Raw genomic sequence first — 69686 nt, forward strand, 5'->3', positions numbered from 1 at the left:
CCTAAAATGATCATCTGTCTCACACCAGTAATGTAAAGATTTAGGGTGTTTCATGAATCTTAATTTAAAACACAGTGGTGAGCTCCATAGGAAAACTGGTAAGAAAAGGAATAGTAAGGGCCTTGGTTAGCTCCTTAAGAGTACTCCCTCGGATCTTCTTGTATGTAACATGCAAGTTAAAAATTGTTATTTAGAAAGCAATGTAAGGAGGAAAAGAGGAAGAAATAGGTGTTTAGGAAAAAAAAGAAACAAAGGAACCAGTTTTTTTAAAGTTGAATTAAAAAATAGAAGGGGAAAAAAGCATACTCAGCAGGAAATAGGAAAGAGAGTAGAAGTCATTCTTAAAGTTTCTTCTTTTTACCCTCCCTTAGGACTTCTGTTCTGCCCACACCTCTGACAGTCATCACTGAGACACTTTTTTCTGAAAAAGAGGAAGGAAAAAACATCAGCAGCTGTCCTGGGTTCTCAGTGACAAAGTGAGCGAAGAAAGGGAAGTGTTTCTGACTTCTCTGCTGACCTGGAGAGAGCAGGACTGCTGTGCCTGGCAGGGAGAAGCTGCAGCCCGGGGAGGATGGGAATGCTGGTGAGAGCAGCTGTGCTTCTAAGTCCCCTTCTCTTCTGCAATGGTGAGTCTCTGGAAAGGTCTCCTGCTTGGGGCAGTTCCTTCCCTGGCGCTGGTGTGTCTGCGGGTCTCGGTGCAGTCTGCTTTGCAAATGGAAACATGGCAAAAAGGCCAACATCTCTGCATGCTGCTGGCTGGGTGCTCAGCTCTTTCAAATCTTTCAAATGCGCCGTGGAGCGCAGCGGTGCACGGAGGCTGCGGAAGCGCTGCCCACACACTCAGAGCGCAAAGACCCCTGGTGCTTGGCGACAGTTGTTTCACAGAGCACAGCGAGCGGCCCAGCGCAAGGGGTCTGGCCAGGGCTCGTGTTCCCAGGAAAGGGGAGGTCTGGAAATTGGGAGAAAAGGTTTAAGAAGTGTCTATGGAAGAATAGGTTTAGCCCTAAGAGTGACAAAAATGTACTGGGACAAAGGCAATGGACCTAATTTTTTAGGAAAATTTAAAAAGTTTTAGACTTCTTTGATCCATTAAGTTGCTTAAATTCAGCTTCATCTGAAAAAGCAGTGTCTTTCGGAAGAGCAAATGGTTTGCTGTTAACGTGCAGCGCTTTCCAGGAAAGCCCAGAGGGTGACGTTGGGTGGCAGGGGCAGATGCCAGCTGTGACCAGGGAGCTGCGCAACTCGGGCTTGAGACAAGCTCCTTCCCTCAGCCCTAAGCTGTCTGCTAATCCTGATCCTACGCTCTGCCTGGTGTTCACTTGACTGCAGGTAAGCCCCAGGCAGAGCATGAGAGCCAAACTGCGCTCGTAGCACACGGCAGTGCCCTGGCAATCAGCTGTCTCCCATCTGCCTTCCTCATGCCACGCTGCTTTTTTATTAGCCCATCCCTGAACAGACCATCCCTCGTCATCTCCACTGACCACCCCTGCATTTGATTTGGTGGCTTCTACCTGCCGATGCTCTCACCATCGCTTCATCACCCAGGAGCTGCCTTCACCGTGATAGCTTTTTTAAAAATTTTCTTTATCCATTCTTCCTGCAGCTTTTCTGAACCTGACTGGCCCCAGTGAGCTTGAAGGTGTGTGGAAGGGATCTACCATCCTGCCATGTGCCTACGTGCCTGTGAAGGACCTGGTGCAGCAAACGCTCACGTGGACTGTGGTACACGACCAGAGCTCTGGCACCATCTTTCGGAGGGATGATTCTGGTGACCACGTTCTCCTGTCTGAGTACAGGGGCAGGGTCAGTGTCCTGAAGGACGCCCCAGGGAATGTGTCTCTCCACATCCTCAACCTGGAGATCTCTGACAGGGGAACCTACACTTGCCAGGTCACCTGGAAAGCCAGCAACAACACGCTGATAGCAAAAGAGATCACCACTAAAGTGGACGTTGTCAAAGGTAAAACCAAGAAGGAAGGTGTGCAGGGGTGGAAGGCTTGGCTTGGGCAGGCTTTTAGGGATTGAATAGACCGAGTAGGCAGTGACCATCCACTTCCAATGCAGGAGTGTTTTGCTGAGCAGTGTCAGATTCCAGCAAGAAGCAGCAAATGGCTCAGAGAGAGGAATTCTGCCCAGGATACTGTGCCCTGCAGTGCGGGGGCCGGGGGAGGATTTGTGGCCTCTCACCAACTTGTCCCTGGCTCTACCTGTATCCAATGGCTCAATGTTTCCAAGGGACACACACTAGAAGGGAAGTCCTTGGGATGTTGCATTGCTTTTCTTTGACCAAACTTCATCAGTACGTGCCCGATCTCCCTTTCCCTTTCCCTGGGCAGTGGTGATTATAGAGGAACGGAGATGGCATCAACCCAACAGAGCAGGCCTTGTATGATATGGCAGTAACAATTGTGGCAGAGCTGGTATAAACCTGGCTTTAAGCACAGGTGAACTGAGCTTAACCTGCGCAGAGAGGTGATGAGAGTGCAGTGCCCCTCCTCCTCCTGGGAAAGCACCAAAAGCCAGAGCAAAAACTGCCATGGCGGGGGGGGACCTTCCCCACCGCAGCCAGGGCCAGCGTGACCCAGGCCCAACCTGCTTTGTCTTCCAGTTGCAGCGACCAAGCCCGTCATCAGGGCCAGCGAGCCGGGGCTGACTTTCGCGCCAGGAGCCAGGACCAGCCTGACGTGCGTGGCCAGCGGGTCCCCCCCCATCAGCTACCGCTGGTTCAGGAGCGGCCCAGGGGGCGAAGCCCTGCTCCTGAGCAGCCAGGCCAAGCTGGCGTGGGACAGCCTGCAGCCCTCCGACACTGGCACGTACTTCTGTGAGGCAGAAAACAGGGTTGGGGCCAGGGCTGTGCAGCAGAGCGACGCCGTCGAGCTGACGGTGAGAGGTGAGTCCCCGGCCTACAGCCGCACGAGGCTGAGGCAGCGAGCTCCCTCTTTCACAGCTCCATCAGACCTGTATAACACTAAATACAAACCGTGTCTTGACTGCCACGCAACGAGGAAGCCACAGGGGTTGGCGTCCTTTCTGCTTCAGAGCATGTCTGATCGCAGCAGGGGTCAGGAAAACATTCCCCGTGCCCCCCTGGGACCAGGACCCTGCAGGATGGGAGCCCGGCTCTGGCCGTGCCTTGCTCTTACCGGGCTTGTGCTGCGGAGGGGTGGGGGAAACAGCCTGAGGCCCCGTCTCTCCCACAGAGAGCCCGGTCACACGGCAGCCCAGCCCCGAGGCCGGCAGGCCCCAGCCCACCCCCCGAGGCGATGTGCCCCAGCGAGTGCCCACAGGTAAGCGGCCTGGGCTGCCGGGGAAGGGCTGTTCCACCCTGCCGAGGGCTTGCAGGGCTGCGCTGCGTGTGTGTGTCCCTGCTCGTCCTCCCCCTGACAGCCCCTCGCCCACCTGGCTCTGAACCGGTGCCCTAGCATGAGCCAGCCAGACCGGTGGCACGTACCTCTTGCTGAGAGGCTGCGGCCGTAAAGACAACCGGCAGAGCCTCTTAACGCATTTGAGGCTAACGGAGGCCTTGTACAGAGCCACGGCTGCAATGAAAAACATCACACTATTTCAGCCATAACCTTTGTTCCACTGGGAGCTCAGTGGGCTTTGCCTCTTTCAAAGGTCACTGTGTGCTATCTGTGCTTGGCTCTCGGATCACAGGCTTCATGACTCTGCTGTGTTGCTCTAGGTACCCAGGGGACTCGCCTGTCCCTGCCCCTGGTCATCCTGATTGCTGTGGTTTGCAGTGCTGTGGTTTTCCTTCTTGTCTTTATTATCATTTGCATTAGAAAGCCCAAAGAAGGTGAGTGGAGTGTTCTGCAAAATTTGAACGAGTTGTGTATGCCCAGCTTGGTTTTACCTTTGAGGGATTTTGGGGATGGGGCTGGTACTGTGCTTGCAGCTACTGGTAGCCGCTCCAGCACCTGCATCATACCAGCAGTCAATCAAGACGAGCATGGATCAAAATAGGTGGTGGAAGATGTAAAGAGGTAGAGGAGCCCCTTTTCCTTAGGGAAAACCAGCTGCAGCAGGGGAGCACCTGCCCGGCTTCGCCGCAGGAAGCAGCCCCTGCATCGTTCCTCTTCACGCTGGTTCCAGGGGGGTCTCTGGCCCTGCCTCCCCGGGCCGCCCATGGGGCTCGGCTTCTCCGCCACGCTGTCCTCTGCTCCGCCATGGTTATTGGGGATGGGTGTTTCCCCCGGGTCCTCACAGGCATCCCATGGCTCTCCGTTCTCGACCGAGTTTGTGATCATCTCTGTTAAGGTATCTAGTAGCCAGTCAATCTTGTCCTGCGACTTTAAAATACCTGCTTGCACCAGCTGCTGTTTAATACTTCCCTTAGTACCTGGTGGAAAAGAGGTCATCATTAATTCTCCCTATTCAAAACAAATGCATTTCCTTTCTAGTCTTCAGACGTAGGATCTATTTACTGAATACTTCTCTCCTTTCTGCACTAACACTACAAAACTCCTGCCCAAATGCTCTCTCGGAGTGCCCTTTCCCACCAGCAGCACTCAGCAGTGTACAGAGAAGACACTGGGGTTTCACTTTGGGGTTTTTTAATGCTGATGGCCATAGTTTTATCCTTGTCCCTTTGTTTCTTTAATTACCTTTCTAAAACTCCATGCTACCAATTAATAGTAATCATTATCAAATATTTCTTTTGCCTTTTTTTTAAATGAAATCCAAAATAATCTCTTTCTAAATGGTTCTTTATTGAACTTCCTGTGAATAGGAAAACTGTGGGAACTGGGAACTTCTAGTTTCTAAACTCAACTTTACCTTTGACCTTGGGCCAGTTATTTTGACACAGTTGTGTTACAGCTGGGATATGGGTTGTTTTCATTTTCTTGGACTGAACCCTGGGAATAGGAGTCATCATCCACCTAACATGATCTCTAAGGTTCCTATTTTTATTCTGTCTTCAGAGATCACTTTTTTATATCAAGAAGAGACAGTAGAAATTATTTTTTGAGACTATAAATGCAAATTATTGATACACATTTCTGATTTTCTTTTCCAGTTCAAGTCTATGAAGTAAAAGAGTGAGTATAATCCTTTGCCTAACATGTTGATGAGTCTTTGGGGACTGTATCAGAGCAGGAAATAAACAAACGGTGCTAGTTAGCTGTCAAGATTAACAGCCTCTTAAGCAGTATGGATGAGGAAGTTCAAGGGTAGCTCAGTAGTACATTGTACTGATGATCTGTGGGCTTTCCACATCAGCACATACTGTAGGAAGAAAGGTCTATTCCTTTGCAATATTAGAATGATAATAATGAGCAGGAGCTGTTTATCAACTCCTCAGCCCAATGAGGACTATCAAAGATCATTGCTAAGGATAAATTCCCAGTGTTTTTTTCAAATGCAAAGAACAGGAATCCCTTTCTAGAGAGCTAAGGCTCCTGATTATACTCTGATATATCCCTGAGATATCCTTGGCTGAACTTGCCTCTTTTAATCATAGCTGAGGCAGGAAACTGTAGCTGTTTCTAAACTCGTGTTTCAGCATCCTGATCTACTTGCAACCTATGGAATCCATACTGAAAAGCCTAATAATCCAGCCAAAACATACAAGGAGAACCCCTTGCCTAGATAAAGTTAAAGTGCTGATGATTTTGGGTGCCATGGTAGAACATGCCAGGGGCTTTTGCCCAGGTCCTGTGCTTCCCAAGCAGTTTATAAAGCAGCATTTTAAGCAACAGTTGAACCGTGAGCAACTGAACGAATGATGCGATAGGATTTCCCCTCATGGGATTTACCTTCATTTTAAAGATATTAGATATCATAAGCCACATGGTGGGTGTGGGCTACATTCAGTTCGCCATTCACCATTTCTCCACCACTTTTTAAAATATATATGTACATATATATATATGCAAAGAGCAGTTGCCTGGTTGTGCCATTCCAAAAAATGGCAGTAATCTTGTGTTCCTTACATGCCTTTTGCTGCCTCTGAAATGCTCCCTGGGTTGGGGGAAATGCTGCTATAATGTCCAAGGTTCTCCCGCCACCTAGAAGCAAAGGACAAGACTCTCTGCCTCAGAATACTCTCATACTCCAATGGCCCAGGTTTACATGGGTTTGAATCAGACCAGTCTTGCTCAAAATCTTAATGGTTGGGGGATGCTTTGTCTACTCTGTTTGCAACTCTTCTTTTGTATTTTGTTTTGGTTTCAGCCATAACTTGAGAGCAGCAGCTTCTTCAAGATGTGAAAGTGCAGGTCATTACGAGGAACCCATTTGCTCCACCGAAAACAACTATGTGATGGAGCACATGGTAAACAAAAGATCTCAAGAAATAAGTACAGAAAAGAATGAATATGACTGTGTTGGAAACACACAGGAATCTGTATATGAAGTAGGCGATACTGCATGAGAACCAACAGTGCTCTGCAGGTAGCAGTCCTGAAGAGTACCTTCATCCAGGCAATATTTATCTTCTTAGTCACCTTTGCCTCTGAAAAATAGGTTAGACAAGCATTTTTGCTCCTCCACGATTTGTGGAGCCTTAACAATTTCAGCAGTGAAAACACAAACCTCTTTAGGAACTTCAGTTAGTTACAGACTGCTGTATAGACCTGATTTTGCTTTTCTTGGTTCCCTTTCATGACCTCTGTAGACGAAAGCCCTTTGAAAGCTAGGATAGGAGGAGCCCAGGCCAAACTGAACTTACTAAAGTGTAAGTAAACTTTAGTACACTAAAGTGTACTAAACTTACCGCTTTATGTGACCAAAAGGATATGCATTCATAGCCTTTGTGTGGTAGGAGTCTAACCAGCACCACAGGCTGCTCAACACCCCCATCGTTCCTGGGCAAGAAGCACAGAACGAGGTTGGCCTGGAGTGGGCGTTTCTCCTCCATCGCCCGAAGTGCTGTGTAGGTGGTGAAATGTCCTAAATGTGAGATGGCCCTTAAAGGAACACTGAAAGATAGATTAAAGCCAGGATAAAACAAAGAACCTTACCCTACTAGGAGCAGCAGAGCAAAAAGAAGAAATGTCCTGGGCGCCCATCGTGCTGTACTCGGGGTGCCTCTCTGCAGCGCTCGCGCCGAGATGCAGGCGCACTTCCTATAGATGCGGCGCCGGACAGCTTGGGTGATGCTGACCCCGCAACAAGGCACGTGCTTTCTGAGTTCACCTGCTCTAGTCTTTCTTTTAATGATGTTTAATATTTGAAGGAATTTAGGTACTTTTCCATAAATTTGTGGATAAAATTGTTTATACATGTCTGAATTATTTTTATATTAATATTTTCTGCATGACCAGCTCATCTTTAAATGCCAGCAAGCACTCACAGCACCTCTGCAGGTACTCATGAAGTACTTTTATCCTGGCTTAGAAGGCCTGAAGGGTACGTAGGGAGCTGAAAAGCTTTGTTATTCATAATTTCTACTACCCTGAGTAAATCTAGAACTTGGATACTGCAGAGTTATAGAAGAACTTTTTTATGATGAAGGATAGGGCGATACCATGTCCCATCAAAAGCCACGCAGACAGATGTAAAACAAAACAAGCAACCGGAGGGGTGAGGGGGATATCAGCGACACAGATACAGGATTAGTGGATCCCTGGATTTGCTGTTCACACTCAGAAAAGATCTGCACATGCAGTTTTCTGCAGGCATCAGCTCAAAATTCACCAGCATTCAAAAAGAGTATTAGGTGCTATTAGGAAAGGCAATAGAAAACAGGATTGTGATACTGTAAAATCCCATGGAATTCTTCCACCTTATGTATGCATGTAGGTCTCTCATCTTGAAAGGGCTTAACAGAGCCAGAAAAGTTACTGACAATGATAATAAAGGATGATTAGTGGCATAAAACCACTTCTTTGCAAATGCTTTATACTGTCTCAGCTGGGAAAAAAGAGCAGAATGAGGCAAAATGAGCAAAATGTACTTACTCATCGTGGCCAGCGTGGAGGAGAGCAATGGGGACTATTTGTTTGCAGTTTTTCCAAAGAGAAAAGGAAGCAGACATTAGCTAAAATTATCTGGTAGCACTTTTAAAGGGAGCAGAAAAGTACTTCTTTTATGCAATACAGAAATAAGTGTGGAACACAATGCTACCCATCCAGAGCCATGAAACCCGAAGTACACAGAGGTCCAGTGAGGAACCGGCGGAACTGATGACACAAAAGTTCATCAAAATTCACAACCAACCAGGCACGCTTCACAGGCACTTATTGGTGACCTTATACTTTCTCCCTGAATTTCCTGTACCACAAGTTTCATTTCCCATTTTTAAGAAAGTACTTAAAAATCAAGGGCTGGGAAACCTTGATTTCAAAATGGAAAGGGAACAAATGGCAGCTTTTGTCAGTGATGACGTCTTGGAAAAAATTGTCAACGTGAACACACAGTTTACTCCAAATGTGGAGAAGCAAATGAAAAGCATTAAACTTCAGAACTGCAAAGTTAGTAGCTTTTTGTTATACTTCTCTTTATTTTGCCTATAAAAGTGGGTGTGTGTGAATGTCTGTGTGTGCCCAGGAGCACTTTGAGACCTTTCTTCTTCAGTTACCTACTTTTTGGTGGTTTGCTCAAAGCTTGGTACTGAATTTCACCCCTTCACAGGCCAAAAATCTTATTTCACCACCAGGAAAATTGTAGCAAACTTCTCTAGCCTGGGGCAGACTATGCCAAAACATGAGTGTAAGATGCAGGCTCTGCAGAGCTGGTCCCTACGAGTAGGGTCCGAGGTCCCATCTGCGCTCATTTTTGGGGAAACGGGGACCTTACTGTGCCACCCCTAATTAGCCTGAGATGTAGTAGCAGAAATTGCAGAACAAAGAGCCATACCGGTCACGTTGCGTGAGCTGCGATACTTGACGAAATGATGCTTGACAGTGTGTCATGTCCAGTATGTGGGAGGAAGATGGGCGGCTGCAGTGTGCCTCACCCGCCTGGCACTGCAAGGGAGAAAGCAATGGATTCAATCCAAAGCAGAGACACTGAAATAAATATACTTGGTTATAATAATCCAGGTAACTAGTCATAACGTCTGAGACATTAGAGGCTTTTTCTTCATGTGTTCAGATGCAAAACTATGAGGAGTGCCTCTGCTTAGAAAGAAATGGGCTGACTGTGATTCAGGGAGGGGAAAACTAGCAGCTACATCTCTGTCCCAGGGAGAGAAAGATGCCGTGCATTTGAGGAACTACAGCTCTTTGTTTTTGTTTTAGCTAAATAGTGTTTGTTTTTTTTTCCTGTATAATTGCAGCTTCAGGAAGTCTTGCATGTCCAGTTCAGAAAGCAGTCATGTCAGCAGTTTTAGCTTGGGTTTTCAGCTGGATCCAGAGCATGTTCCCCAAAATCCAGCTTCTTTTAAAGTCTTTTGCAGAGGAGATAGTTTGCTGGGACAAGCTTCTATCATCAGTCATGGGCCAGGATGTGCAAAAAGTTGGTTTTAAGTCATTTATCTGAAAATGGACTCATATTAACTTAGTGGCATTGGTTGAATTTTAATCAGTGCTTTTTTGCTTGCTTGCTTGCTTTTAAGCAGACTCAAACATAGCTAATGGCTTCTTGGCAGCAGAGAGGGCAGGCGGAGTATGGGCAGTATGAGCTGGTACCACGCTGGTAACTTCAGTAAAGAAGTCATGAAGAAAAGGCAGCAAAAATCCAGTTTCCACCACACCAGCAAGGATATGCTCCGCAAGAGCAGGTGGTGCTGCTGCCTCCGTTGTCTACCTCAGCAGGATGGCAGCGGGTGGTAGCTTTTAGTCTGGAACAGCGTATGAATTTGTTGTACCAGGTCTCGCCACACCACATTCAGCTTCTTGCTCCAGGCTGCCCATGCTTGCCACAGGCAAGTTTTACGGCAGCAATAAGCAGAGCTCAGCTGAAATGACGGTCAGCAAGCCATCCACGTGTGCACATGCCTCCACCCGAAGGCTGAAATGAGACCTGCACTGTTCTCATCAGTTTACTGACTTGGGGAAAATGAAGATAGTCCCCAGTTTTCATTGCCCTGTGCAGAGAGGGAACAAGCCATCACTGACAAACGGCAGCGCTTCCAGGGAACAGTCTGAGCTCAGCTGCAATGTAAAAACTTCAGCTAAATCAAACAGTATCTGTCCTGATGGGATGTAGCTGTGGTAAAACTACACCAATCACCTTTCCCTCCCAGTTCCAACAGAAAATGACTCCCTGTCTTTCAGACACATCTGCCTCCTGCTCAAAGACACTATTCTCCTGGTGCAGTTGTTAAAACTGTATGCTAAGGCACGTCTATTGAATAAATGCCTGAAAGTTGCTTTAGTGAATGATTAAAAACCTATAACAGAATTCGCTAGGTCAGTAGATTTGCTTTATAGATGTTTCTTATCTTATGTAATCCCTTCTCCTTTTGGTACTAACTAGCAGGAACATATTACACCTGGGCACAATCCCTCTTGATAACTTTTGGATGTACTTTTAAAGGTACCCCTAGCGAGCATACCCAGAATGTCTCCTGAATTAAAGTCCCTCTGCTGCTGGTCATAAATCAGCTCCTTAGAAAACACTGCATGTGCTTGAAGAGCATGAAACATGAAGACTTTTGCCCATGAGCTGGACTATTGCAGCAGAAACATGTACCAAGGTAGTCTCTGATGCTGTGCAAACGAGGGCACCAGGCAGCAACTATCTGATCACCAGGGGATGGTAAAAGCTTGTGTAACATTTAATGCAGATGACTCTAGCTGGTTAACCTTCTGTTTCCCCATGCACCTTCTCCGTGGCTCTGGTAGGTATAACTGCATCTGTAGCTGTGCTGCAATAGGGCTCAGCTTCTGGGCAGGCAGCAGAAAATGGAGCTTTTGCAGGGAAATTCCTATCGTAGTAAAGAGAAGGATGTTGGGTTTTTAATACCTCTCCTCCACACATTTTCTGTTAAAACAGAAAAAAAAGCAGTAAAAGTGGCATCCTAAGTTTTCTGGTCTAAAAGCCTCAGGCTCTTTGGCAAAGAAACGAGGGCTGGTTGTCTTCCTCACTCAGGTCACAGACTGACCTACTCAGAAGGTAGACATGGTTGCCCTCAGAGAGTCTGTTGCTGCAGAAGTTGGTATGTGTGTGGTGGAAGAGCTGCATACCGCCAGCAGGGGAAGACACTAAGGAAACAGAACTGAGCATCAGCAAGTTGGTCTCTGCCTCATGCTTCTGCATGACTTTTAGGTTAGTCAGTGCACCCAGACCTGTGCTTTTCCATTTCTGGATGCCCAGTTTTGAGCCCTCATGGTACGACGGAGAGAGACGCTGAGCACTGTGCTGAGCAATGTCATCACACACAAGTCAGAGGGAACTGAATTCATGCTTCACAAGCATCCTCAGGTTTGCTTTCCCTTGCTAGCGAGTGCTTGACTGTGTAGTCATCAAAAAGCTCTTTCACTGGGATGTGAATGTGGAAGAAAGAGAAAGAAGGAAAATGAAAGAGAAAAATAAACATAATTATGAAGAATAAAAAAAGAGCACTAGTCAGAAAAATCAAGAGAATGGTAAGAGAAGTGGATGGGGACAGGGGAATGTGAAATGGAGCTGAGACGATCCTTATAGACTTGGATTATCCTTCATCCTTCATCTAAGTCAGCAGTGAAATGGACTCGTGATATTTCAGAAAGAGGATCCTAGATGACAAAGGGCAGAAGAAAGGGAAGTGTTCTGCATTTGCATTCTGGTCCCAGGAGTGTGGGGTCTCTCACAAAGTGCAGGGAAAGGAGGACGGACCTGCAGTTCTGGAAAAATGGGAGAAGTTGTGCGGACAGTGGTGTTCATGATGGCTCTCATCAGCTGCAATGGTGAGTAAATGCTTCAGTGTATAAGAACAAAAACCAGAGTACTAAGAGGGTAGGGAAAATCTTTCGAATTACAGTGTCTTCAGTTTTAGAAGTTGTCAAGCGTGGAAAGTCTTTCGTTTCTTGTATGAAAGATAGAGCCTGGGAATTCACAAAGGTCTCCTTTGGTATCAGATACAACAAGGTGCTTTTAAGAGTGGAGCAAACAGGGCAGTGTTGAGCAAAAGGGCAGCTCCCATGCCCCAAAGCAAGAAAAACACCCAGGATTGTTCAGGACCCTTGGAGAGGACCTGCTCTGGTGCGTAAGCTTCCAAAGCAGTCATTGTGAAGCTGGAAACATTTTTCTAGAGTTTAATAATGCATCACCATTGTTCTGCTAGCATGGTCCTGGGAAGATGAAAAGCTGTAATTGTGAGACTAGGTGCAGGCACACACGACTCCCCTGGGTCTCTCCTGACCTGCTGACTCTCTACGTGCATTAGGAGAGGCGATACTGGAATCTTTGCTTCAATTCATGTGCCCATGAGGCGTACGTGCCACTCCCAGGGCACACACGGCATTGACACCAGCAGAGAAAGGTTTTGGTGTGCAGGAGAGAGGTGTTTTAACAAGTGGTGTACAGAAGCACAGAGTTGCCCCTGACATTTAAAAAAACGGGTTGAAGTGTGTTCCCCGTTTCATCATTAAAAACCAGCTTTGCAGCTTCCTGGGCTCTGCCCCTGAAGTGACTTACTGTGAGTTAATGCAGCTGAACATAACCAGTACCTTTCTGGGGAGGAGGGGAGAGGGGGAGCGGGATAAGGGGGTACGGGTAGAGGTGAGCCAAGTCCAGCTAACATCAGGGAATTTGCTACTTATGAGGTACTTCCCAGAGGAGCTGTGGTCTCAGTGGGAAGACAGCTGGAGAGGTTGGGAGATTGAGCCAGGTGCCACAAAATCCGCCCCCTCCTCTCCTGTGCCCCCTCGAGTGCTTGGCAGGGTGCTTACCTGGTTGAAGCAGGTATGACCCAAGAAATCTAGGTCAGATCTGAAGTTCTCTGAGGCTAAAGCAAAAAGATCGGGTTTGGTCCACCGTTCCCGTTCCAGGTCCAGTACTTCAGAACAGATCCCTAAATAGGCTCCTGCCCTCATGCCGCTTCCATGCCACCAGGACAGCTGGTGCTGCCAGGATAGGAAGAAAGATGTCTTAGAAAATGGGCCAGAATATGAGAGTTCAATTTTTTTTTCTGTTATCATGCATTATAGATAATAAAAATCCCTTTGATCAGTCTTGTAATCTCTAACATAGCCCTTCAGGTTTCTGCCTGGTCCAGCTCTATTTCCCTCCTGTGGGAAAATTCATATTGTTTGTCTGGAAGACTACATCCCGGTTTAAGAAGTGTCCACTGGGAGGAAATACTTCTTTTAAAAATGCTGTCTCAGGGATTTTTATTTTGCTGAGTTTCTCCCATTCCTTCCAATCAGCTCTCGTTTGGAGTCATCCCTGCTAATGTTGAAATTGGTCACATACCGAGTACAGCGGCTCCCCTGGGAATCGGTGGATGCTGGCAGTTATTTCATGGCACACAGCAATGCAAAACAATACGGGAGAGATGTTTAAAGGAAATTGTGTCCAGATGAATACAATGGATAGCAAACATACTTGAACTTGAGTGCATCAAATGCCTTGGGGGTATTTCTGAACAGTTTTCTAAATAGCTTCCACCCTCTCGGCTTTTCTTGGTGGGGGTCTGTGAAAAGAGGAAGAAGAGAAATGGAAAATGTTTTAAAACTGATACGTGAAGGAATTGCCTTTGACTGGGATGTGAGATTTGAAGAATGGAGCTGTGCCTGCCCTCCCAAAGTCATCTGGTAAAGGAAAAGCCAAGTTCCATGTCAGAAACAAGCTCCCACTGTGCTCGCCCCCATCAGTCCCCTCACTGTCCCCGAGGTCACGGAGACACAGACGCTTGCCTCCCCGCAACTGGCACCGCCCGTTAGCTCCGGGACAGCCTGTTGCACAAAGAAGTGCCCCTCCCTGTGCAGCTGTACCCCTGGGCCCTGTGCACAACAGGCAAGTTGCATAAAAATAAAGTGATGTTGATGAATGCAAACACATTGCGTTCATTGCTCACTGCAGCGAAGCAGTAAACTCGCTTTGTTCGTCCTTCCTCCCATTTAGAAGGTAGAAGTCAACGCTGCCAGTGGTGCTGTCAGAGCATCGCGTGTCAGTGGGGCGAGGCCGCTGCTGTTTGAGTCACCATGTGCAAGTGTAAGCAGAAAGCCAAGCAGCAGAAGTAGGGTGTACAGGCTGGTGCTAGAGAGCAGGAGTAAGAGATGCTCCTTAAGGTCTTGTGAAGACTGGAGCTGTGACGCTGCCACCAGGAGTAGGATTTGTGCCTCTCTGTACAGAGAAGGAATTGAGAACTGGCAAGCGTCCAGAGAGAAACAGTAAAAATAGCCATTAGATCTGTTCACTTCCCTGTGCTCAGTGAGATGGGGACAGGCCCTGGTTTAGCTGGCTGTGGTCTACAGCACATCTAAGACGTGGCCGAATGCTGACTTCCACCGCCTAGCCTAAGGACGTTCTCCTCTTCCGCTGCATTCTTATTTCTCTTCAATTGTTGTTCCCTGCAGCCCTCCTGGATCTGTCTGGTGTCCACGAGGTCAAGGGCACGTGGATGGGATCCACCACTTTACCATGTACCTACAGGCCCTCAGATGATTTCACACAGGAAACGCTTATCTGGAGCATGGAGCGAGACGACAGCACCTCCACTGTCTTTCGGAGGGATAATTCTGGTGACCACATCTTGTTGTCTAAGTTCCGAGATCGGGTCAGTGTCCCGAAGCACAGCCCAGGGGATGCCTCGCTCCTGATCAAGAAGCTTGAAATCCCCGACAGCGGACACTACACCTGTCAAGTCATCTGGAGGTCTAAAAATAACAGCCTGATAAAAAAGGAGGTGACCACTACGGTTAAAGTTGTCAAAGGTAAAACCAGCAATAAAGCCCCGCTCTTGCGTAGCCAGTCTAACCCACAGAGCATGTAGGAGGAGAAACAGCTAGCGGGAATAGTCTTTCACACCACACTGTCTACCCACGCCCAGGCTGGGTGTTGAGGCATCCTCTGCCTTTGCTCCGTTAGCCCTTCTCCACTCATGGGGACATAGGGATGGACTGGGGAAGGAGGGATCCATTAGTGCACATCCCAGTCTGGATCTACCAACAGGCCACTTGAACCCATGGTGCGTGAGGTAACATCTAGATCTGGTTTTGGTTTTGTGCAGGTAGCCAGCATCTCTGTGGTTCTTGCACAAAGTGGTACAGCGAGCGGGTGTTGTACTAGCCAAATCTGCCTTCTCCCCTTCCCACGCATCCTCAGTGTGCGCTACAGTGAGCTGTCTTTCTGCAAGGGGGGCACCCACCCAACAGAGCAGGCCTTGTATGATATGGCAGTAAAAATTGTGGCAGAGCTGGTATAAACCTGGCTTTAAGCACAGGTGAACTGAGCTTAACCTGCGCAGAGAGGTGATGAGAGTGCAGTGCCCCTCCTCCTCCTGGGAAAGCACCAAAAGCCAGAGCAAAAACTGCCATGGCGGGGGGGGACCTTCCCCACCGCAGCCAGGGCCAGCGTGACCCAGGCCCAACCTGCTTTGTCTTCCAGTTGCAGCGACCAAGCCCGTCATCAGGGCCAGCGAGCCGGGGCTGACTTTCGCGCCAGGAGCCAGGACCAGCCTGACGTGCGTGGCCAGCGGGTCCCCCCCCATCAGCTACCGCTGGTTCAGGAGCGGCCCAGGGGGCGAAGCCCTGCTCCTGAGCAGCCAGGCCAAGCTGGCGTGGGACAGCCTGCAGCCCTCCGACACTGGCACGTACTTCTGTGAGGCAGAAAACAGGGTTGGGGCCAGGGCTGTGCAGCAGAGCGACGCCGTCGAGCTGACGGTGAGAGGTGAGTCCCCGGCCTACAGCCGCACGAGGCTGAGGCAGCGAGCTCCCTCTTTCACAGCGCCATCAGACCTGTATAACACTAAATACAAACCGTGTCTTGACTGCCACGCAACGAGGAAGCCACGGGGGTTGGCGTCCTTTCTGCTTCAGAGCATGTCTGATCGCAGCAGGGGTCAGGAAAACATTCCCCGTGCCCCCCTGGGACCAGGACCCTGCAGGATGGGAGCCCGGCTCTGGCCGTGCCTTGCTCTTACCGGGCTTGTGCTGCGGAGGGGTGGGGGAAACAGCCTGAGGCCCCGTCTCTCCCACAGAGAGCCCGGTCACACGGCAGCCCAGCCCCGAGGCCGGCAGGCCCCAGCCCACCCCCCGAGGCGATGTGCCCCAGCGAGTGCCCACAGGTAAGCGGCCTGGGCTGCCGGGGAAGGGCTGTTCCACCCTGCCGAGGGCTCTGTGAGCGATGGAGGCGAGACAAACCAGCCTGACGTTCCTTCTGGGCTGCAGAGCGTCTCTGCAGGTGGGACAGACGCGATCCGCCCGGGCCGCGGGCGCAGGTGCCCAGCTGTGGGTAGCTGCGGCGGAGCCCCCAGGACAGCAGCACAGCCAGTGGCAGAGAGGGGACCTCAGCCTGGGACACCGGGGGGGTTGCAAAGCTTCGGCGGGAGGTCTCCTGGGGCGAGAAACCTGGCTCGGCGCTCCATGTCTCCGGGAGCCTTACGGCGGAGCTGCCTTGCGGGAAATCGCCCCAGAGCAGCCAGGGAGCCGCCAGCGGAGAGAGGAAGCGAGACAGTCCTGGGGAACCCTCGGCGGGTCCCAGCGAGGCAAAGCCGAAGCGGTCCCGGGCCGTGCTGCAGCCACCTACAAACGCCGGTGCATGGAGACGCACCGACCGGGGCAGGGCTGCCGGGGGGCCCCGCGGCGACCCCCCAGCGACCGACCTGGGCCCGGGCCTCGGCGGCTTGTCCGGGCTTTGGCCGCAGTTGCAGCTTTCGTTCGTTTGAAGTGTTTTAAGAGGGTGTTTCAAGGCGCTCCCAGCGCCGGGGGAGCCCGGGGTGCTGCGGGGGGTCTCGGGCGGGTCCCCCCGCTGCTGTCACAGCGCTCTCCCTCCGCCCTCAGGTCCCCCTCAGGCCGCGCCGCCCCCGCACCTCTACGCGCTGCCGGCCGCGCTGGGGGTCGCAGCGCTGGGGGCGCTGGCGGCCGCGCTGCTCCGCCGGCGGCGGCGCAAGGCGGGTGAGTGGGGCGGGGCGGGTGGGCGGGGCGGGGCAGGGGCGGGGCAGGGCGGGTGAGCGGGGTGGGGCGGGGGCGGGGCAAGGCGGGTGAGCGGGGTGGGGCGGGTGAGCGGGGCGGGGCGGGTGAGCGGGGCAAGGCGGGTGAGCCGGGCGGGGGCATGCGGGGCGGGGGCGGGGCAAGACGGGTGAGGGGGCGGGGCCGGGCGGGGCGGGGGCTGGGCAAGGCGGGTGAGCGAGGCGGGGGCGGGGCCAGGCCGGTGAGGGGGCGGGGCCGGGCGGGGCGGAGGCGGGGCCAGGCGGGTGAGCGTGAGGCGGGGCGGGGCCGGCGGTAGAGGGCAGCCCTGGCCCGAGGGGGCGGGGCGGGGCGGTGGCCACGGCCCCATCCGCACCCCCGTCACCCCCATCATCACCCCATCATCATCCCCACCATCCCCCGGCCCCTGCCCCAAGCCCAGCCCCACTGGTCCCTTCTAGGGAGAGGCAGGGTGGGAGGGTCGTTCCTGAGGGCGGATACCTGGGAGCGGCTGGGTTTTTTCTTTCTGTGGCACGTTAACCACAAAATATGTTGATGCACGTCTCCGATTCCTCTTTTTTTCCAGAACCTCTCTATGAAGTTGCTTTGTGAGTACAACCTTTCCCCTGGGACGTCAAGAGGACTTTGCAGGCACCGCACCGGTGTCTGTTTCCAAAAGGCCTCTTTGCTCAGTGAAAAGCCCAAAGATTTCCGTGCCTTGCTGGGGGAGGATCTGAATGCCCTGACAGCCCTTCAGTGAGCAGCATGAGGGCATTAACACTTTAGTGCAGGAGATAGCAAGAGAGCCCCTTCTTTAATGTGTTGGGACGAGAGGGAGATATTCGGGGCCCTTCACTCGGCCTTGCGGAAGCCGTGGGAAAACATCTCTGTAGTAAATTCCTACCATTATTTCGCAAAGCCAAGGACAGGAATTCTCAGCTCTTCCCTCGAGATAAGTTCCTTCTACAGACGCCTTTCTCTCTCACGAACAGATCTTCTGCCCTCTCCTAATCTCAACCTTTAATCCCTTCATACTGCTTCCCTTTCAGAGGCACACCTGAACCATCTCTAGCCTCACACACTGCCATTTTTCCCACATATTACTGGTAGTTACTTTCTAAAGGCTAGACTATCTGGTGATAACTCTTTTGGGCATAATATGATGACGCCGTGAGTTTATGGCTACTAACTGTTTATTGCTTCTTTTTGTGTGTGTAATTCTCCTTACTTTCTAGTGTCTCAGAGCTTCCCAGGCCCTCACTAGATTTACAGCAGTTTTGCTGTTCCACAGATGATGCGGTAGATCTTGACTTTGACTAAGATGTAAATCAAATGACTTCTGATTTAGTCGACCTTCTCAATAACGTCTGTTTTTTCAGCCATAGCACTGCAGATGACACAAGATTGGAGGCTGATGTGGAAGTCCCTGATAGCTGCCTACTCAAGGAGACAAATTCTAAGACTGAAACACCCAGTGACAGTTTCCCCATGCAAGACAACGGCTATGACAACATACGCATCACGAAAAATCCTGATTATGAGAATCTTGTGAATGCAATGGAATCAGAATATTAAATAGAAAAAGTTTAGTAGAGAACCAGCTTTTCCAAACAATGGCTGTGCAGGGCTGCAGATGTTAGGCGGTAAACCCTACCAGAGGAAACTCTTCTTCCTGTCTGCCTTCTGCTGTAAAAACTATACCAGTCTCACTCCTTTCTTTAACCCAGGGGACCTGCATAACCTTCTTGGGCTTTGGCAAAGGAGGCCCTGCCCATCCGTGCGGAAAACCTCAGCCAAGGGGCTATCTACCTACTTTTATAGAGCGAATAATTTCTGAGCAGCCTGAAGGACCAAAGCGAGGAAGAGAAGATCTGAAGGAGTGGAAGCACAAATGTCTTCAGCCTGCAAATCAAGGTGCAGCTGGGTGCAATGCTGATAGCCCATAGCACCAGCAGGGTGTACTCTCAAGTGCCTGTTCCTCCTGCCACCCTGCAAGGAGCCACGGATGGTGCTGGAAATGGACTCCCTCTGGCTTTTATAGATCAACAAAAACTGAAAGTACATCCTGCTTGTCCCTGAGTCTTTGTTGTTAGAGCATGTTAAAGGGACCACAGAGGTGAGTTGATGTCTCAGGAATGTAATTTTTTGCTGTCAGGCTGGAGCTCATTGATAGAGGAAGAGGGAATGTCCCTGTAGGTGATGAGCCCCCTAACTTTCATTCCATGGCATTGCTCAACACATTGGTTTGCTCTAAAAATCAGTTACTTTTAAAAAATATTCTGCACCTCCCTGTATTTCGGCTGTTGGTGACTCAAATCAAACAGTCTCTTCCAAGTGGAAAACAGCTCAGTGGCCAACCTGAGCCACGCTGAGCGCAGCACGGCCACAGCCTTGCGGGAAGGTGCCGGCTGGCAGGGGCACGCTTACGAGTGCGCTGCTACACCAGTGGACAGAAGCCCCATGCTAGTGGGGTGCAGGCTTTGCTGTGGGCTGTGCAGCCTGTCACTGCAGCTTAAACCCACTCCAGGGCATTCCTGGATCTCTGGCAAAAGCAAACCAGAAGAAAAGATCCTTTTTACAAAAGCAGCAAGTCTGTGTGCTCTGCTGTTCCTCCCTTCAGCTGACATGCATTTCTTGCAATACACGCTGTTACTCACAGCCTGGTTTTCTTCCTCATTGTTAATCATTTGCATCTTACATGTGCTGGGGTGCTGCTGTAGCGCTCTGCCCTCCCTGTCTGTCAGAGACCTCCAAGCAGCATCCCCCGTCCCGCAGGCTTGGCAAGCAGACCAGGGGCAGGGAGGGGGGCATGCCGCCTGGCTTTAGCAAAGCACATCTGTAGGGAGAGTTACTGGCTTTTATTAAATCAGTCAGTGCTGCGGAGGGAGCATGGGGAAGCAATGAGGTCTGGGTCACGCAAGCCCTCCTTCTTGGCACTGACTTGGACCCACATGGCTTTTGTCTCTGCTGCCATGGACCTCCCCTTCCCAGGTCAGCGACCTAATAGCAGGTTCACCTAGATTTTTATGGCCTGAGCACTGGGAAGAAGAGCCTCGCTTTTACATTTATTGCTCTGAATTACAGTGACACTTCTTCAGGACATTAGGTGATTATCAGGCAAGATCAGAGAGGAGTCTCCTGCCTGTGTTGTGAAGGCTTCATAAACACAGCGATGGACATGCAGGGACGGCCGTGCTGCAGTGCCAGGCTGCTGCGCTTCCCGGGGCAGCAGCCAGCAGGGCCTGCCTGTCCTGGCAGGGACTCCGGCAGTGCCAGACCCCCCGCCAAGCACTGGTCTCTGAGCTCTCAGTCTTGGCCAGCTCCCCCATCCCCGTGGAGGAGGGGAGCTGTGCCCTGACCAAGGACGAGAAGCACGGGGACCATTAGCAACGTGTGTGAGGGTCTCTCGTGCTTTGCACCTCGGGTGAGGTAATTCACCCCACTACAGTGTTTGCTGTAGCTAGCGCAAGCTGGCCTTGGCAGCACCAGGCTGCAGCAGCAGCTGCTGGCGTCAGCACTCTCAGCGGCGGCGCGGAGCAAACGAAGTGAGGGGAATGGCGAGCTGCAGCCGTGCTCACGCAGGGCAGAAGCATGTGGTGCGAGGTCAGTGCTGTGTGGGGAGGGAACTGAAAACATCTCAGCTTCCCCATCCTCACTTCAGCAGATCCAGAAACAAAACACAGGCCATGGCGCGCTCTTTTGTCACCCAAGTGCCATCCTCATTGATTTTCAATTAGCCTAGCGTTTTATACAAGATTTGCTGCCAATATAAGCTCCCAGCTCCAAGTTCCCTTATAGGCTGTGTAACAGCATGATTTTTCCAACTTTTGATTTGTCCCAGTGCCGGTCTGCTCTGAGGAGGTCTGGGCACCCTCCTCAGAAGACCTGAAGCCTGGGAGAAGCTGCAGAGGAAGAAGGCAATAGGGGTTAAGAGGGGTAGCTGATGCCCCAGCTGGAGCAGATGCTCTGTACCCCACGTTGGCACTGCCTCTAGGGCAGACAGCAAAATAGCTCTGGCCATAAGCGGCAGAACAGTGGGAACACAAAAAGCGCCTCTCCAGTGCCAAAGCTGTTGTTTCTCCCTAGGCAGCAAGCGTGTGACTATATTTTTATTTATATTCTTTTGTGCGTTTGGGAGTAACACCTGTTGGAAACATAACATTTTTCTTCTGACAGTCATGGAGGGCTTTGCTGTTTTGTATCGCCATCCAACAAAAGAGCTTCTCTCTTCGTTGTGCTGGTCACTCACCCGGTGACATGACTCATCTGCTGAGTGCCAGCTCTGCTCCAGCACAGAAGGGAAACCTCAGCTTCCGCTCCGAAACTACACTGCCTCCAAAAAAATGCACTAATTCTAGTGGCCAGCACAATGTCATGAGACTTGCAGCTCCCCTTGCTGCAGAGCAACGACAGGACCGATTGGCTTTTACACTTACCTGGCCTTCAGAGCCCTTCCAAACCTGCTGTTCTCAGCAGGGAGAAGGGAGAGGAAGTCTCAGAGAAACTCATCCCACCCCAGTTTGGTATTTGTTCTTGTAAGAGAGACAGGGGTTAACTTTCTTCCCCTTCCCCCAGCCATCTAGAAGGAACTGGGGGCTGGGGGGGGCAGCGCCAGGCAGGGGTGTTATTCAAAAGCAGAGGTGAAAACCCTGCTGAAAGTAAATGCGGGAGATGTGTGAGAAAACAATGATGAAAAGCATAAATGAACACTTGCCTAGCTGTGGTGCAGAAGGGTTCAGGTTTGTTAAAAGCTTGAGGTCTGTGGTGGCAGAAAGGACTGGGGTTGACACAGCTGCCTGCTGCATTAGGGATCCACTGGGGACAAAACAAATCCTGAAATAATAGACTTTGTTCTCTTTTGAAGCTGACCTCAGTGATAAAGATCAGGGTGATGTCTGTGAGTCATGAGTAGGTGCCTGAGAGAGACCACAGGAGTCTGAGTCACAAGGAGTAGGACCATGTTTGTCCAGAAGCGCACAGTAAGCCCTAATGATAGGACCTATTCAAAAAGCAGAACACAATTTGCGTAGGCAACGATATACATTCATTGGTCCCAGCTTTGTACAAATCCCAGCTTCTTCAAAATATTTAGCAAGAAATAGCTGCAACAAAAACCCCAAAAGCTTAGTATTGAAGTTTATCAATATTCCCAAATACGGCAAAATTTGCTGCTGGTACTGTCCTAAAACAAGCCAGTTGGGTCTTGGGATGTTTTCTTAGTCTCTGAGTTTTCAATGTTAAATGCTTTCAGAGAGTTTGTCTGACTGGGCTGGGCACTCCTCCTCTGTCATTCTCCCCACCCTGAGACATCTCAAGCTGCAGATCTGATATGCTACAAGTCAGTTATTAAAAACGCGTACCCATCCTTAGATCTTCCAGTGGGATGATTTAGCGGGAATTACTTTAACTAAATAGCAGAAATAAGAGAAAAGCAACAGGTAACGTAGCTGCAAGTGCTGACTAGGAATAACCATCCAAAACCAAGGAGCCTTCTCCAAACAACAAGGCTTCAAGGAGAAGTGATGGACTCCTTGGCCTAATTTAAAAACAAATTGAGCAAACACGCGTTTTTCACTGGCTAGTGGGACAGAGGGAAGTTAATCAGGAGCCTCATTAATTTGTGCTCAAAATTCAAATATAAAAAGTTTCCTACCTGTCCAAAGAAAAGATTCTGTATTATGGATAATGCTGCCCTCACCTATGATGTTGTGGTTATAGTTCCCAGCATCCTTGCTAACCGAGCCCAGTTAACAGCTGGCTAGCTAACACTGCGAAGAGAACAGCATTGCCTTTGGCTGCAGAGAGTAAGGAGCCAGGGCTCAGTTCTCTGCCTGCACAAGGCAGAGCAGCTGTACCAGGCCCATGTCGGTACAGGTTTGCCATCAGGAGGAGTACCCCGAGAGCCGCCTCCGAAATTGGGGTGGGAGGGAAACCTGGTGGCACAGGCTCAGAGTCAAGCATTCAGTAACTGAGGTGGGTTGTTCAGTCTCTCGCCAGCGTTTTAGAGGAGCAGAACGCGGGCAGGAAGGGTCCCGCCCAAGGGGGAGGAAGGAGGTGGTCTCCTCGGAGCGCCGCTGCGTTGCTCAGCAAATGCCTCACTTGGGGTATTTGACAAACTGACACTCTGCACACTGAGTGTCGAACTCAGCTTGTCAAATACACGCAGTGCTGCACTGCAGCTCTCGACGGGTGTGGCAGAGGTCTTCGCTGCAGCGCCATCCTGGGCAAACGGAGAGGGAAAAGAAGGGCAGAAGCCGCTGTTACCTTCAGAGGCTTTTCCAGTTAGCAAAAAGCATCATTGTCCCTCCCATATTTCCCCCTCCAATGCTTTTCTTTGGTTGACAGAGAACCACACAAGTAGACGCTGCCTTCTGCTGAGGAAGATGTCCACTATATTAATTCAAAGGCTGAAGCTCTGTGGAGCTGAAAATTACGCTGAGAGTTCCCGACTAACCTTCTGCCTTAGCCATAAGGGTACATTGGTAGTTTGAAATATTGAGAAAATGTCCATGCAAACACACAGCCATGACACTTGGGTCCAACACCACAAAGACCAATGTTGCTCTAGGCTCATAAAGCCTAGACAAAGACCTGGAGGACATATGGTGGGGGAGCAATTTTGCACTGGACAGAGCTGTTCTTTTGCACAAAGACCAAAAGATGCCATTGGTTCCCCTGTTCTTTTAACAAGAGCGTGCATTAAATGCAGAAATGCACTTAAAGAAAATTAAATAACAAAACGTACAGAAGAAGACATTGCTAAGTATTACTGTGCTCTGTGTCCTTCTGAGATGTTGACCATTCAGAATTTCAGTCTAAAAGCAGATTGGAAATTCTGATACCAAGCAACTCTCCCAGAAAAATTCATCACAGCTTCTAAACTACACCCATTCTGCATAACACTATTCTAATGCCATTCATATTCTCTGCAGCCAGGCCCAGAGGTAGCTCAGTTTTAAGCATGGTGCTTTTAGCTTCCTTTCCATTCCCTGACTTTAATTTCATGTGACCAGCAGCACCAATTCGTGAGAAAGCAGCTGCACTATTTTTAGTATCACAGCGAAAAGACTAAAATGGATATGTTAATTATATTTTGGAACGTAGACCACTAAAGACACAAAAGTAGAATTCAGCTGAAGTGTATTAACTGCATCATACAGTGGGCAGTTTATTAACCCTTTTCTATCTCTAACTTCTGTGACTCTGTTTTATACAGATGATCATAGGATCAGAGCTAATATTACACACATAGAAATATACGTGGAAAAGGCAAGGTTTTTTTTATGTTAAAATAAAAAAAATTGTAATTGCAAATACGCATTCTTTATACGTGCTCCAAAACCAGCAGAGTGTGAAATAAGTTTTAACAGCAAGAGAACAGCTACAGCTTTAAAGATAAAATCAGTTTCTAGACTGGGTTACTACAAAGGTTTTGCAAGTCTTACATTCCCCTTGTCCTCCACATTAGGCTTTGGTGAGATGTAGATAGTGAACAGTTCTTTGTTCTGGCTCCTAATTCAGAATGAGTTTCAACCGTAGTAGATAAAAGATGTTGCAATGGATAAAAGAAGCATGTGTATTTCACGAGCATTAGAAAACAGTGGTAATAAGCTGACTTAAGATCAGCCTAGCAAAAGACTTACTGATTTAAGCACAATGAAAACTGATTCTGTCATGCCTCTCGAGCTCTTGCAGCACCGCAGTGACACTCGCTGCAGTACGAAGCAGCCAGGCACCAGCTGCAGGAGAGGGGTGCCAAGCTGTCTTCAGGGACCAGGGCCTTACCAGCATTTTGTCACCCTTGTGCAAAGGTTTTAATGTAGCCAAGGCTCTGGGTTAACATTTCTTAATCCAACATACTCTGATCTGTGGGTTCTAGCAACAGACCAGTCATAATGCAGCTTAAAATGATCCCCATTGTGGCTTTCTGAGGGGAAAAACAGCCACTTGAGACGTTGCTGTGAGCAACAGATAAGAGGAGGGTACACAGTGGAGACAATTCTATCAGCAGATGGGAATGGAGCTTGTTACCCCACCCTGTAACGATAGTATCTGATCTGAATGGATTTGTCATTGTCGGAGCTTCTGGTTTCAAGCTGAAGTGGGTATTTCCAAATAAAAGCTCAGTGTTATAAAACAGACTGAGCAATCAACTGCATACTCTGAAGGGCAAACAGAAAGAGGACTTCTTCCTGCATTCTTCAGTCAGTCCCTTATCAAAGTCACAGAAAGCTTTGCCTTTCCCCCCACAAGCTGCCTGTCATCTCTCAGGTATTTTTACAGGGCTGTCAGACTGCTCTGCAACTTGTGATGAAAATAAATGAAAAGTAAAATTATTGGATAGACTTGAGCCTAAACCTAATAACAGCATGCATAAAAGTGTGGCAGTGTGGTTTTCACGTGCTGAGTAGCAGTGCCCCAAGACGCAGGCTGCAGCCGCTTCAAGACATGCACATATTATGCAGGATTTGAACTGGAATCAAGGCCATCTCTGTTTTCCACTTACTGAAACCCATTGAAAGCAAGTATCCCCACAGATCTGTGGGCAACAGGGTCTGCTGAACCCCTGCCCATCAGTTACCTGGGGACGTGCTTCTCCTGGGAGCTGGAAGCCTTTGTTACAAAAAAAGTCAAACTCAGACAAGGCTTTGCTCCCAGCAGCCTTCCACTGGATGCCGTCCTGCTTCAGATAGGATCTTCCTGTGCTCCCAAGCCCTGCAGCTGACACTGCGGGGGCTTTGCCTGACAAATATTGGAATATTTGTCTCAGTAAGGTCAATCTCATCCATCAGGCAGGCTCCAGCAAAGCCTGGAGCTGCAGCCCAGAGGGCTTGCTTCATTGCAGGCAAGCCGGGCTCGTATCCCCAAGCACAGTTCCCTCTAGCGCATCTGCTGGCTTGGCTGAGACAGTTAGCAATACAAAAACAGAGCAAGAGGCCAAACGGTGCAGCCAGTTAATGAATAACTCCTGCTCCTCAGCTGGCAGGTGCCAAAGCGGCTCCGTGGCTGCCTGCTCTGCCGCAGAGAGCAACCCCAGGCTCAGGATGCTATTGCTGCCAACGAGGCCACGCTCCGCTTTCCGAGAAGGCTCACGTGGGCAAAGAGGGAACCTTCTTCCTTGCTCTTCTAACACTAAAAGCAACCCCTCCTTGCCCAGCCCAGGCTGGACATCCCCTCTGCCTAGCCCTGCTTTATGATAAACTTCTCCATCTCGTCCTACGAGTCCCAACTTCCTCTTCAAATTTGATCCAAAAAGTGAAAAACGTAATTCAGCACTCTTGCCCACAGAGAAGCATGCCCCACTTCTAACAAGCAACAATGCCATTTCCTACCTCAGACCTTGACATCCTGCCTCGCACCCTCCCACGGCTGGTGCCTGCTGTCGCTTGGTGGGCTCCCCCCAGCACCCCTGACCACGCGCCTGCGCAGCCCCCCGCTCCTCTCCCAGGCGCAGCCGAATGCCTCCGCCGTGCCGCGAGGCAACGCCGACGCTGCGCCGGTGCCCTGGCTCCCCACAGGCTCCAGAGGCACATGGCTGGCGCTCACGGAGCCGCTCCACCTGTCCCGACACAGGGGTTCAGACCCCAAAGCCGGGGGAGATTTTCCCGGAGAGCCCAGGAGAAAACCATCCTCTCCTGGCAAGCAGCCATTTGCAGCAACAGCCTGTCCCACAGGAGGGCACGGAGGACGGGCCAGCACGGCTGGGCGAACCCCCGGGCATAGGTAGACCTGCTCTGGCAGCAGATGCACCGCTGAGGCTGGGCCTGTTCAAAAGACAGACCCAGACCGCAAGGCTGGGCTGGCTGTTCAGGACAGAAAGGCAAGGTGCCAGCCGCGGTCCCAGCTGCCCCACACCGGGGGCAGGGACGCTGTCGCACGTGCAAGGCGCCGTTCCGGCAGCTGGCAAACACTGGAGCGGGGAGGTTGTGGGTTTCGGCGATGGCTGCAGGAATGGCTCACGAGGCCAGGAACCAGAAACGCTGCAACCGGTGCCTCATGGCTTGCCCAAAAGCACCGGGGAAGGGCCCGATAAGCCCCCCCATTACCTGGAAGCCACTGACTGCATGCCCTCCCACAGCCCCCACACTCACCTGAGCACTGCGGCCCCCGCCCCAGCGTGCTGGACTCTGCCCCATGGCTGCTTGCAACCCCAACGCCAGCAGGGAGGGGAGGGGGGTGTGCGGTAAACCTTTGTCCGCCATCCTGAAGCCATCGAGACAGCAAGAAAAGGAGCTGAAGAGCACACTTGCACCCAGCTGGGACACCGACTCTCCCTAGTAAAGCCCTCCTCCATCCCGCAACTTCCCCTGCTCTTTGTGTGCTGCCTCATCTATGACTAATTTAGATCAAAATCTCCCTCCTGCCAGCAACTCCTCTGCAGCATGTGTGTGCGTGCGAGCTGGGGGGAGCACGTGCATGTGCATCCTGGTACCTAGTAGGGCTGCATACACACCGCCATCACTGTTAATTGGAGTCCACCCTCATCAGTTAATCACTGTCCCCAGGGCAGCACTCCCTGGCTGGAGCGTGCACATCCCCTAACCTACCCTTACCAAAGCACACCTGGCTCAACACTGCCGCCTTTCCCCCAAAGGAAAATACCAAAAAACTCTTCTGACTCAGGCAGACACGCTGCCATCTCCAAGGGGAAGCAGTCCAAACCTGAGCTGGCTTCCGTCCCCCCGAAGCTCGAGGTACAATGTGGGGTGGGAGGACAGCTTTCTGTGTTGCCAGGAATGCAGCTACCCCATGGGTTTCGGTGTCCCGACCCCTGTGGCCCCCTGGGACCTCCCGGAGGAGAAACAGGAGGTGACCCGCAAGGGACCGATCCTCCCCCATCCCCAGCCACCCCTTCCTCCAGGCGGGACGGGGAGCTGGCACCTACCGTGCTGAGCCAGCCTGGCCGAGGCGGGCAGGGCCGGAGGCATGGGGCCGGCAGCGTGGGGCTGCCGTGGTGTGGGCTGGCACCGGGGGCCACACAGGAGGAGCGCAGTGGGGGCACAGACCAGGCACACAGCTCGTTTTTGAAGGGGCTGCTCCTCCTTTCAGAGGAAGCTGCAAATGGGGAAGATAAGGCTGAGGTTAGATAACAGGAAATGTCTGGATGTGAGTGACAACATGTCCAGGTTGTGAAAGCAGCTCTCCCCATCCTGCCACCGGGGCGCAGAGCTCACGAGCAGGGCGAGGGGTGGCTGGGGGAGGGCAAGTACCTTGCACCTTCACCCCGTGCAACCATGTCACACCAGCGGGCCTGGGCTGCAGGGCGCTGGGGGGACTGCAGGGTGCTAGGGGGGCTGCAGGGTGCTGGCGGCTGCCCTCCTCACACCCGAGCCGAAGGCGGCACAGGGCAGGTCAGCAGGGAGCTGTGTAAGTAGCCGCACCAGCTGTTCCAAGTGCGGCCACCTTGCAGTCACCCGGCCCCACAGCAGTCAGACCCCCGTGTCCCCAGCTGCGGAGGACCGGGGGAGCCACGGGGAGAGCTGGGGAGGGCCACGGTGGAGGGCCATGGAGGCAGGGACCACCGGAAAGGTTCTGGCTCAGGAGACAGGCTCATGCCTGTGCTCTGCCCAGAGGGATCTCTTACCCCTCCAGCCGCAAAAGGAGCAGGGAAGCAGGGCTCTCCTTGCAGGGGAGAGCTGACTCTGCAGCCGCTGCATGTGCTTTTGCTACAAAAGGTTCCCCACAGGGCTCACCTCCCTTTTGAATGCCTGGATGCAGGCTGCAATGCCTCTGTTCCCCCGCACTCCCGCGGGGAGACAGGCTTTGCTTTCCCCGTCACAGCTCCTGATGGAAGATCCAGCGCTGGTCCCCCACCCCGGCCACTGCCAGTCCCGCTGCACACCCGCCAGCCTCCGCCGAGGTCCACCTCTGGAGCAGATCGACAGCTACAGTACCCATGCAGAAAAGTAAAGGCCAGTGTTTTGTTCAGAGTTATAACCAAAGCAAGTTCCACTGTTTTCTCACCTCTTTCCCTCTCCTGGACCGCCTCTAATACAAGGTGCTTTAAGGCACATACCCTGTCACCTCTTAGTGCTATTTTCATCTAACCCGGGTGGGAGCAAGGCTAGGCAACGCAGCTCTGGAAACAGAGGCCAACGAGCTGTCTGGGCTCAAGCTGGCGGTACAACTATCAAAGCAGAAGCCAAACCAATTCAAGCAGAAGCAGGAATTTTAGACATTCCTAGTCTCTTTAGGTCAGTATGGTGCATAGCATATCTTGTAAGGCCAGGACTTGTTAAAAATATGTCACACTCTGTCTGCATTATCCCAAGCATGTTTGCTATCAGCTAGCCATGCCAGTGTGATGGAGACCTTGGGATCCTTCTTGTAGGCCCGGTTTTCTTGCTCCCAGCAGTCGGCTTCTGCCCTTCCTTTCCAGTTTTTGCCTCCCTGGTGTTGCTTTCCTAGCCTCCCTGCTGCCGTCCGGCTCTGCAGCCAAACCACATGGGGATCCTCTAGCGCGTGCTGCCAGGGCCTGCATTCATCCAGCAGCCTTTAGTTACGTTATCAGCATGCTTGGGCCGCAGCCACATATTTTGTTACGTTTCTGCAGCTCTGTCCAAACCCCTGATCTGGAAAACACTTACTTACACCTCCAAGTAACTGTGCACACTGACTCCCTGAGAGTGCTCATGAGCTACTCCTGCGCCTGCATGCAGACCTAGTGCGGCCAACCTTCCTGCTAAAAGCAAAACCCGCCCTTGTGCCCCAGGCATAGTTAGATAATGAGGAATACAGTTACTCTCCAGTTCCTCTTTCATCTGCATGTGTTTTAAAATATACAATGAAAGAGGAATGGAAAGGTCTGAGTGGTTTTGTTTCGTTTTTGCATTGGTTTTAATTGGGGGAAAGAAGTAGGTTTGTTCATGTAGTTTGCGTAGGTTTTCTTCTAGGCTTTCTTTTTCACTCTCTCTTTCTCCTGCCTGTACCCAAAAGGCTTTGAAATGAGTCAAGGTCTATGGAAAGAAAAAAGGACAGAAGTTTTATTCCCGTTCTTTGTGGGGATGCAGCACAAAACCAAAATGTTTGGTCACTCTCAGTGGAACATAAGTCAGTGCTGAATTTAAAAAAATCATGAGTGACTGAGAAGACCCGAAGCAAATACCACTACGTTTTGTAATTTATAAAAGCTCAGACCTAAATTCAGATCCAAAATCCTTAGTCCGCATCCATCTCTAGCAGAGATCTTCTCAATTATCTTCTCAAACAGCAGTAGGTAACTGTGCATCACCCTTCATTTTCTGCTGCGTGAACAGAAGATTTTAACTGATCACCCCATTTTGCTAGTTTCTACACCAAGTTTGCAATAAGATTGACAAAATACTGCAGCTTATTTCTGGTCTTGCTCACATGTCATTTACAACTATGGGATTCCCTGCACTTCACTGGGACTAGTGCTGATGTATTACAGCATGGATCAGAATCGATTCAGGCCCCCAGGCAAAGAAACAAACAAACTCAGGATGCGTGTATATATGCAAAATGTACAGACTATCCAAATGCTTTCATTAGGAGAACAAAAGCAGTGTTGAAACATTCCTCCACAAACTAAATTACCCTGAACCAACTGCAATGCTCAGAGCAAGACTGGCTTCATCTTCACGGCAAACATCCCCATACTGCTCTGAAGCTGACTGTCAAAATGTACTACATTTGTTACTCAGGAGGACAGAGCAGTTAATCAAAATGGTCTTTTTTGGCCACTGTATCTCAAAAATGAATTATTGAAAGCATCAAACCTGGATGCCCAAATGTAAGGTATTAAATCTGCAGATAGGCTCGTAGGTAAAAACAGGCCTCTGGCAAAGGATGTGGCCCCCTGGCCCCCGATCTGCACACTCCTGCAGATCAGGTCCTTTGGGTCTCAGGAGTTCAGGAGTCTCTTTATAAGTCTGGTCATTTTGTCGGGCTCATTTTTGTGGCATCTGGCCACACCTAGTAGCAGGCCTTGCGAATCTGGGATCTGAGTCATGTGGAAAAACGCTCTTTGGATATTTCATGCTCCCCTTGGGTGGTCGCACAAATTCTTATTGACATCACATGTCCAGGGCAAGAAACAGACTAATAAAAAAACCCCCGAAACAGTTATGATCAGTGCAAAAAGAAGCAACACCCTTGCACGCTCAACAAAAAGTCCTAAGGGCATGTCTGCAAACCTCCCATTAAAAGCTCAGATTCTTTACCATCAACCTGCATTGAACCCCTTGCTGGCGTCCCACAGCACCATCCAAACCAGCTAGCCTAAATCTCGTTTATGTAGGACAGCATGAGCTTCACTCAGCGAAGACTTTCTAGCAAACATGCCACCACAAGCCTGAGCCTCATTAACTGGGACAGCGGGAGATCAAGTGTCTCCCTCCAGCCAGGACACCCTGCTTTGCGCCGCTCCTAATTGCCACACAGTCCCATAGGCCAAGACTGATGTCCGCGGTGGATGTTTCACAGTGAAGCTGATTTCCTCTATAGTTTGTAAATGTCACCACACTACCCCGCTCTGTGCAATAGCCTTGAAATTTCCCTCAGCATTTCCTAATCAAGCTAGCTTTTTCAGTACACTTGCAGCATGCAGCTCTGTGGCTTGCTCCGGGAAGAGGAAGAAGGAAGGTAGCCAGGGGGATTACGGACTGCCAACAAATACTGCCTCAGAGGTTTCTGCATACTGTTCCCCGAACCACAAAATTTTCTTGGAAAACAACTTGAAATAAAGTGGCTAAAACGAGTCACACAGTCCATTTGATTAGCATGTAGCCAGTTCCCTCCCACCGTAGTTTCAAGTCCTTGTACTTTTTACCTGTCATGGAGTAAGGCACGAAGGACTGGCAGGTTTGTACTGGACACAGGCAAATCAGGGCTCATTCTACACCCGTGCTGCTCTCACTCATTGATCCATAGGGGTTCAGCCAAGGTCAGGTGAATGCAGAGTTTGGTCTGTTGGTCAGCACACCTTCACCTGGTGCCAGGAGATTTTTCCTTGGGACAGTTCATTGCACAAATATCTTCAAAATCAACATACTCCTCTTGATAAAGGAATTAAAGCTATTACGTTACCAAGTCAGGCCTGATTCCAGACATCGGTGACTGTCTTTCATTTCAGTTTGCTCAGTCAACCCAGTTCTGCTATCCAGCAGCATCCAGAATGGAGGTCATCAGTTTTGAAGCCACTGTATGAAGAAATGCAAATACAAATGTCAAATTCAAAAATACCAAACCACTCTCCCTCAGGTTCTCCTCCCAGGTAAGGAATAATATTTACTCCTGCATTGCCTCTTTTTAGTGTAATTTTTGAATTATTTTCCTCTATCCTTGGGTCTTGGAGAGCTTTCAGATTAAGTCTCAAAGAGCCACTTGCTACCAGACTTTCTCCTGAGCTGTCTCTGTGAGCAGCAGTTGCTGACTTGCCCTGCAGCACGGTGACAGTGCCCCAGGCTCTAAAGAAGCCAGCAGCAAATCCTCCAGCTGGGGAAAAAAAACAGTACAAAGAGGGTCTTTCACATGAATGACCATAGCGGAGTGAGGGGAGGGGAGGAGGAACAGGGAGACAGGAGCAGTCCTGAGCCTTGCATCTGGAAGCACTCGTGGTGCTGCATTCTCTAGGGAGCAAGACGGGGTGAGTGTTGTCACCATTCCTTCCCTCCAGAAACTGGTTGATGAAGCCACAGCTTAGTTCTAGGCACAAAAAAAATGACAACTATTCCTTGAAGGCTGAGCTGTGCATGATGGAGGAACTCACTGGGGAGGTCCTCCCACAACCCTGGCCTTTAACCCCTGCAGCTGGGCTCTCGGAGGAATCTCTTCAGCCAGTCTGCCTGTGGACATAAGGCTTCACTGCTAGTCTGCCTGCTTGCTAGTTCCTTCAGCAAAATGCACGCTTGGCCAAAACCTGCCTCGCTGGCTAAGCTGGGCTTTGAGTCGCAGGAACACCTAGTTTCCATTTCCATTCTTTATCTCCTTCAGAAAAGAAAAAAACCAATCAACACACCACATGGGCCCTCCAGTTTTGCTGTAAGTGCTATCTCCCTCCCTTCCTGCTCCCTTTTCAGGCGGGCGCGCAGCGGTGAGAGTCAGAGGCTGGACTGCAGCAAACGGAGGATGTTTCTGTTCATGGTTGATTGTGCGTTTGTCACTTTTATTTTAGACCTCTGGTTAAGAAAAAAAGAGATGAGGGAAAAAGACAGACACAAACCAGAAGGTTCAAAGCTGTCTTTCAGATGGGCAGTGACAGATAAGAAAACCCCACTAACTGTCACAGCCATTGACCCAAAAGACATCCTGTACATCATACACTATCAATATTAATAGTATAAAATGAATAATAGTAGCGTGAGTATTGTAATTCTAAAGAAGCAGAAAAATAGCACCAGCCAGAGGTCAAGTGCGTTCGGGTAGCTTGGGTTCATTCTTATTCCATCTTAATTGGTACATCTAGATTTCTATATGAGTAGAGGAAAACCAGACTTCCTTTTGTTTTCCCAAAGCCTGACATCCCTGTTCAGTCGAGACCAGTTTGCTGATCACAGGTGCTGAGTAAGAATCACAGCCTTGCCTACAGGTTTTGCCTCAAAATAAGCTCATATTGCAGCCATCTATCTCCTTAATTCCAGCACATCACTAAAAAATAAAGCCATATTTTCCCATATTTACTCCCTCAAAGGACTATCTTTTCTCCAGCGGTAATCTTGTTATGTGGCTAGGCAAAGAGTAAAGTCTTACTCTGGCTGTAAAAGATTGATAGACTTTATCTCTTAAAGAAATTAGGAGACATGGAGCTGCACTTTATTCACTGCTGATGTTGATACAGTTACTCCACACATATTATCTCTGAGAACAGAATCAAGCCCTGGAATACTAGAAAGACAGCCATGGATTCACATCTTTATTTTTTTTTAACCCATCAAAAAATTTTAACAAGCATTGAAGTTGTCAAAAAGAGGATTGTGCTGATTCGTTTTCACAGACAATGAAGGCAGAGAGCAATTGTGCTTCTGATGTTAATCATTGCCTTTTACTGAACATGCTGAATTACTTTTCTCTGCATATTACTTTCAGAAACCACATATTAGCCAAGTTTCTCTGCTGCCAGTTTCTGGAGATCTTATCAAATGAACATCCTGGTTCCAAAGCACTGCAGATTCCTACATGGCATAGCAAGCAAAGGCCTGTGTTAAACACAGACACTCACTCTGCGACTACAGTCTCTGAACTATACCAGGCTCTCTCCTGCATGGGAACGCATCAGGAAAGGCAGCTTTGCAGGGTGGCCTTCCGAGGTGGTGGTCTCAGGCCGCTCCCCTCCCGTGGCTCAAGGGGCCATTGCTGGCCAAAGCAATTGGCAAAGTCAGGGAAGAAAAACACATCAGGCCTTTTAAGTTCAGAGACACCGCTTCTGAAAGGCTCCCAAGTCACAGATAACTGGAAACCAGGACTGCACTAGCGAGATACCGGTTGCCCTGTTCTTCCATTCTTCCCTTGGCATCTGCTGCTGGCGAACCCCAGGCGATAGAGCACCGGCTTGGCCAGGCCCTTGTCTGACCCAGGGCAGACGTTCCGCTCTTCGGTTAGGCCTCAGAAATGACTGCAGAAACGACATGGGACCAACAGTACCAGGAACACCTACAATACCAAAATGGTGTGTTTATCAGTCCTGAGCTCCCACACAAGGCAGCCACCGTAGCATCTCCAAGATGTTAGCATTTGCCATTCTCGGACTCTTTGCTTGGGCTTCCGGGAGGAGGCAGATGTGTAGCTTATCGCTCACCCCACTTCTAGCGTTTCAACACTTGTGCCTTTGCTTGCAGAGTCATTGTCGTAGGGAAGTATGTGACCACTAGGCTCCAGCTTGCAGCCAGCATGCTGCGTTGCTCAACAGTGACAGTTGGGTTTACATCAGCCATCATCCTCTGTGGCAATGAAGCGCTTCCCCAAGACCAGAGCTGCTTTTCAGCTGCAGAAACCATTGTAACAGAACAAAAGGGGGTTTGGCTGTACAACATGCATCTGTCTCTCAGTCCACGAGGTATCACGCTGCTGGGCCTCCCTGTAACTATTGCATCAAACCTCTCCTCTTTGAACACAGATGATCTTTGCAGCCGTTGTCCCCAAAAACCGCCTCTCATAGCAGGATCACCTGCATCAGTCAGACCCCTCCACAGTGGGACAAGAAAAGCCCAAACAAAATCATGTGGGTTGCTACAACTGCCAACAAGTTTTATAAAAGCGGGATTTTTTCGTAAGCATTGCCTTGACTGCCTGCAATGTTTCTCACCCTTCCCAAGAGGAAAAGTATATTTTGAAAGATTGCAGCCCTCGTAACCTGGGCAGCCGTTTCTCTTCTACTGAGACTCTTAAAAGAGTATTTTAAAAATCATACGGCTCCATGCTATAGCTGAACAGAGAGGGACCCACCAAACAGACCAGAGTACCTCCAACACCCAGTATCTACTTCCAGCGCATCTTCCCTGTTGTGATGGAGCTCTTGAGACGTCCCAGGGCATTTTCCACTTCAGCAAAATTCTGTCAGCACACCTTTTCCCACTGCAGTGCTTCACGTGGTGTTGCCTACAGCAGGGATGCAGGCTGAAACGGCATCATGTAGTAACCGGGGGTTTCTCCCCCTTCCCCAGAGCAGCTGAGTCGCTTGACAGCCTTTACTCAGTGAGGTATAAATCAGGGACAACTTTAGGTAAGAGCATGGCAAAATAAGAAAGGAAAGAGGTTTTTATTTCACCTGATGATTTGTCCCAGGATGTGGATGACAATGAGCTTTGAAAACCCTCAGTCTGAAGAGTTCATCAAATACATAAACAAACGCCTGCTTTCAAAGCAGCTTATGGAACATCGCATACATCCAACAAGGCACATAAAAAGTGTATTTTCAGCAGCACCCTAGCCTTATCCAGACAGTGAACTTACACTTGGCACCAAGACAGACAAGAAATTGCCCATCAGAGCACATTGCCTGAGCAAGGCATTAGTGTCAGAGCACTGATTACCCTGCCCAGCCGGTTAAAATGCCAGCAGGCAACAAGGAAGGCTGCCTGCAGGGCAGATTGGAGGTCTTGATAGGGTCAGGGCTGTTTTCATGGCTTCCTGTCAAAGGCTGAGTAAATGTCAGCGTTGACTCTTAAAATTGGAGGAGACAGGGTAACTCTGTGAGGCAGGGTAATTTTTCTAAGCAAGTAAATTTCTAGCCTGATGGGTAGGCTTTGCACAAGTGCTGTTCTCAAGCAAGGACAAAGCTGCCCTTGCAGTAGTGTATAGGGGAAACCTCAGTGTAGAATTCAGCAAGGCCCCAAGACAGGCATGAATATTTAAAAAAACTGTTCTGCTGTTGCTGTGTGTCACTTCTGTATGTCAGTGACATACAGCTTTAGGCTTTACCTAAGGATTTGCAACTTTTTATGAGATAGAAAGCCAGATCTAGGGTGGCTGATGCAAGGAAGAGGAGAGAAACGTGGCGGCGAACACGCTTTGCGCCAAAAGCCGCCGCTCCCACGCTCACATTGCTCTCGCCTCCTCTAGGATCGTGTTTGCAGCGTCCTCCTTCCCTCTGCACACCCAAACCAGCCTGCTGAGCGCACATCCAGGTAACGTGGCTGTGAAACCACGCAGGGTCCTCAACGGCCCCTCTTCAGCTGTGACCTTGCCCGTAGAGCTGGTCAGTGGAACACCCGAGGGAGAAGCAGAGACTCCTTAGCCAAGACTAGACGGCACGGAGAGGCGGCCAGACCCGACCGGAGCCCAGGGAACAGCTACGGGAGGGGGGGCCCAAGGTAAGCATGTTCCTTGAAAGCCGGAGGAAGGCTGTGAAATGGGCAGATCCTCCCCGGGGGCTCAGCCTCCGCGCCCGGCCCCTGCAAGGCCCCGACTCGCTCAGAGCGGCCGCGCCGCGCCGGCCTGGCCCGGAGAGGAGCGGAGAGCGGCTTCAAGCAGAGACCCCCGCGGCTGCAGGCGGCGTCGAGCGGGAGCGCCGGGCCGGGCTCTGCCCCGCTCCCCGCCAGGGCCCGGGGGGCACCGGCAGCCCGCAGCGGCCCGGACGGCGGGGCCCAGCGCGCCCACGGCCCGCCGCGCCGGACCTGATCGGGGCCCGGCCCGGCCCGGCGCCGCCACCCGGGCTCGCTCCCGCCGCCGGGTGTCGCTGCCGCTCCGCTCGCAGCGCTCCGGTGCTCCTTCCGCGCCGCCTCAGCCGCTGCGGGCCTCGGCGGCGGCCCCTACCCCAGGCGCGGCCCCGCGGAGGCCCTGCCCGCCTCGGCCGCGGGCACAGGGCAGCCCCGGTCCCGCGCTGCGCCGGGTGCGGGGTGCCGGGGCCGCCCCCCGCCCGCGGCCCGGGGGCTGGCAGACACCCCATTTCCATGACGGGTGGTGCTGTGGAAACGGCATGGGAACATTCCTTGCGATCCTAGGCTTACTGCCTCCCCAGGGAAAAAGCTGCTGGTCAGAAAAATACAAGGAGGACTTTTCAGACGGGGCCTGGATTTTATTTTTAACGTCCATGTAAAAATAATGCAAATAAAGATTTGTGCCTGCTCGTGCGCCCAGAAGATGGAGCGGCGGGACAGCAGCGGAGATTTTCCCAGGCAGCTTCAAGCAGTCCTGCTGAATAACTGCAAGTGAAGCGAAAGGAGCGCTGCTGAATTCTTTGCCCTGGGAATCGCCTTCCTACCAGTGAAAATGTGACCTCTGGTATCATTATGTCAGCTACAGCATTCTGCTAGGACCGGATTAAGAAAACAAAACAAAGAAGGATCTGCGAATAACAGTAATCTTAAGGAACTGGGTTCTTGTCAGCCTCCAAACCCAGCAATGATCAAAATCATCACAGCTGCTGCCTGCCTCAACCTGGCACTTCTCCCTAAAGCACAACGTGCTTTCAGAGACCACCAGCAACAGCGTGTCCTGGGAGTGTCCGTGAGCAGAGACGCTGGCAGCGCCCGTGGTTGCTCTGATGCCTGGTCGCAGGGCACATGGCGTGTCTGCACCAGGTTTCCTTCTTGCCGAGCATCCGTCGCCTCGCTGAGCCACTGCACAGAGGCGAGCGGGGATGGCTTTCCCCAGCAGGCAGGCAGGCAGCAGAGAAGTAGGGACACCAAGAAAGAAAACTTGAAGAAGTGGACTGTTCTTTTGGTGCAAGCACTGCCTCTGGTTCCCATTGGCAGGGGTAATTAATTGCTTTCTTTAGGGTTCAGAGACAGAGAAATCAGGAGAGCAGGAGGGGGAGAAACAAACATTTCTGCTTCTTCTAGAAAACAGGTAAATACAGGCACTGCACCCAGGGAAAGTAACTGGAGGTAGTCTTGCCTTATCAACTTCTTGCTTAAACCCCTCCATGCTGCCACCTTTCCTGTCCCTTATGGCATAAGGCCAGTGGGAGAGCAGCGCAGAGGTCCAACAGGGAGCGTACAAGGGAGGGTACGGATACTAGGAGGTTAGAGCTCAAGTGATCTTCAAGTTGAGCCCTGAACTGTTGATGACAGCCCCAGGCCTCCATGGCAAATGCATCTTAAATATAGTGATGATTTTAAATTGCTCAGCGCCTAATTAACACACCTAAAACTTATTACTCCTACTGTTTCCACAGTCTGATGCCAGGCACCTGATTTAACTTCCGAAGCTAAGAGCCAAGCTCCCTCGCTAGGCACATCATTGATGTGGAAGTGTAGATCCCATTTTGCCTAGGAGTGCCTCCAGAAGATGCACCATAACTGCTGCCTATCCCGAGCTGGCCTCTGGAAAGACCTTCCCTCCTGCGTGGATCACAGAGAGAGTCAAGGCTTCCAACTTTGGCTCCACTGGAGATGCCTGCATTACACAGCATAACTACTGTCCTTCTGATTCCTCTTCAGAAGATTCTAAACTGCCCGTATCACTTTGGGTGGCTCCTTCTTAGGCCCCTTTGGAGCTCATGCAAAGCTTCTCTAGAATTGTACTTTGTGTGACCTCCAAAGGTGGTCTATACTCCCCATCATAGCCTTAATGGAAGGCACGGGCTCCTGCCTGTATGGTTTTTGCACCCCAAGACCGGGAGGTGCACACTGAACCTTCCCAACTTACATTAGGGGTCAGAGGCAACTGACGGTGAATAGACAGTCCTCACAAGGACAGGTACAGGATCCACTCTGCAGTGGCAAAGCAGACCTCCGGCACACAGAGGCAGGGCAGCTTTGACTGTCAACGCACAGACATCAGCTCTACCATCTTTCCCCCACTGGCATGGCTTTGCATCCTTCAGCCTGGTCCTCACAAAGGTCCTTCTCTCTCTCTGGCAGTTACAGTCCCACAAGGTTTGCAGGTGCTGCCAGCTGGGATGAGTGCCATAACAAGTTTTATGCTATTTATGTCTCGAGAAAGGAGAAATGAGCAAAAGGGATAGGTGAGCAAAAGACCACGCCACGCAGCCCGCACTGGGCATGCGGACGAGGCGTCAGCCGTGGTGTGAGTGAGTACTCACCGCTGGAATGTCCCACAGGAAAGGGGCCAGAGGCCAAGAGGATGTGAAGCAAGGTAAGGTCAGCCCGAGCTGACCCACAAGCTGCTCACATCCCAAGGGAGAGGAGCCAGCCCTGGGAAGAGCAGCACTAGCATTTGTCTCTATAAATAAGTGCAAACAGGTAGGTTTGGCTGGGCTGCAGAGCACGACAGCAGCTGCAAATCAGAGTGGAGCCCACAGAGATGGTGTCACTCGGCAAGAACACCTGAGCTGAATCATCAGGAGTATCTGCACTTCACAGTGGGGATCCGCGTTCCCATGAGCACACGGGGAGGGAGAGCACAGGCTAATGCAGACGAAAGGGCAGTGCCTGTTCCGTAAGCTGGATGGCCGTGCTGATGCGCCTCACTCCTGCAGCACACCTGGAGCTCCCCTGCCGGTCTGTGCCGGGCTCTGGCTCTCGCTCCCAGGGTCCCACAAGCTTTCCCGTTCACAGCTACCCGGAGGTCATTCATCCCCTCTGAGCAGCTCCCCAGTCACACTGGCAGTGGTGCAATTTGTCAATGAAAATGTGTTTTGCCATGTCGTTTTCTCAGGGACTGAAACATTTTGTTCTTTATTCAGGGACACATTTTTTATTTTAATCAATCTTTTGGAGATCAATAGAAATATATATGCATGCTGAGTGGGGCATGGTCCTCCTCAAATTTCCCTTCATTTATTTGATAAAGTGAAAGGGTTCTCCAGTTTCTTTCCATATGTAGCATTTTTCGTTTGCAAAAACATGGGAAGACCAAAAAAAAAAATGCATATTTCAGATACTTTTTTCTTTCAGCTGTTGGTTCTTAGCCTTTTGCATCATGTTCCCATGAGAAAAATAAAATACATTTCTTTCTTCACATGGCCTGAGAGTTCAGGGTTTTTTTGTCTTTTAAACCTTTTCTCACTTTATGCGGACACACGCTTACACATATACACACCGTGACCGTAGCTTGAAAGCAAGTTTGTCTTCCCCTATTGTTTTATTTCATATAAAAAAGCTTGGAAGCATTTTACTTCCAACAAAACCCTGGCTATAGCGTCTCTCTTGAGTTTGCCACACACTGAAAACCTTTGACCGGTGAGATTGTACCTCCTCTAGACCCGCTGGCTTTGGCAGGAACCTGCCAGGCAGAACTGGCCCTCGGCCTCGGTGCTAACATGAGGCTCTCCTCTCCCTCCCTCTCGCAGCGCAGTGGAGAGACGCCGGGGCTGAGGCAGCGCAGCTGGAGGCGGGCGCTGCATCTGAAGGGGGGCTTGGGTCCTCCAGGGCCCGGGAGGCCTGAGCCAGGGCAGGAGCTGTGGCGGCCGTGGGAGCTGCTGCCGGGGCGGCGCTGCCAGCGCTGCCCGGAGCCCAGCCTGCCGCCGCTGCCAGCAGGCTGTTCTCAGGAGGTCCTGGGGACCACCGTGGTGAAAACTCTTTGTGGCAGAGAGAACTTGAAAGGCAAATACCTCTAAAACCTTCTGTATTTCAGCTGTGGGCCTGACCGAAATGTTTTAGCAAAAGACTCTGATAAGGTCCAGTAAAGGCTGAAGTGGCACAAAGGGACTGTTTCCCATTTTCTTTCATTTCTGGCTGGCCTTCATCAGGTTTTCAAGGAGCATTTTTCTTCCGAAAGCAAAGCTTCCTCCCTCCTAACCTGCAGCCCATGGCATGGCACGGCGGCACCCTGGGGCACCCCCGGATGGCAGAGTCAACCGGGCAGCCTGGGTGCCCTTGGTTGGACGTGGCCTGGCTGGCGCAGCCCAGCCGCGGCAGGCGGGAGGCGACGTGCCGGCCACCCCACCGCGCAGCCTGGAGAAGCGGGGCGAAGGCAGCACCTCCCACGCGGCAGACATGCGTGGCCACAGCGCAGGCGGCTCACACAAAGCAGGGCACGGCCCTTCCCCATCACACTGCTTTCACCAGCCAGGACCAAACTCTGCCCGCAACACTGAATGGAGCAGTCCATTCCCTGAGCCCTGGGGTCAGACAGCATGGATTTGGTTGCGTTCGCATTATGAAGCTCTTAGTCCTTGGTCTCCAGCACGTGGAGGCCTTGTGGTCCTAAGGCATAAGCCTTAATTTTTCATGTGAGTTTTTCTTCAGTTCAAAGCACATGCAAGAACACACATCCTGTGCTGCAATCCATCAGAGAACTGTTTTCATAGCATGAAACTCTAGGCTTGCCCGTGCTGCCTATTGGCAGTAGTTCCTGATTTATGATATTGTCCAAGCAATGTTCAGGCATCATTTTGGAGAGTATTATTAGCAGAGGCTAAAATACTGCCAGGGTGTGAGCTAATAATTGAGCAGGAGAGATGGTCACTGGTCCGGCGCTTAAGCTCTCAAGCTGGCAATGTTTTGTTCAGCAGTGTAGGCACAGCCTGGGAATCAACTGAAGCTGTAGGGATGTGATCAGGGAAGTATGTCGTTTATACATTGATCTGCCAACTGGGACACCCCGGAGCATCAGAACACCTTGGGCCTTCCTGCACTGCTCTTTGTCTCTTCTTTTTCAGTGACCGTCAGCTGCTGTAGCATGATTCAAGCACTGTAATATTTATATCCTTCTCTAAAGCAGCACAGAGGGGTAGATCTACTGTGGAGGTTGCTTTGATACAAAAGAACAAGAACGTGCGTGACGAAGTGTCGCACATGGTGTGAGGGGTTGGGGCAGGAATGGGATGTGGAGGGCATGCTAGGTCTGTGCAGCAAGCAGAGCGTTGCCACCAGGAGAGCAGGAGGAGGCTTTTCTCCACAGAGAGTGGCAGCACTCAAGCATCACAGGTACCGTCGGTGGTGCCATGCTCGGGCTTTGTGGATACTAAGGCAAGTGGGAGCAGGGCTGCATGCAATGATGAAGGTTTTGAAGGGCTGCCTTGGTTGTTCTTCGAATGCCCAGTAAGCTACTCTGCTCCCACTATTAGTAGGGAACAGAAGTGCCATGTGAGCAGTCTTGGGAATGGGAGGGAATCATTGCTGATTATTCCTAAAATCCAGGGTGGTCCACACTTGGGGGAAAAGTAGCTAAAACCATTTCAGGGTCATTAAGCTAAAAGAAAAAGCATTTAAGAACAAAGACTTTTAATGTGTTTTGACGGACATTATAATTTTTTCAACAGCTCGTTCTCTTCTCTTGAGACCAGCAGGAATTGCTCGCAGTCAGTAATGTATTCAACACAGTTCACCCTCTGTGAGTTTTCTGTTCCTACCCTGTTGTGTGTGTCGGTCCGGACCGGCCCAGCCCAGCCCCCCCCACACCTTATTTTCTCTATTTGACTCACTATTTAAAACTATTTGCTTGTTCCAGCCTGAGAACACATCTTCCGTGTGCGGTCATTCCACAGGCAGCTCCAGCTCAGATGCACTAGTCGGAACCTGACCTTCGTGGTGAATACCCCTGGCTCATATGGGGTGAGTCTGTTCCCAGTGAGATGGCCATTACCAAGGGACTGCCTTTTCTGCTACCATTCCCTAATTTATTATTTGTTCTCGGCGAGCTTTGACATGAGTTCATGTTTTCTTAGATATTTCTACCAGGCAGTTCTTCCAGGGACTGTTCATGGAATGTGAGGGCAGAAGAAAATCAAACTCTCTTATTTTCCAAAAGGGAGACAGCAAAGAGAAGTCTGCCCGCTGCGGCACCTGTTTCAAGCCTCACACCGGGGGGTGGGAAGATTCGTACGAGTGGACAGGCACTTTGGCCCAGCATGAGGGAACCAGCATGGTTCCCTGCAGCACATTCCCAAGCTTCTTACCAAGCCCAGATTAACATGATTTAAGCGGCAGGGGTTCCGTCCCCTCACCTTGGGAAATGCTGCCAAGGTTTTACAGAACTTGGCGCTAGGACATTTTTCTAACTGAGTTTCAATCTTAAATGTCCTTTTGCACAGTTTCATCCCATTGGTTTCAGAAACAGGCTAAAATTAAACAGGACGACATGAAATGAAGCCAAGGGAAATGCATTAAGTCATGTTTGCAGAGCACATTGAGAGAACAGGACAAAATGTCCTTGGGAGGACAAAGAAATCAATCGTTAATAATATATCTCACGGTGCAGACGCCAAAGAAGTTTTTCAACCACTGTGAAGTCAGTGTGTGTTAACCTTATAGCGCAGACCTGCAAAGTGAGCGTAGGGACCAAGGTAGCTCAAGGTACGCAATTACAGGGTGTGCCTGGATCTCGTGAAGCACGGAGCAGCCCTGGGTCCTGCCAACGCACAGTCAGAAGGTCTTCTCCAGCGCTGGGCACCCACACAGGAGTCTTCTGGACCTGCTGGATGCACACAGCAAGTGGGAAACTTTTAGGAGCAGGGCTCAAACTCAAGAAAAGTGCATTAATCGGACTCTAAGTATCTGGCAAACCTTGTTTAACTGCATGAGCGTTAGAGAGTATAGAGGGAATTGTAGGGGTCACTTCATTGAAAATGGATTACTGTTCTAAACCCTGGGTAGAAGAACAGAGTCCAGCAACCTCTGATAGTAGCTGTGATCATCCCATCTACATTTGGCAAACAAAAGAGGGTTTTAAACTGATTTAATCTTTCCTGCTTTTTGTAATAATCAAGTTCAAATGAGAGTCATGCTGTGGATGGAAGGAACAGTCCAGGTCAGCAGACCCCAGTATCCATCAGAAGAGAGAGATAAGAAGATGGATAAAAAGGAGAGATCTGACTAGGCTGATGAAAGATGACAAAAAAGTGAATGCCAAAACTCAACAAAGACAAATTAAACAATGCAGGGATTTCTCAGTGAGAGGAGCAAAGCAAAGTCTAAACATGCTGGGACATTGGGCAAGTCCCGAACCACCTGAATCACCAATAGTTTTCCTTTGACAGCCTCAGCTGCCAAGGGGGAAGGATTGGGCAGCAATTGCAGGTGAGGAGGTCCAGATATCCTCACAGCAGGCACAGCACAGATGGCTACGAGCTCAGTATCTTCTAGGTAACATATTGGAGTCCTAATGGCAGTAACATGTATAAAAAATGAGGTCTCCAGGACTAATATTATTACAACAAATTCCACAGGAATTAATCACGTTTGAGCCATAACGATAACAGAGAGCTGGTTAGCGAATTCTCTCCCAAGCCTCCTGTCCCTCTGGCACTTGCTTGTAGGCCAGTTTCTTGGGATGGGGCATGGACTGTTTTCTTTCAAAAGAAGCAGACCCATTTAGTCTGATTGAGGTTTATTCTCAGGTTGGTCAGGTTTTAGTAGTGCAAGCCATTTTAAAACTGCAGTATGATATAATTTTGTAAAGTTTTGTCTAGGTTTTTTTTCCTCTTTTCTATGCAAAATACTGTCAGGACCCTGGGAAAGTTCCCCCACCAGCCTTCTAGCTTTGAGATAAATGTAATCTCTTTATAAAAACACACACTTACATAGCTTACACCAGCCTAGTGCTGGATGTAGTGTTTGCCGTGAATCACGCCACTTCACTGCCAAACCAAGTCTAAAACACAATGAAAGACACATCTTGGTGAATGTCCATCTTAATTTTCATTCTTCAACAGCAGGATACTCAAGTGAAAGGTTTTCATTAGTCCTCGCACCAAAAAAAGGCTTGTGAGATCTCCAGATAAAGGTTTTCCTGAATTAATATACCACATAGATCAACGTATATCAATAAACAGAAACTCTTATGACCATGAGAGGGAAAACCCATTCAGGCAGTGCTACTTGTGTGCATGTTTGTGAGAGCAGCGGGTCTGATAACGGCACTGACTTCCAGCGTGCCCACCCTCCCCGATGCTGGATGGCTGGCAGGCTTTTACCAAAGGAATGAGAGAAATAAAATAAAGAGACCTTTGACCAAACTCCTGGAAATCAGAGCAGTTGTTAGCTGAATCGCGTATCACAACGAAGGTTAAAGCCAGGTTAGTGGCAGTGGGTTATCCGCGGGCTATTTTTCTCAATCTGGTCGTCCCAGAATAGCTGCTGTGCTTCAGTTTCCAATACAAAAGCTGTTTCTGTTGCTCACATGTAGTAAGCAGGAAACCAGCAGGAAAGAGTGAAGATTCCACAAAAATTCTGCCTTTTCCTGTATTACTGGCTGTGCTGATGCTTTCTCTGCTTGGCTCTTGTTTGACTCCTGGGCATCCACCCAGATTCACCCCCTGGCAGGACACACAAAGTGCCGTTCATAGACTGAAAATTGGAGTCTCGGTCTTGAGAGACCATTTGGCTGACAGATGTTTCTGCTTGTCTGTCGCTATAATTATATTTTTCTCGTACTAATTCCTACCCAAGGAAGCGTGTGGCACTAGTGCAAAGAAGGGAGGGGGAAACCCCACAAAAATTAAAGACATTTAGAAAGCCTTGGGACATGAATTCTTAATCACACACTGTAGGTCCGGTTACGCCTGGAGGGGTGCGCCTGTACCTCTGGGTCTGGGTGGGAGCTTGCCTGCAATGAATATTTCATGCAAATCAAAGGGCAGATGTTACACAATGCCTCTCAGCTTCCATTTCACAGAACAGGGAGCGTCAGCAGCCCAGCAGTTCGCAGAAATGTCATCGCACAAACATTGCAAAGTTGAGCTCCAGACCTGCAATGAATAGAGACATCTTTGCCTGTACAGAGCTTGTCACCAGTGTCAAGGCCTTTGACATCCCTCTTAATGAGGGACGGGCTAGAGCAGGAGGTCAGTAAAGTATTGGGTAAAGCTCAGGAGGAATTCTGCTTTCTTAATTTCTCGAGAGCATCAGATCGCATCTTATTTTTCTCCCCTGCAGTGTGTCCCCTATGGATTAAACTGGCCTATAAAAAGGGACCATGAAGCTCAGTACGTTTTGTCTTTTGAAACCTCGCTTACACAGCCCCTCACAAAACCACCTTACGGCCCGACAGCTCTTTGGCTGCTTTTCCGCACCCGGTGGTGGATGTTAGCACCCGTCCACTGGCTGGATGTGTCTCCTGTCCTCCACTGTTTCTCTTCTCCCTGCCTCTAACCACGTGCACCCTCCTGAAGGAAAGACTGGCCATATTACTGCTGTGATAAAGGGAGCTACTCGTGAGGGATGTGAAATAACTCCTGAAACTGGGCTTATAAAGAAGCTGAGGAGCGGAGGTGGCATGTTGACAGTGAAGGTGAATCCCTTCCAACGCTGCGCTGCGATGAGCATATCAGTAAGTGGTATTTTCCTTTCTCCAGAAGCCTTTTGACTGCAGCTACAGCTTTGATGCAGTCCATCGTCTGCTTGGGTCAAACCAAAGTCAGCATGATCAGCCAGTATCTGCTTGACTGGTTATAGAAAATAGGCGAGTGTTTGTCAGGCCCTCCTCTGCTGCACAGGTATAACCATGTACCTCTACTACAGCTAAGCAGAAACCATCGCCCTCCACAGTTGCGGAGACCCTTTTTATCAGCACTAAACACATCCACCGAAGCTAGACTGTGACTTATTCAGCCTTCCCTGTCAACATGAAAGAGTAACTTCAGGACATAGCCATACTTCAAAACCTGCAGCTACCATGTACTGGGATGGGTAGTAAAGCAAGAGTGGCTTAGGGTACAGTCACCTTCATCAAAGCTTGGAAGATAAGCAGGTCCTCTGAGCCTTTGGTACTGAGTAAATTCAGGAGCAGGTTAAGTAAGTGCAATTGCTCATCACAGGAAACAGTGCAAACTATTTCATTGTTTAGAATAAAAGGTAATTCATGAAGAGCTCTACCATCGTTCTGCCTTCTGTGAGAGATGTACTCTTTTGCTCATTTTTGTATGACTGGCTTCTCTGTGTGAGACATGAGGCTAGAGTCTTGACCAGGGCAGGACAAGGTGTTGAATGTGTTTGGATGGAGCAGGGCATGAAAATGAAGGGTTTTAGTTTGCCAAGCCATGTTTCCAGGCCCTGAGGACCTCCTCCAGATCTCGTGGTCCCCCCCAGTTCTGACACACACCAAGGCCCGAAGCTCTGCAAACGGTGCTGGGACATGTAGGGCTTCTCAAGGGAAAGCGAATACTTTGAGCTGTTGTTTTTCTTCTTTCCTCCCCAAACAGCCAGTGGCACAGGATAGGGGTCCTCCAGCTTCTGCAAGAATCAAGATAATTTTCAATGGCATTTCAAAACAATGCCTTTTAAGGAGAAGAAACAGTGCCAGCAAGTGGTGCACATGTGTCAGCCACCCCAGAGCCTGAAATGGTTTCCACTGTGCATATCTACAAAGCCACAGAAGGTAGTGCTGGCAAGCCTGGGGCAATGAGAGCAGAAACACAGCAGAGCTCACCAATGCCTAAGTTTTACCTCAACCCTATACAAATCTAGGTATTTGGGTGTGTGAGTGATGCCACCATTCAGCTCCATGTAAGGCACTCGCTGCAAAAAACAGACTTGAGAGGATGGACCATCTTTACTGTTTTGCAAAGGTTTAATGATCTAAATAAAAGTGGGAGGAAAGAAGGGAGTTGTCTGCATCTGCAGTGCGATGTCAGTGCTGCGCTACACCTGTGGCCAGCGAGGTCCCCTCTCCCCTCCAGGTCCCCAGCAAGAGTCCCCAGCAGGCTGTGACAGGCACGCACCAATGCAAGCAGCACATTTTAAGATGGCAAAACTGTAGCCCCTCACAGGAATGGCCAGAAATGTTGTTTTTTCCTGCAGTTCCCAAGGTAAGCGTGGGGATTCAAAAAAATGGAGAGGGTGACAGATACAGAGGTTCCCTCTTCCTCCTGCCAGGGTGGTGGGTGACTGGCTTCCCCCAGCTCCCCTCTGCCCTTGCAGCAAACCCCGGGAGGGCCAGTCTGGCAAGGCGCTGGGGACCTGGAGCAGGGCCAAAGCAAAGCGAGGAGGGTTCTGTCCCTTGGAGGCCCCCGAGCACACATCTCCGCCTGGATGGAGAAGGGGAAGGGATGAGGAAGGAGGGACAGGCTGGGATGGTGTACAGCCCCCGGCAGCTGCTGGGCTGCACGCATGCTCCATGCCAGGATCCTGCGAGGGGGAAGAAGATGAGCAGTGGAAACAGGAAAAATTCACAGCACCGAATTCCCCTGGACTGGGACAGGGAAATTGTTCTATTTAAAATTTGTAATTTATTTTTAACATGGGCTCTTTGACTCACGTGCTGTTGTTACTGCTCTTGTAAAAGGGGGGCGGAGAGGCTTTCTTGCAGCAAGGCGCCTGTGTCGCACTGGGCACAGGATGGGCTTGGGAGGTTTCTGATTCCAGGAATATGACTTTTTATAGATCCTAATCCAGGAAATGAAATGACCTGGCTGACTTGTACACCGAGATGCACACCATGCAGCCCTTGCACACTCAGCAAAGGGTAACTGGAGGAGCACAGTGACAGCACAGGCACAAACCTGGAGATACGAATGCTGGAGAGAAATTACATATTTTTGTTGGAACACTACAGCTGAGAGAAATATGAAAATTGTGCAAAAGGGACACTAGACTAACTAGTAACTTAACAAGCAAAGCATCCTTATAGTGAGATTGAGATATAAGCTCCCAAGAGAAATAGCAGAAGCCTTTGTATTTCAGCTGTGCAATTTTTACAACATTGCAACCCCTGATCATTTTTAAATCCACTGCTTGGGCCTTTCAACCCTATGCTAGATAGATCCATGGAGAATGTTCTTAGAGGATACTGTACTTGTACTAAAACTGATTAAAACACCAACAGAGGCAAAAGGCTGAAAATGCCAGTGTAGTGTATAATTATTGTCAGGATTGGTAACAGAGGCCTCAGAAAAGTGATACATGCTTGTGCTTACAAACACACACGTGCCCAGCATGAAGGGAAGACACATAGAAAGACAAAGACAGTGCAAAAGGCTTTAGATTGGTCTGGGATGGCCACACAGTTCCATTCCACCTTCTCTTGACCTTATGTGCAAACTGTCGGAGCAGCTTATCAACTTTAATATGCTCAGGGAGTTTGACAAAATCAGACTGCTCTAATTATCGCCCTCTTTCAGCCTACTTTAATGATGAGTTAATTGCCCATGATGAGACTTTGATTTTCTTGGAATGCCTTAGCCCTTTGTAATTTTCAGGTTCTGGCTTATTCACCAGCAGTCACTCCTCGAGTAATAAAGGAACACGGTCCCGCAAGGGAAACTAAGCTACACTTTTTCTAATTGTGCATGAGGAACCTGTCAATTTTCTTCTTTCAGCCTTTAACCAGGTTTCATCTGCCCCGTGGAAGTCAATCCAACAAGGCCAACACCCATTTTCTCTCCAGACTGTACCTCTACATGGGATTTTTTACTCAAACAATGATGCAGCTGAATGGAAAATAGTCGTGGAGCCAACAGTTTTCAACACTGATTGAAGCCTGTGCTGCTGCTGGAATCTAAATTGGAGAGCATGAGGATCTGGGGCTTTGCAGCAAGGACTCTTTAAACTAGGAATGTGTAAAGACTTTTCTGTGGTTTGGCACATGGGCAAGCATTCCGTAAATACATCACAGAAATTAAATATAGAAAAGACCTGCTGATAGGTCTAATCCATTTTGCTTGGATAGCACCAAATTGGTTCTTATGGGACAGTTTGCATTATCTGCTTGAGAAAAGTTTAAAATTTCCCAGGTGATGAAGCTTCCACCACTTCTTTTCAGGAAACAATTAGCAGCCTAATACGCCTCAGTCTTAAGACATTTTTCTCAGATTCTTCCTGATTTTTTTTTTTTTCAGCATACAGCTCCTAGATATGTCCTACTGGACTGTTATAATTTCCCTTCTACCTGAGTGCTTACACTCGTGTTCTGCAAGAAGTAGGCAGAGGGCAGGATTATACACGTTGTGATCTCCCAGTTCAATCCTTTTTTTTTATTCCTTCACATAAACTTTTCCCTTAAAATCCCTAAGCAGCAGATTTTTCTTTTCTAGATCCTCCCTGGTTAGATCACTGCTTTTTCAGCAAAATGGTGAAACGGATAGATGAAAGTCTCACAAGCACAGGACACAGCAAACACTATTCAGTGTTGTGCCTTCCTTAGAATGAGCGTGCTGTAGGAGTTTTTCATAGGCTGTAATACCCTGTATGTTCCTGAGCTGTCACTCATTTTGGCATTTGTTTTATCTTTGACCACAAGTGCAGGTTTTAGTATTGGAAAGTATGCCAAGGCTTTAGCCACCAGAGCACAAGCTCCTCTTGAGTACTTGTTTTGTTCAAGTTCAATGCATAATGTAGTTCTCATCTTGGTGTTTGTGGAAAGCTTACTCACAGCATTTAGCCACTCTTTAATTTGGCATGGAGGATAAAAGTTAGCACTGTAGCTCTGGAACGAGGTGTGTTGACAGAAGTGCTGGGTCTGGGTCTAGAAATGGAGCAGCAGTTGAGTGCCACAGTTGAAGAGAGCAGGTGAGCCAGGACCCGAGATAACAGCACTGTTGGCCAGGACCACGTTCCTTCATCAGCGGGGCTCAGAGCTGAGATAGCGTGGCATCATTCAAACACAGCTGTGTGAGCAGTCAGCACTGAGGTCAGAGCATGAATGAGTTAAGAACGCCCCTGGTGGAGAAAGGCTCTGCTGGAGAGCACCTGGAAATTGTCTCCTTTTGGGGGAATACTTTCTGAGACCTCAAAGATACTCTCATTCATCTTTTTTCTCAAGACAGCTCACTTGTACGATGCAAACTGAGGTATACTCCGTTCTTTGCTGAGTGCTGTGATCTGCAAATGAAAAGAGCTATTTAATTTGGAAAAGCAAATACTATTTGCATGTATGTAAATAAAATGCAAAAATGCTATTTCTGAGAAAATAATTTTAAGATTAAAAGCACCACTAAAAGAAGTATTCCCTCACCAATCTCAAGTGGAGCAGTGAAAATTATTATTCAGTTCCACTAAGGTCTGCTGCTGCTACATCTGATGATGGGTGCTAAAATACTATACAGTGAAGTTAGATGAATTTGCCTGATGGGGGTTGTTTTTATATCTTCTGAGAATAAACTTTGTCCTCTCCCAAATTCTTCATGTCTGGCACCCATGGACAGTCTGCAGGAAGGAGCAACTAGGAACAAAGCAGGACTCATGGGACTGCAGTTCAGGGCAGACACCCAAGTATTCAGGTGCGTGAGAAGTGATAAAGAAGCCCAAGACTGACTGCAGCCAAGAGCACATATATTGAGTCTGTTTAACATTTTCTGTGCCCTCTTTACTGATTTGTTTAGCCTAACATATCTTTATTATGTGTACAGGAGAATCTGAGGCTTCTCCAGTAGGATTCATGTCACTTCACTAGAAGTTTATAAACATTCTGACAGTTCTCATACAATTAAGGTTGTTTTTATATTCATACAGTCACCCACGCTTGTACGTACTTTCAAGTGCTAAAGATTTATTCATTCTCCTTTGCACTTCCTAGAAAAGTAGTAGCAATTCCTAATCTGGCCAGATTGCTTTGGGCTCCAGACCAAAGTTCTTCTCTTTCACAGGGACGTCAAAACTGAATCAACCCTAAGCTGGAAACCCAGATGCTCAACTTCTACCTTGGTCTGTTAGCATAAACCTTTCCATCTGGAAGACAGTCCAAAATCATGGCTGCTATTTCATTCCCTCATTTCTGAGGGCTTCTTATTATTCTTTTATGTTTGTTTATGTTTTTGATGAATGGAATCAGAGTGGAAAATGATTGATTCCGCTGGAGAAGAAACTGTAGCCTCTACAGACTGCATCTTTTCCTGTCTCTCCTAAAGATGCTCCCACCATGCCCCAAGCTCAGGAAACCTCGCTGGGGCTTTCACTGAAAAGATGAGCCCTGGGTGCTTCCCAGTAGCAAAGTCTGCAGGGTGAAAGGTAGAGGATGGACATGCTGGCTGCCCGCAGACGGGTGGACATAATTCCTTCTTCCAGATGAAGCAGTGAATATCTCCTATCTCTTTTTTTGAGACTGACAGTGATGTGAATCATCCTTCGAGTGGGCAGGTGAGCACCATTTCCTCCAAGTGGCAGGTGGGGAAATAGGCAGATGAGCGCATTCCCCAACGTCAGGTGCAAACCACAGGCAGGAACTGAAGAAGAACCTGTGTCTCTCAGGCAACCGGTGAGGACAAGGCGGTGCAATGTGCACCTTGTGTCTCTGCTGCCTGAAGCCTTGCCCTCTCGGTCTGTGCGCCATCGTTAACATGCATGCTTCATCAGCAGGCCCGGGCAGCCTGGGAATGGACAGTTTCTTCAGGAGGGCTTTGCAGAACTGGCTCCAGTAAAACACGTTTCTCACACATATTTTGGAGCACATGAGAAATTGCTCTCCGTCGCAGAGAGTGGGTACCTGGTCCTCAGAGGCATATCAATGCTGACAGCGTAACTGGAGGATGGTTCAGCAGGGATGGGATCCCACTGACCCCCTCGTGAATAAGCTGCTCTGGGAGCTCTCTGGTGGGAGAGGGCCTGGGTATGACCTTCACAGTCTTCCTGGAGGTTGTTGAGAGAGCAAACCCAGGAGGCAGAAAGCTGGGTCCAGCAGTGGTGTGCAGTTTCTCACATCTGCTCCCCCAACACCATCCTGCTCACATCCTCTTGACATCCCCCCTCCCCGCCCCAGTCTGTGTCATTCACTGAGTCCGTATTTCCTTCCATTGTTCCCCAGCAACTCCTTGGGCAATACTGTCTCCCTTCCCAGCCTTGTAGGCAGCCTTGGCCATCCAGTGTGAACCGATGCATGGGCTTTAAACAACAGAATAGAATAAACATCTGCTTCTCCTCGGAAGTTTCCCCCTCCCCAGTGCACCCGCGCCCATGCACGCGCTGCAGCCAGGTGTCTTTCTTCTTTTGCCCATCAACTCAGGTGGAGGGTGGGAAGTGTTCAGAGAGATTCTCATGTCGTCTTGTCCCTTGAGCAAATTGCGCTCCTGTTAGAGCTGCCAGTGCAGCCCAGCTCAGCGCTGAGCTCCTGGGCTCTACTTTCCTCCTCATCACCATTCCTTTCCAAGCATTAGACATGAGCTGTATTTGCCAAGGTGATGAGCGTCTCCAGCCAAAGTCCTAAAGGCTAAATGGAAGCCAAAGTCCCTGGATTTTCCTTTATCAGCAAACAGCAGTTTGCTAGTGAAGACAGACAGAAAAAATCAGCAAGCCTGAGTGAACTAGGAACGCTTGTTCAAACCAAATGCCCCAATATTTCCAGGAACCAAAACATCTGTATCCAATTTATTTATCCAGAAAACCTGAAAGACTGTGTGAAGTAAAAAGATGGTAATTTTTTATTTTTTAATAGTTTAATTTCAAGCTACCTAAGGTTAATTTGAAAAAAATAGAAACATACAATAGGGTTTTGTTTGTTTGTTTTTAACTGTAAACAAACCAGAAGAAAAAGAAATTTGGTTTGGTTTGGTTTCATTTCATTTTGTTTCATTTCTGAAATGATTTGGCCTTGGTGCAAGAAAGTAAGAAAACAGAAACAAATATGTTATTGCTTTTGTCAATTTGTCACAGGAGCCACAAAAATTCATTGCTGAGATTGTTTTATTCTTAACTGATGTCTATTAACTCTACAGTGTCCTACAATGATCTCATAAAATCCTTGCGAATATGGGCAGCAGAAGAGCTGCTCATTCTACCCAAGTGCTGATGTGATGAGAAAAGGTGTCAGCACGACCATCTTGCCAGACTCTCAGTTGCATTGCTCATTAGCCCTGATACGCTTCCGTGTCTGATAAGCATACTCTGTGCCTCACAGTGCCCCAGGACTTGCACAGGGATGGACTTTTATTTCCTAACAGCGAATAGTGAGGCAACGGGCCTCACCTTTCAAGGAGCAATGGTGGTGGTCATTTGTATGTGGGCATTTCTGCATCTTTCTTTGCAGAAATCTGGGGATATCTGGCTTCCTGGAGAACTCTCAAAGCCACTCCACCTTTGGAAGCATGCAGGACAATGGTGTTAGAGGATGAGATTAAAATCTTGGAACTCTTCCATGCTCTTTTACAGAGTGAGTGAGGTCACAGGCAAATTAGTAGGTTGTTGGAAGGAGATCTAAACATCTATCATTTTTCTATGAGGGGTTTTTACCACCCCAATAAGCGACTGTCCAAGGCAGGAGACAGTTGAGGGAAATGCTTTGATCACATTTTGGCCAGCCCGGTCTCCAGTGATGCTTCTCAGGGTTAGACAGCTTCGCAAAACTCCTCCACCCAATTCAAAGCACTGTGAGTAACTCTCCTGCATACAGCCCATTTCCTCACAACAGCAATCACAGGCTGCAGACAGCAGACAAAATCTCCCAACAGGAGACTGGTCATGCCCGAGTTATGTCCTCAATACAACCAGTTCTGTGCAGCATGGCAGAAGGAACGCTAACATGGGTGTGATACCCCGCCGAGGAATTCCAGTGTCACTAAGTAATTATTAGTAATAACTCAGAGTAACAATTTCCATATGTAGGACCCAAAAACAAGAACTACAAGTCGGGAGATGCCTTCTTCAGCTTATTAGATGACAGCAGGATTTCCACCTCCTCTAAAATAAGACCTATCCTGTTTTCTATTTTGGTCTCACTCACCCCACCAAAATAAAATCAGGTGAAGACAGATACATCAGTGAGCAGAGCTGGAATTTTTGCTAGAGTTTGGGGTGGGGAGGGGTTGGCATGGACTGAACTCTCAACACCATGGTCGTATGTTACTGATTAAGGAGCCTGGACAGATGCACCTTTCACTTCCAGTTCAGGTGAAAACCTTTACTGTCTCCTCTAGGATGGTGAGTTTCACTCAGTGGGATGGGGAAGCCCCTGAGATGAGCCTCCCATATTGTGTTCAGGATTTTTCAGGACTATCCAGCATGGTGAAATTCAGAAAAGGAGTGAAACTGAGGGGCAGACACAAGCTAAGAAAGTGGGACTGAGGGCTTACTAAGAATTTCCATCCAAAGAGGTCTGTGTGCTTCCCTGCACGGAGGAATGGGATTTTCCCTTACCCATCCCTCAGAAAGCTCCTTTGTCCAGCTGGGCAGAAAAAGCCAGGAAGGTAAAGGTTAATGCCAACAAGGCTATTTAGCTGAATGGTGTCCTTTTTTCCTCCCCCAGCCCCCATTCCCCCCGAACATACACACACAGAGTCTCACACACATCCACATCCTGAAGCAAGAGGAAAGGAATTCCCTGTGCAGCCGGACGGCAAGACGTGGGCCAGGGCCTCCAGTGACACCACAGGCTGCTGCGTCCTGCTCCTGCCGTGCCCCCACGCCAGCACCACCTTCAACCCTCCCCAGCCGCACCGAGAGCCAGGTCACCGTGACCCGAGACACCGGCACAAACCTTCTTCTGTTCCCCGGTCCTCAGCGTCATCTCGGCTGTAGCCGGCACAAATCCTCTGGCTCCCAGCCAGGCCACAGGAGTTTTTTCCCCCTCTCTCCGCCAAAGCAAATTGACTTCTGACACCTTCCCTTATGTTTTCGTCCTTTAAAGGGTGGAAAGCTGAAAGCCTGGCTTCGCTGTATTCACTCCCACACCTTCTCTGTACTCTCCTGCCTGGTTGCTAAATTAGCTCTTTGATGGAGGACTGGGCACCTGGGTTACGAGTCGGTAGCTGTTTGCAGGCACGGAGCCCGCAGCGTGCACACACACGTGTGTGTCTGTGTGCTGCGGAGCACCGCTGACTGCGTGTCAGGGGTGCCCACGGGAAGCAGCGCTGTGCTGGGAGCATGCTCCTGGCCTCCTTCGCGACCACCCCTCGGCATTTCAGCCCCCTGGGCCTCTGTAAAGCGTGGGTAACAATTCTTGCCTCCTTCTTGAACATTTGGTTAAAAGAACTGTTTGGGGCCTAAGTGTTACAACTAGTGCCTAAAACTGACAATAGGCAATATTTTTATAACTACTTAGCTTTTATTCCTTCAAGAACCCATCCCCACTGCTCCTGTAACAACATAGATCTTGGAAAGCCATTCTAGGAGAATCCATTAATCATATTGAACAGGACCAAAATATTTCCCCTCTCTGTCTTTAAACCTTTAAAGGCTTTTTTCATGTTGCTTCCCTGTCATCACAAAAAAAAAAAAACCCTTGGAAATTCTTAGAAATATGAATCTATGTCAAGACTTAAACTGCTCAAAAATGCATAGTGCAGGAGGACTCAGGCCTCCCGGCTTGATCCTGGCAAGCCTCTGCAATGCCAGTTCAGTAATTCTTCCAGCAGATGGGAGAAAACCTGTTTGGGACCACTTTTACCCACCAGTAAAAGGCATTGGGCTAGGAGGAACAGATCAGCTAAGTGTCCAGTGGCTGTATAACCCAGCTCAGCTCCAGGAGGAAGACCTGTTCTGTACTGGGGTGAATTCCCAGGCAAGGACTCTGGGGCCAAGGTCTGCTCCAACGAGCTGTCACCAAAAGCACTGATGTTGCTTCCCTAGGACTTGCAAAGGTTTGTGTGATTGGGATGAACCAAAGGCCATTTGAATGTCATTCAAATAGTTTACTTCATTCTGATTTGCTGCACTTATCCTTTTTTGCTTCAACTGTGCTATTTTCCACTAAAATATTGTCACATTCCAGCCATTTGACATGCCCATAAAACCATCGTTTTAGCCTTCTCAGCTCATTAACTCTCTAGAATGTATGCTGGCTGAATTCACAGCGTTAAGAGATCTAAAGGATGCTTTTTATCCCAGCCATTACTTACCTCTCTCCCCTGGAAGAGACTGCTGGACAGCTGTGAAATTACTTTTTCATGGACCACCATGCCAGCAGGTTTCCAGCTGGAATCAATGACAAAGCTTGGAAATAAATTGTTGACCGCTTAGAGCAAGAGGATCAGGAAACCCAGCCCAGTTCTGAGCTAGAAAAACAACAGAAACAACCACCACCAGCCACCACGCCACATACCTCTCACATCTGTGCACCTCCCACAGCCTCCCTGACTGTTCGCAGGGTTGCACGTTTGTTCTGTGGGTGCAGAACAGAAATTGTCCATCACAGTGCCATATCCAAATATCCAAAAGAAGATGAGATTGTTGGCTGTCGATCAGGGCTTTTAACATGTGGAAGGCTTGGGAGGTACGGGAGAGTCCTTGCAATAAGGAGTCATTTAGTGACCCAGAGGGACATCTATGTCTCTTTCTGTCTTGCAGGCTACACTTGATTAGAAAATTTGTTGTAGGCTTGTACGTAGCTTGCAAACCAGCAGCCCTATTACCGCTTGCCTGATGGCTCAGTCAGCAGGGCCAGGCGACGAATCGGCACATGCAAGGGCAGAATATAGCTGGCCAGTTGACACTGGAAAGAATTTGGTGGTGGAGTCGGGCTTCAGAGACCATCCTTGTCTCTGTCACATATATGTGAGGTGTTACAGGCATTGCAGCACACGTTGTAAGTCATTAGGCACTACCTCTTAAAATGTTTACTGGAAAAGCTCCTGCAGTACCCCAGTCATTGCTAGCAGCAGTCTGGTGTCGCAAAACATCTGGACCACATGAAAGACAAAGACCATCAACGGTGTCACTCCAAGAGTACACTGGACCATTGCAGCTGTATTCTGAGAATCATTCACCAGCAGCGTGAACTTTCCCAGTTGGAAAAAAACCACTGGCTATTTACTCGGTAGGTATAAATGATGCCTATTAAGCAGCTATTGCTGCTAATATTAAACATGTTCATTTCCAGGACAATGTTTTCAACAGCTTGATGGCAAACGAGTAGTAAGAAAGGCTTTTCCCAAAACATTTAGATTTTGAACACTTTTAACAATTTTTGGCAGCACGCTCTTCTTTTAATTTTGTTTCTTTATCTTCTAAACCAATAGCATTGAATCTCACTGTGCCCTTTCATGGGGGATGGAAGAACTCAAAAGTAAAAAAATATATCCCAAGATCTAAGCCTTGTGGTAGATATGGGCATGATCATTAATCTTGGTCAGGTTTGCTCCATCATCCACATTTCCAATCTTTAACACACAAGAAGACATGCCCTGACACATCCTTCCACTGTAATTGCTGCATGAATGCCAGGAAGAGCCTTAGCATCTTCAGAGCTTGTACAGTAGTACACTATGAGTGAAAAATTCCCTTTCTAGAATTGGAAGGATAATCCAGCTCATTTCAAATAAATGTCTCCCTATCCATATCATGGGCACAGGCAGAGCAGGAGTCTCTAGAAAGTGCTGCCTTTATATCTGCTTGGTGAACAGAAGTTCATGATCTTTACCTGTCCCTGAACTTCAGTATGGAAAAGTGCCATTTGCTGTGTAAATAAGCTCACTGGCTGCCTGACATTTCAAAGCAGTTTGCTTATCTATGGTGATGTGCCCACACCTGGTCCAGGCTTGAGGACCATATAACTTTTTCTTAGGTGAATGATCACCAGTGTCAGCACTGGCCTTCCCACCCAACTCCTGGACTGCATCAGTTTACATAGCCCTGTGTCTCATGGTAGCAACGAGAACCAGATGCTAGGAGAAAGGTAACAAGTCTGCATATGCTATCTTTCCGCCAGGGTTTGAGTGGTTTCCCGTTCTTGTGCTTAGGCTTTCTGTGCCAACCCAGCTATGATGGGCACGAATACAGACCCTGACAGACAAAGCCACATGGGCAATAACTGTGGAACCAATTGCACTTGCAAAGCTGCATCAGTTTCACCGTGCCAGCAATATACTAGAGTACAGCCTATATAGTACCTACTCTTGGAGCACTTAGGCAGTAAAGAAGATCAGGCTTCTCATAGAAATTAGGTGCTCTGAAATTGTAGTACATCATAAAACATGGCCAAAAACTATAAACTGAATATTCTCTCTCCACGGGTCTTAATCCTAGGGAAACTTCAATAAGAGCCAGATGAAGGAAACCAGTGGAGAACCCTTTCATGCAGAGACACGTAACAGACATGCCACAGAGTTCGTCTTTTTTGAGCAGTAAAGGGCATCTAGTCCATTGTTCCTTAGAGGCCTCAGATGTATTCTTAGCTTTGTTTTGTAGTAAAACAGAGCTTTTACCGTAAATCCAAATATGTTAATTTTTTCTTAAACTTTGGAAAAGTTTCAGACAACCTCTTCTGGATTTTTGTCATTTTAAGGTAATGAAGTTTCCACATGTTTTAAAAACATGAGGACCTGGGTTGAACAGGGAGGTCTTAATGCTGTTTTCTTTTCAGAAAAGGAGATCATCTAATTCATCCCTTATTTGACATATTAGAAAATATAGCAGTGTAGGGGAATAGACAGGGATCGGCGACCGGAAGATCACGGGATGTGACGGAAAGATAGACTCCTCCCCATAAGAGTGGCAGGAACAGGAAGCGCAAGAGCTATATAAGCGTGTGACGCAGCTAAATAAACGGACATTTTGTATCCATCATATTGATGTCTGTGCATCACTGTCCCCAGGGTGGGTAGAGCCCTGTGTCCCGGAGATATGCGGCCCGAGATAAGTTCTCCCGTAGAAGCGTACAGCTACATAGCAGATTGTGACTGAAAGAGAAACAAGAATTATCTTGCCCTGTGGTTCATAGGTCTCATTGTTGTCTTAAGAAAACAAATGTATTTATAACAGTATTTTACAATCTCAGACAAGACCTTGTGCTGACAAGTGGATACCTTCTCCTACTCCCTTCACATTAGCAGAAACCTAATCCGCTTTATATACTCCAGCCAAAATCATATTCTCATGATCATATAGTTTGCAGCATTTTTTCCAAAAATAATAAGAAAAGAACAAAAGATTGCCCATGAACTGAATGAACTCTGCCTCTTCTACACCTCCTTTTTGTCTTGCATGAGATTATGAGGGACCATCTCTTCCTTTGTGCTTATGTAAAATTTAACACTGTGGTATTATAAAAATCCAATTAGTAATAATCTGATTAATAACAAACGTGATGTCAAAACCAGATGGGTTCAACTGACAATTTGTTTAGCTGACAGGGACACAAAGGACCAAGTCCAGCATCCAGTGGAAGGCAGCTGTGAACATATATGCAGTCCAATGAACTTGACCTTAATCACCAAATCCATTAGCTTTGCCATAACTGTAACCAAGACGCAACTTACCAGGTCTAATGCACAGATGACTAGAAAAGCACTCTGTGATAGACCAGTGCAAGAAAAATGCCTTGCCAGAACCTGTTCCTCATTTGCTTCTGATGCAACATGTTCTATTACCAAAGCAGTAACTAATAAGACGTTCTTTAGCTGCACACTGCTATGGTGAGGATGTCTCATCCCAGTTTGTAACAAGTTCAGGGCCTAGAGGTAAAAGTGCCACAAAACATTAGAATGTGCCATCTGGCCTTGGAAACTGGGAAACAAAGAGCTTATAATTACGCAGGGCCCTCCATGTGTCCCTGGGATCACATAGCAAGAAGACAAACTCAAAGCTATATGGAAAGGAATGTCTCCCCTCGTCCCTTTGCATGTGCTTCAGTCAGGATGTTTGTACAAAAAGAAAGTCAGTTGAACAATAAAACACACATGTCAGATGTTGAAGGGAAGTTTGGAGTTGAACACGCCAAAAGAAGAGATTCAGACAAGTTCATCCTTATGATAAGATTATCCACTCAAATATGCACATCACAACATCCTTGTTAGGGGACCAAACTGATAGCAGTAGCAGTGTGATACTCGGTATTTTGAACTTTTCACCCAAAAATTGCAAGGCACTTTACAATAAAGCCTAAATATATCTTTTGTGAGATGGGAGTGGCTGTAAAGAAATAGCTTTGCTTATTTTGAGCATGAAAAACACAAAATTCCATTACAACACAAAACAGAAAGCTCTCATTCACCTGGAAATGGTGCTTTTAAGGAATTGTAATGGAATTATACCTAGTCAGACTCCAAAGCCAGTGGGCTTCCATGTCTTAGAGTCATAGAATCATGTAGGTTGGAAAAGACCTTTAAGATCACCAAGTCCAACTGTAAAGTCTTCACACTTAAAAAGGGAGTTCCTGTAGTCACATTTTCAATATAAGATGATATAAAAAAATGGACTCAAGAATCCCCAGTTTAATAAGTATTTCATTATTTATTCCAAGTGGAACAGCTCTCAGCAAAGCTGAGAGGTGCTCCTAGATAAGGGACTGACCCATAGCCCCAGAGAGGGCTTTTGGGGTCTGAGTTGAATCCCAAGACCAGAGTGAGCTTTATTTGAAAATGGAGCTACTCCATGGCCCACTCCAGACCTTCACAAAGATGTGAGTGTGAAGAACAGGGCAAAAAAGCTCATGAGAGTCAAAAGCTCTGCCATGAGTTCTTGAAGGTTTCCTGCTGTTACTACAGACGGAAATGCCGCAAGAGCAACTATTCTTAATGCTTTCTTTGTTGAGGGCTACATTTATTCACCCCTCAAATAATGGAGTGGGAAGGAGAATGTTGTGGACCAAGTCTGGCGAGCCATACTTTGAAATGAGGTCTAGGCACTGGGAGGTTTTACATCCTAGTTCTTGAAAATTCTCATCAGATTTGTTAGTTTTGGCTGGACAAATGTTGGCCTCTCATCTGTCTGTGTGGGAAAAGTTCTTGCTAGCAGGGTTTCTTTTAACATGTAACCCAATAGTAATTAAGATCCTAATTAGCTAAGCTTTGAATGAAGTTCTGGCAGTGACAGTTCCTGGCAAAGACAGTCAGCAGTCCTAACTGGACTGAGGTTGTCAGGCATTTCCGGATAAAAGCGTTGAGCATCTCTCAAAGTTCACGACCACTACTCCTGCTCCCTCTGCCCTCCCCACCACCCACCAGCTCTTTTCATCTTCCATTGCTGTAGGCAGCTCAAAGAGATGTTCATGTCCCAGAAGTGATCCTGATGCCAAGTTTCTTTATTAAAACCACCTCCAGGCAACAATCAGATTTGCCACATGCCTGTTGTCCTCAACACTCTTGGGCAGTCACAGCATATCAAGGACTGGGGCTGGTTTCATTCCATGCCTTTTGCTCCTGCTGCTACTGTCCTCAAGTTCAGGAAGGGCTGTAAACATTGAAGGGAAGATGAAGGGGTCAGGGGGTGCATCTTTCTTTATCTCATCTGGCAGTCAATCCCTTGCCAAATGTATCAAGTCAAATGAGGAGGGGAAGAGGCTGGTGAGACAGCCATGTGGTGTCTTCAGATTCTGCAGCTTCCCTGCTGCATTTACTTTTCTTCTGTATTTCTATAGCAAGCTTGAGTGAGCGACTATGGCCCTGGATGAGGAGTTAGCAGCAAGGGCTGTTACACCCAGCCTTGGCACTGAGCACCAGAGGTTTTTGGCTTCCATCCTACCCTTTGCCTGTATTTTCATAGTCCCTTTAAACTGGCGTAAACTGGCTTCGCTGCCAGAAGAAGCAGTCCTGACGCAGCATTTGCGTGGTGCTCCCAGTGGGGCATCTTATCCCAACTCAACCTGGCAAAAAAACCATATGCATGTTACCCTGAGATCAGGCCTGTAAGTGGCTGTGTAAGCCAGCTCAGAGTGACTGTACTGCCAGGGCACCTCTTGGTCTTACCACGCTGGAGTCCAAACTCTTTGCAATAGGGACTATGTTTCACTAACTGTGTATACAGCCCCCAGCATGATGAGGCATTGATTTCAGTGGGTCTTTGGATCCTGTACGGCATCACTGATCCTTCAAAGGCAACATGCATCTTAATAAAACACTGAAACAATAAAGCAAGATCTTAAGTGCTTTGTAACACATTCACTTGGGCCCTGTATGGAGTTGGCTCTGCAGTGGCAAGGTCTGGGGCCTCTGGGGATGAGGAGGAGCAAGGGAAAATGTGGATCTGCCATGAGAGAGTTGAGAAGCTCTGTTAAAAATAGTGGTCCCCGATTTGTGTTTGGCTGCTCATGGGTGAACAGTGGTTGGAGAGCCAAAAGTGTTCCCAGCTCATGACTGGCACAGAAGCACATGGGAGAGCCCTGAGGAAAGAGCTCAGAGACACTGCTGGAAATCTTCTAGTCCAGTATGATTTTGTAGGCTGTACCCTATCATGATATAGAGTTGCTTTATGCCTCCAAATTTGTGTTCCTAAGAAAGAGGTGGTTTATATGGGTAGTGCCCTGCTTATGATCTTATTTCGGGGTTTTTTTTTGTCATCTAGGTCCCCCAAAGATTTGCTTTTTGGGGCCAGTTCCTTGGCTTGCACAAGCTGGTTTTATTTCTTTGACTGCTCTGTCTGTGACCTGTATCACATAATCTGGTGGTCTCAAATGGTCTCCCCCACCACTGGCACTCTCCAGCCCTTTTGCCATCACCCTCAACGTGGAGCTCAAGTGCTTTACCACCCATGAACACACTCCCATGTCATTCTGTCCCCCTCCACACTCATGCATTTTTGCAGACAATGTAGATGTCACAGGAAAGTGTGCACTAGAAAACTCAGTGTTGAAGCTGCCTGTGCCAGATTTGTCCCGGCAAAGAGGAGAGGGGCTTTGCAAACATTTTCACAGTCCTGGAGCAGCAAAGGACATCTCGCCACCACATCTCCAAAGCCTGAGCGTGCCTCTTCCTCTGGGTGCACAGGCAGGAAGCAGTAGTCTACAAGTAGAAGCAATTTTGGGCGAAGACTTGGCTCTCCTGCGTTGTCTGAGTGGCTGCTCTCAGCAGGGCTACTTCCACTCCAAATGTGTTATTGCAGTGAATAAACGGGAGATGGGTGGGGTTGCAGGGGCGGTATGGACAATAAAAGGAAATGCCTCTTTTCTGCATATGCTGTGGAGAGGGAGGGTGTCTGTGTGTCGGGCAAGAGGGGATGTTGTGCGAGACAGGGTACGGAGGGGAGGCATCTGCACTAAAACCGGAGAAGAAAGTATTTGAGAGAGAGAGGGTGGGTGGGTGGGTGGTGGCAAGAGAGTGGGAACAGGATGAAAGGGGTTGTGTAAGGCTGTGCAGAGAGAGACTGCTTGAAAAGGACGGGGAGCGGAGGGTGTGTGAGAGGATTGCAAAGGGGAGATATGAGGCAGAATGTCTGTGGGTGGCACAGAGATGGATGCAGCGTCTGCACCGTGCTGCCAAAAAAGACACCCCATCCCGGATGCTCTCACCGCCTTTTCCAATCCCATGGACTACACGGTTATTTTACCCTGTTAACACTCAAGATCCAGTATCCTTTTCTGAAGCAGAAAACTTGTGGTGTTACAGCCTGGGGAGGGTACCAAGGTTCAGCAAGAGCTGTCCATCCCCCTTCAAACAAATAAACATTGCATCCTTTCAAAGCTCCCTTGAGAGAACCGAGGGACTTCAGAGTCGCTGCAGTGCTGGTGGTTCGAGGATCATTATGGAACAACTGCTCCAGAGATGTTTCTCCTGATTTTTGAGTCAATCAGACATCATCTTACTGAATGTATTCACATGTATCAGTGTTACCACGGGAAAAAAAACACCTTCCTCCTTCATTGCAGTAGCCTCACAACCACACTCGTCCGTATGACTTTGACACTTTGTAGTTCAAGGATTTGGCTGTTTCTTCTGGGTAAAAAAAAAAAAACAACAAAAAACCCCACCCTCACCCAACCAAATTGGCTTGGGTTGGAGATTGCCCCAGCCCACATGGCTTGGACAAGGATGAAGCTGACCCCCAACACCCTGGGGTGCTTGGGGTGCTAATATCTGATGTCTAAGATTGCACCCTTCTCCAAGCCAGGTTCCTGAACAACAGTTGGCATGTACCAAGTAGATTGATAAACAGAATTAGCTCATTTGAAACCAAAATAGAGAAAAAAATCAATCTTGTTCATCAATATTCTGCAGAGAGTGAAAACAGAAATAGTGACCTAGTAGGAGGCTGTACTCAAAATTCCAGAGGAACATGGTAATCTGGTATTTACACTGACTTCACAAGTTTGGAGTCCTCCTGAAAAATAAGACCAGAGCAGCGCACACTTTGTCTTAGCCCCTGCATGTGATCTTCATGCCTAGCTATTATGGCTCTGGTTTGCAAACGGTCTCTGTTTGTTCCCTTAGTGGATTCTAATTGCCCTGGATCAGTTTCAAATAGGAGGGAAAATGTTAAAAAAACACAAAGGGAGTCTTCAAAGGTCCCGAACATTATGCCCAGGTGGTGATCTCATGGCAGCAATGACCTCAGAGGTGTGTTTGGCTTGGTTCAAATTCACAGAACTGCCTCTTGCCAAAGATATTTTAAGTGGGCCAAAAACATCTGTAAACACACCCGTCCAAAAACACATGGTGCATACAGTCTCAAACGCACATCATGTGTCTCACGTACATTCACATATGCTCTTCATAGAAAATGCGGTGTCTGCTGTCATAGTCAACCTAGCGTTGCTATTTATCGTACAGCTCAGGTGCCCCAACACACAATTCAGACGTGAATGAACTCAGAGTGGACAAGCTCATCAGCTTGTAACCTGTGCTGTGCAGTACAGCTGCCTCCTGTGTAGTTCATGGTCCTGGATCCCAGATGGGGGACTATTCCCCGTTTTTATTTCTCTTATATCGGGTTAAAATCAGTTCTGGGTAAGCCATCTGAACTTCGCTGTGCTCCTCACAATTAATCTACTTCCAACAAGAAGGAAGGTGTTCCTAGGGATCCAGTTTTCCAGGTTGGCCATAGATTCTGAGGTCCACAGGCCTTGCCCAGCTCATCTGCTCTTACCTATCCTCAGACAGTATAGGAAAGAGAAATACATGCTGAAAGCTACCTGTCTGTACTTACCAGTGAATTCTGTTAGCTGAGCAGAAGGCAAACCAGACTTGAAATTAAAATCCTAGTCCTCTTCAGTAAAGATTGCTGACTCCATTCACTGTTTTGTCCTTGTTGTACCAAGCATGGCAGACACAGGGACTGGTAGCAGCTTTGTTTGCATACTTCCAAGGTCACATTTATATACTTCTAAGCATGAACATGAAACAAAATACTTGCTTTGTACATCCCCAGATTGTGAGGAAGGCAGATATCCAGATCTGTATTCCCTGTCTGACTTCTGTGTTTGTAGCTCAGCAAGTTCCAAATGGCTGCACACTGAAGAGGAAACAATCCTGCAGAAGTCCAAACTGTCATCTAGTACCAATGGGAGAAATAGGACAAATGTGAGGCTCAGAAAATGGAGTACTCAACAGAAGTTAAATCTCTGGATGAACGCTAGGAGTTCATCCTGTAGATTCAGTGTGAAATATTGGCACAGTGTCACAGAACCATAGAATAATTTAGGTTGTTAGGGACCTCTGGAGATCACATAGTCCAGCGTGACCCTCAGAGTAGATGCAACTAGATCAGGTTGCTGAGGGCCTTGTTCAGTCAAGCTTTGAATATCTCCAAGGATGGAGACTCTACAACCTCTTTGTGCAACCTTGTCTGTGTTTGACTTACCCTCACAGCAAAAAAAAAAAAATTCTTTACATCTAATCAGTTTCATGTTTGGCAGCTCAAACCTGCTGCCTCGTGACCTACAACTCTGCATCTCTGGGGACAGCCTGACTTCCTTCTCTATACCCTCTCCTTAGATACTAAAATATTGAGGCAGTTCTGCCCTACACATGACAAAATATGGAACTGAAATTGCAGCAGTGTGAAAACAGCAGAGAAGAGCTGGAAGAAAGGTAATCAGAGGCTCAGAAGAATCTGATCCTAGAAGCTGTCAATGAGTGGAAGGAAAAGAATGGAAATTGTAGGGTTTTTCTGAACATTGTGCTCCTCACCGCCATGATTATTTCTGGTGGATGCTCAGAACTGCTCCTAGCAATGACTGCAAGGAAAGCACAGGTTGATCCCACAGGGAGCCCTCAGTGCTGTGCCTGCCTGACATTCTTGGTGCTCAACATGTGCAATAGATTATTTTCACAAGTTGCTGTGCATACTTCTCCAAACAGACACAGGATGTGCCAATCACCTCTTCTTTTCCAAAGGCTAAATCATGTACGCAGGGCCAAGGCTGGAAGCTGGCAAGAAGCACAGCCCTGTCTGCATGGGCAGAGTGCTACCATGGCAGCACTCTTACTCTCGAAAGCACATATTTTCCCATAAATGGCCAGTCATTAAGAACCAGCCACCATGAACTGATATGGGCATAGGGAGGTGCTCTGATGTCCATTAATGATGAGGGAGCAGCTCTGTGACATGTTTGCACCCAGGATAAAATTGTAGGTGGCTTCATAGCCACTGAAGTGCACTGCAGCCCAGCACACGGGGCTTGAGACTTCCACCTGCCCCATGTCCCTCGAAGGACACAGAGCAACCAAACCACAACCGCCACTGCTGCCGGCACTGATCTCTCCGCATGCTGGCCCTGCTCCCTGAGCCAGCGCACGCTGAGGCAGTGCAAGTGAATTCGGGTCTCACCAGCTCTTGTGGGCACAGGAGCCTGCGGGCACCACCATGCTTCTCCCCCCAGGTGGGGAGCACAGAGGAGCCAGGGCAGCTTGGTTCCGGAGGCTTTAGACCTCTGGGGGTTTCAAGAGCACGAGGTGCTGGCCAGAAGCCGAGCGCCATGGTGCCCAGCAGGGCAGGGCCTCGCCACCCAGGCCCATCCCGCCTGCCCCGCAGGCCGCAGGGCAGCCAGGCCCCGGGAGCCTGGGCAAGCGGGCAGTGAGGAAGCGGGCTCTGGGACACGTGGCGGGCCAGCCCATGGGTCGGGCCTGCTCAGGCCCAGGGATGGTGGCTGGGGTTAGATGTGGTCCTTGGGGACACGGGAGGTCTGAGGCTGGGCTGGGAGGTGGCGGTAGGCTGGGGCTGCAGGACTGGCAGGGTCCCTCGCTGGGCACAGGCACAGCAGCGCTGGAGCCCAGCGCTCCTGCGACAGGCTGGGTCTTAGGCTGCAGGCCCCGGGCCCATGGGCAGGGGCAGACAGTGGTGGAGGCCCTGGACAGGGCTGCTGGGTGCCGTTACGGCTGGTTAGCGCCTTGCAGACTTTGGCAGCTTGCTCTTACCCAGGGAGATTGGAAGCGGGTTAACAGCCCTCGCCAGGGACAGGTGGCGTCACACTCAGCATAGGGTGAGAACAGCCTGGGGTGGTATCGGGGAGTAATTCACAGGTGGCAAATTCAGAGAGACCCTTTTAGCACATGTAGGTTTGCAGCAGCTCCCTGAATGTCCAAACCAAGCAGTGCACACCTCTGACTCCAGCCTCTCTTGGGCACTGACAGCATGTGACGGTATCCCCTGAACTAAACAAACCACCTTTAAGTAAATAGAACATACCAGCATACTCTAAAAACCACAGCAACTCCTTTCTAAACTATTTTAGAAAATGCATAGCTTTAATCACCTGTTTAAACTGTTTTTTCAGAAGCTCTGTTGCATAGTGGGTGTTGAAAAGGCTCTCTTAGCTTCTAACATTCAGCCCATTTTCTCACAGTGGCATGTATTTCGGTGTGTTATTATGGCAGATATCAGCCACCTCCAAGGTAAGATTGCACAACAACATCCACTGTCACAAGTTTGCTTAGGATGCTTCCATTGAGTATTTGACCTCACGTCTCCCATGCTTGGTCTCTCTTAAGAGGGGTTGTTTTATTTCAAAACTGGGAACAAAATCCCAGTAGGTATTTTTAAGTTCAAGGAAAGTGAAAAGAAACCAACCCAAACCCCCAGTGTGCAATCTTCTCCTCTTTAAAAATATTGAGGCTGTGCTTTTTTCAACAAGCCTCCAGCAAGGAGAGATGAAAGGCAGTGCTCAGGACCAGGTCTGGAAGCAGGACTTAATCCGAGGCCACTACATCTCCGGTTGTGATGTATGTTACATTACACTGAGACAGGAGGAGGGTGGAACCTGGAGTGAAATTATTACCAGTGCTTGAAAATACCCCGAGTGTGCTTTGGGCATCAGAGTTTTGTAATGGACCTTAACAAAGCTTACTCTCTACTGTCTTATGGGCCAAGTCTGCCGCTTCAGGGTTTCTGCTGGGATAGCATGCATGAGGAACACTTCAACATCAGCTTCACAAAGCAGAATTCTCAGAAGACCTGTCCTTTATTCAGGGATCAAAGAAAGTCACAGGTCTCCCAACATCTAGGGGAGTCCTGCATTTCTGCTGCACTCAACGAGAAACAGTGTGTGAGAACACAGTGCTGGAGAGATGCTCATTTCAGTTGGAATCAAGTTTTCATCTATTATTCTACATGGGATAAATAGTCACAATGTAGATTGACATATTCCTGTCCTTTCAGACCAACTTTGTGCCAAGCTATTTCCAGAGAGGCAATAACAAGAACAGTCATGGGAAAAGAGCCTTCCTTATGCCATCACTATTAAAGATCTAAAGACCTGTTCTCCAGTTCTTTCTCTTTCCGGTCTCCCACATCTGTGCAAAACTGTTCAGAAAATAAGCTTTTCTAATCTGGTGGCTTTCTCCTCTGAGTCTGCAGGACTCTAAGTATGAAACAGAAGCAAGGCAAAACCTAATTAATCACATTGCTTAAAATCGTGGCCCAAATCTCACTGGGTTTACTCATATGATTAATGTTTCATTGAAACAGAGGAACAGGGAGCAACCGATGAGTTATC

General features: G+C 48.9%; 2 protein-coding genes and 2 long non-coding RNA genes across 10 annotated transcripts; 3 read left to right on the top strand and 1 right to left on the bottom strand.

Moving 5' to 3' along the window:
- Positions 1-423: 423 nt before the first annotated feature.
- LOC142063141 (V-set and immunoglobulin domain-containing protein 4-like) lies at positions 424-7221 on the top strand. 4 transcript variants are annotated; one of them, XM_075106534.1, is made up of 8 exons: positions 452-626; positions 1604-1803; positions 1891-1960; positions 2609-2890; positions 3201-3287; positions 3686-3799; positions 5021-5042; positions 6178-7221. In XM_075106534.1, the coding sequence occupies exons 1-8, from the start codon at positions 572-574 to the stop codon at positions 6374-6376; spliced, it is 1029 nt and encodes a 342-aa protein (XP_074962635.1). In that variant the 5' UTR covers positions 452-571; the 3' UTR covers positions 6377-7221. The 4 variants fall into 4 exon arrangements, with proteins under 4 accessions (XP_074962637.1, XP_074962636.1, XP_074962635.1 ...); XM_075106533.1 differs by having other exon boundaries at positions 1604-1960; XM_075106536.1 differs by lacking the exon at positions 3686-3799 and having other exon boundaries at positions 424-626; positions 1604-1960.
- Positions 3793-13123, bottom strand: LOC142063142 (uncharacterized). Its single transcript, XR_012662648.1, has 3 exons — positions 12762-13123; positions 8803-8912; positions 3793-4342 (listed from the first exon to the last, which is right to left on the bottom strand). It is a non-coding gene; the product is annotated as an uncharacterized LOC142063142 (long non-coding RNA).
- On the top strand, positions 11604-19234 carry LOC142063140 (V-set and immunoglobulin domain-containing protein 4-like). 4 transcript variants are annotated; one of them, XM_075106530.1, is made up of 7 exons: positions 11605-11777; positions 14391-14747; positions 15421-15702; positions 16013-16099; positions 16815-16928; positions 17527-17548; positions 18320-19234. In XM_075106530.1, exons 1-7 carry the CDS (start codon positions 11723-11725, stop codon positions 18513-18515), a joined length of 1113 nt encoding a protein of 370 aa, XP_074962631.1. In that variant the 5' UTR covers positions 11605-11722; the 3' UTR covers positions 18516-19234. The 4 variants fall into 4 exon arrangements, with proteins under 4 accessions (XP_074962632.1, XP_074962631.1, XP_074962630.1 ...); XM_075106529.1 differs by lacking the exon at positions 17527-17548 and having other exon boundaries at positions 18289-19234; XM_075106531.1 differs by lacking the exons at positions 16013-16099; positions 17527-17548 and having other exon boundaries at positions 11604-11777; positions 18289-19234.
- An 18601-nt stretch (positions 19235-37835) lies between these two features.
- Positions 37836-40266, top strand: LOC142063143 (uncharacterized). Its single transcript, XR_012662649.1, has 2 exons — positions 37836-38186; positions 38515-40266. It is a non-coding gene; the product is annotated as an uncharacterized LOC142063143 (long non-coding RNA).
- The last annotated feature ends 29420 nt before the right edge of the window (positions 40267-69686 follow it).

This window comes from Phalacrocorax aristotelis, chromosome 11 (genome assembly GCF_949628215.1).
Source record: "Phalacrocorax aristotelis chromosome 11, bGulAri2.1, whole genome shotgun sequence".
NCBI classification, from domain to species: domain Eukaryota; kingdom Metazoa; phylum Chordata; class Aves; order Suliformes; family Phalacrocoracidae; genus Phalacrocorax; species Phalacrocorax aristotelis.

Excerpts from the sequence above, each read along its gene's own strand:
- LOC142063141 (XM_075106533.1), top strand. The coding sequence starts at position 572 with ATGGGAATGCTGGTGAGAGCAGCTGTGCTTCTAAGTCCCCTTCTCTTC. Across the intron at positions 627-1,603 it reads TCCCCTTCTCTTCTGCAATG|CTTTTCTGAACCTGACTGGC; the intron begins GTGAGTCTCTGG and ends TTCTTCCTGCAG. Across the intron at positions 3,288-3,685 it reads GCCCCAGCGAGTGCCCACAG|GTACCCAGGGGACTCGCCTG; the intron begins GTAAGCGGCCTG and ends GTGTTGCTCTAG.
- LOC142063140 (XM_075106529.1), top strand. The coding sequence starts at position 11,723 with ATGGGAGAAGTTGTGCGGACAGTGGTGTTCATGATGGCTCTCATCAGC. Across the intron at positions 15,703-16,012 it reads CGTCGAGCTGACGGTGAGAG|AGAGCCCGGTCACACGGCAG; the intron begins GTGAGTCCCCGG and ends TCTCTCCCACAG. Across the intron at positions 16,929-18,288 it reads CCGGCGGCGGCGCAAGGCGG|TCGACCTTCTCAATAACGTC; the intron begins GTGAGTGGGGCG and ends CTTCTGATTTAG.